The sequence below is a fragment of the Mustela lutreola genome, chromosome 13, assembly GCF_030435805.1.
Source record: "Mustela lutreola isolate mMusLut2 chromosome 13, mMusLut2.pri, whole genome shotgun sequence".
NCBI lineage: Eukaryota > Metazoa > Chordata > Mammalia > Carnivora > Mustelidae > Mustela > Mustela lutreola.
In genome coordinates this window covers 65,518,926-65,591,014 of record NC_081302.1, presented here as the reverse complement: position 1 = coordinate 65,591,014, position 72,089 = coordinate 65,518,926, and the positions used below count along the sequence as shown (strand labels likewise).

The 72,089-nt window shown below is 41.2% G+C and overlaps 1 long non-coding RNA gene across 1 annotated transcript; it reads right to left on the bottom strand.

Moving 5' to 3' along the window:
• Positions 1–13,320: 13,320 nt before the first annotated feature.
• Positions 13,321–64,386, bottom strand: LOC131813893 (uncharacterized). The gene is made up of 5 exons (XR_009347027.1): positions 64,111–64,386; positions 63,186–63,342; positions 58,425–58,516; positions 55,196–55,326; positions 13,321–13,562 (listed from the first exon to the last, which is right to left on the bottom strand). It is a non-coding gene; the product is annotated as an uncharacterized LOC131813893 (long non-coding RNA).
• Between the last annotated feature and the right edge of the window lie 7,703 nt (positions 64,387–72,089).

Here is a 72,089-nt window from a genome sequence, read left to right as displayed (position 1 = left end):
CATGGCTAAAGGCTAAGATGACCCGTAATGATGACAAGAAAGTGGCCTCGTTCTGGACATATTTTGGAAGTAAAGCTAAAAGATATTGATAATTTCTTGGAACTGGGAGTGGGGAAGGAATAAAGGAAAAAGGGAAACCCAAGATGATCTCCAGTTTTCTACCTGAAGAAGTAGTAAATAATTGTGCCATTTCCAAAGATGAAAAAGACTGGGATAGAGACTTGATCAATGATAATCAAGTCATTAGGTATTTATATTAGAGATGTCTAGTGGATAAATGGAAACATTAAACACACACATTTGTGGAAATTTGTTATAGCAGACACAGAATACAAACTTGTAACACATTACAACACATTACAGAGTTCTTTAGTGGTTTTCGATGGTGGCTTAAAATATCTATTCTCACATAGTTCTGGAAACCAGAATTCCCAAATCAGTTTCACTAAGTTGAAATCAAGCTACCATGCTGCCTCTAGAAGCTCTGGGGGGAGAATCTTTAACTTGCTTCTTCCAGCATCTGATGACTAGCATTACATAGCCTGTGGTCAGTCCCTACGCGTGGTCTAATCTTCTTCTGCCTCTCTCCTACAAGAAGGTCTGTGATTGCATTTAGGGCCCACCTGGATAATCCAGGTTAATCTCCCATCTCAAAACTGGTAATTTAAGTCACATCTGCCAAGTCCATTTTTGCTGTATCATGTTAAATTCATTGTTATGAGGATTAGAATTTAGGTATCTTTGGTGGGGGGGAGGGGTGGCATAGGGAATGTACACACACAGTTATTTCACATACATAAATACACTCAGGGAAATAGACAGTTTCTGGCCTCCTAGAGTAAGACTATACTTCCCATCTAGCTCAGACAATTTTCTTCATGGATGGTCAACCCAGATATGTCCTCCATCTGTTACGGAATTCTCTGGCTTTCAAAGTTTTTTGCCCCTAATCTTTGGTTCCACCTTGTTTGGTTTCCTTAAAGTAAGTATTTCCTGTTTGAATATTCATCATTATATAATCAACTTTAGCTGTCTGGTTCACTGCTATACTCCAGTGCCTAGAAGTTTCCTGGCATGAAGTAGGTACTCAATGAGCATTAGTTCATTAAATGAATGAATGAGGAGATGGCAGTGAATAAGCAGATTTGAACTTGATATTTCAGTTCATGTAATTTTAATGTCTTGGGAATTGAATCTATCAGGGGATGCTGGGCTCCTTTACTTATGATTCAGTTAGTGTCTAGCCATACACAGCTTTGAAGACAGTTGCTCCTGTTCTCTGGAACCTGGCCATATTAAATTAATTCATCAAGGGCCCAGCAATTGATTCCTTGTAATCTCATATTTCCAAGTGAGCCAATCCATTTTTAGGCGCACTAAATTACTATTTCCTGTTGGAAGTGTCCCTCCAATCCTTGCATCTTTGCAGCATAAGACTAGTGGGAAATTCTTGATTGCAATGACGAATCAAATGCTGCCTAACCGCCATTATTCACTCCCTTTTATGGGTTCTTTGATGACCTTTGATCCTTTAGATCACATTTCATTCTGGAAGGAAGTATTCTTCTCAAATGCTTCAGTTACATGTACATTCACAGTGCTAATTGAGCTGGTTTTCTTTTTTTTACCATTTCAATCACACTTTTATAATAACAATAACAAACAAAAATTCATCAGAGAGACAGAGAGTTACTTGTTTAGCGTGCTTTGTAATTTTTTGGCCACTCTGAAAAACATTCATTTTATAACTAAACGCATCAAACTGTGAGACTAGGAAAGGGGTACGATAACTTCTGGGCACTTCTGTTTCAAATGTGATCTTGAACTGAAAATAAAAATTCAGGAAAGCACCTAACAAAATAAGGAAATTGATGCCTTCTGGTGGAAAATGAAATTTAACATACATCTTAGAATTTTCAAATTATGCCTCTGGGAATAAACAACTTGGCCACCCGAATAGGCAAATTGTTTCTGAATTGCTTTCAAACTTGGGGGCACATTCAGGCATCATAGTAGACATATAAATAACTGTATCTGCATCGATATTCATAAATCATTCATTCAAGTAAAATGCCAATGTGTGTTAAGAAAAGAATTACTTAAAAAAATTATTAGCCCACTATAGAAATTAATAATGCATATTCAGCATTAGCACCAGGATCTTTTAAAATACAGCATCCAAAAATAGATAAACAGAAAAAGAAACTGACCAAGTAGGGCCAAATGAATGTCTTGGTAATGAAGGAGGAAGAGAACTGTGGGAAAGAAAGAATTCTTCAAATGAATGGTAATTGGACTTGTTGCATCATTACCTTAAGAGTATCTTCAAAAGCAGAAATATGGTCTTCAGTGACAGTGGCAGCAGCAGCAGCATTGAAAACCACTAAGAACTCTGTATCTTAATTTATTTATTTGACAGACAGAGATCACAAGTAGGCAAAGAGGCAGGCAGAGGGGTGGGGAGGCAGGCTCCTTGCTGAGCAGAGAGCCCGATGCGGGGCTCGATCCCAGGGTCCTGGGATCATGACCAGAGCCGAAGGCAGGGGCTTTAACCCACTGAGCCACTCAGGCGCCCCCAAGAACTCTGTATCTTAATAAAAAAAAGCATGGCACCATTAAAAGAGAATTTCATCTTTTTTTTTGGAGCTAATGTTTTAAAAGGAAGTCACCCTGAAATGTCTGCACGAGTGAAGAGCATACTGATATCTCCCAAAGTAAAAGCCATACTGGCTTAAAAGGATTATAGAAATTCTCACCTCAAAAACAAATCCTGAATGGGAATTCTCTGCACGATCTTCTCAACTTTGCTGCTAATCTAAAACATCTAAAAATAAAGTGTATTTTTAAAAGGCCTTTAGATTCTATGCATGTTGGAGGTGATTGAAATTGGGTGGAATTTACCAGGGTAAATATTACAGAAGGGCATGAAGAATGACAAGAATGTCTTTGGGTCCTCACCTACGTGACCCATTAGAGCCTTATGGAGAAAAGCAGGACTTCCACAGTAGTTTGAAGGAACTGCGGAACCAGGATGGTTGGTGAGGGATGAAGTCGTAGCCCTGTGGCTTACTTTGAAAGAAGAATCACGGGTAGAGTGAGGAGCCTGGACGATGGAGCTTCTGCAGGCATGAAGCAAAAATAACATAAAGATCAGAGAAGAGGGACACCTGGGTGGCTCAGTTGGTTAAGCAGCTGCCTCCGGCTCAGGTCATGATCCCAGCATACTGGGATCGAGTCCCACATCGGGCTCCTTGCTCGGCAGGGGGTCTGCTTCTCCCTCTGCCTCTTCCTGCCATTCTGTCTGCCTGTGCTCTCTCTCTCTCTCTCTCTCACAAATAAATAAAATCTTTAAAAAAAAAAAAAAAAAAAAGATCAGAAAAGAGACCACTGAGTAAAGGAAACTTGCTCCTTAATAACCAATAGCGGCATTTTGGACTCAGTAAATCATTATCAAGTTTGCATGCTCTGAACTATCGCATTATAATTGGTGAAATAAGTAAAAATCGATTTTCTTTTTAATTACAAGAGAATGAGGGGCCTTAACATTTCTGATTTTCTTGAGCTTCTGAACAGTTTGACTAGTTTAAAGTTAAAAACAAAAAACAAAAAAACAAAAAAATTTTGGCAGGCAGTCAAAACATGGTATACTGCTTTGTTACCATTCCTGTGGAAAGTAACCCAGAAGGGGAGAAAGGCCTCCTGCCATGTGGGTTAGCTTGCGGCTTGTGAAACCACACCATCCTTGAATCCTGCCACCCATGGTCACCGCTCAGATGGACCCTGTCCTTTTGCTTATACCTCAACAGCTCGTTCGTGGACACCAGACGTAACTAACCAGTTTTGACCAGCTTTAAGTAGAGAATGCTGAGGAGAGGGAAATTGAAGTCTGAGATATTACTGAGCTCCAAATTATATTAATATTCAACAGGAATCTTTTGGTGGTCCACTGGTTTTTAAAATTCCCTTCTTAATCGTAAGATGCTTTTTGTGAATTAAATATGTATAATCCCAAATATAAAATTGATAAGGCAGAGCTGATTGACATGGGAATGCGAAAGGGGCCTAGAAACCCAACAGCTTCGTGTCACTCTCTCTCTAACCTAAGGGTACTTCGTAGAACACGAGAGCTGAAAAGCGCCCCTACATCTGATTCCCAGAAATGTGCAATGAGTTGTCCAAGGTGGGTGGTAGCAGTCAGGGCTGGGTGCAGACCTGCTTCTCCTGGGGTGTTTTCCCCACCACATCACTCCTATTATCTCTCTAGCAACCCTTTTTTAGAAACCCTCCACACACCTGAGGTGAAGGATGTGTTCACTAACCTTATGGTGGTAAACATTTCACAATATGTATACGTAGAAAATCATCATCACATTGCACGACTGATATTTACATAGTGTTATATGCCAATTATATCTCAGTAAAGCTGGGGAAAAAATTAAAAAAATAAAATAAAAAGGAAAAAGAAACCCTTCCCAGTGCCCCTTTCAGAGAAACAGACTGGGAGAACACAAGGTATGACGGCCCTGGGGGAGACACAGCAGACTATGAACACCCCGGTGGAAAAACCCCTCCGTGCCCCCACACACCTGCCCCTGAGCTCCTGGACAAAGCCAAAACCTCCTTCGGGATGTGTTTTCTAGAGGACATGAAGAGGCCCAGCCCGGAAGAGGGTTCTTTGCAGGCATTCCCTCCCTGCTGGGGCCCTTTAGGGCAACTTGAATCTGCTGGCTGTCCAAGGTCACAGTGAACCCTCTGAGAGACCCTTTGATTTAACGCATAAGGGAATTCCCACTGGCTGATAAAATATTTTTATATTTTATCATTTTCCTGCAGCTAGCAGCTTTTGGCATGCAGGCTATTTTTATGAACATTATAAGTAAATATTATGGGGTCAGTCACAGAGATGAACATGGACCCACAAGCCTGGGGCTGGAAGATATTAGGCTTCACTGGAAAAAAAAAAGTGGGAATAAAAAAGGAATATATTGAGGATTTGAAAGGACTTGCAAAGCATTGCAACTGTGTCTCCAAAATCCAAAGTTAATGTAATTAAACCGATAAAAGCAAATTGATTTTAAGTGATATATCTAGATATCTAAGAGATCGAATTCATATTATTTTGAATTTGTGGCGTTTATTAGAAGGGAGTAAGCAAGGTTACACTTTGACAGTAACAACCATGAGTTTTGTTTTCCAGACAAAATTAGACCTTTCCAGAATCTTCCACAAAGCACAACAGACAGATTCCTAAGAAGTCAAGCCACTACTCAGAGTTTCCAGGGGCCACAGGCCACTCTTGGTCCAAATGTCCCCTTGGAAAATACGAGAAAGAAAACATCAAGTGTGGGCTCCGGCGGTGGTATGCTCCAGTGCCCTCTTGAGTGTGAAGTCTCCGTGATACGCTTGGAAGCTGATGTCACAAATATCCTCCTTGACACAGGGTGACTCATTGCAGGAACTATATTTTTTCCTGGGAAACCACTAACCCTCTGTGCCTGTTTCCCAGGCTCCCCCCACACACACACACCCCCACCCCGCCTGGAAATCCCCAGGGAATCCATGCGTAGTGTCTGGGTCGGAGGCTCCAGAATGGCAGCTCCTTCCGGGTGCTTCCCCAGACAGTCTTTCTCAGTTTCCTCTCTGCTCCCCTTGTGGCTGGCACAGGGCAGGAGGAACGGGAGGAGGGGCTCTCCACCATCTTGGGTATGCCTTGCTGCTTGAGCTTGACCCTCTCGCTCTTTGTGCACCTACTGTCCTGGTGCTTTGCCGTTTGCCCCTCGGTCACCCCGGTCCACTTCAAGTCCAAGACCATTTCACCATCTTTCATACTGTTCACTGGCATCTTTAAATGTAAGAGCTCAGCCTAACCCCAGGTCATGAACAACGTCTCAGTGCCAGGCGTCCAGCAATAAATAGATTGGCAGGAAGGAAGGAAAGAGAGGAGAAAGGAGGAAAAGGGGGAAAGAGAGAGGAGAGAAGGGAAGGCGGGAGGGATCTGCCTAGAGCACAGCGTGTAATCCTCCTGGGGTTTGGAAACACCTGGTGAGCATCCTGATTGAAGCCTGGACCCCGAGACAGCTGAGGTCAGAAGCCATCGCCCATGAGACAGTGTCGTGGAAGCAAGATGTCTGAAATGGCCTGGAAGGAAGGAAAGAGCTGATGGGTCGGATCAACTATGAACTGGGCTGACTTGCCAGGAGAATGGTGTGAAGAGTGCCAGCCCAGCTCCAGGGAGGAAGACGCGCCAAAACTCCTGCCACGATCCACGGCTCAGATCTCCATGGTCCTTCCCGGGATCCTCTGTCCACCCCGTTTGAGTGGGGCATCCTCTCAAGCTCATCCAAATGGGATTAAAGCCTTCTGGAGTCTAGGTATGATGGTGTCTTCTACTTCCTTTTTGCCTGCCTGGCCTGCGTTAGAAACATCAGGAAGAGTTTGCTGTCTGTCGTGGAGCCAGTCTCTGCCCACACTGGTGAAGAATGTTCTCACCCCTCCCCCACCCCCGTGGCTGCCAGCCATCTTCAACAACACCCACACTTACCCCAAGAGCTGAGTTTTAAGAGCTGCAAAAGAGACTCACAGAAAGAGATTGCCAGCCCTCTAGAAACTACTGTAGAGTATTGTACAGTCGTTTCCTCTGCTTGGAAACCGGAGTACCAACTGACCAGGTGTGTTTAGGTCCTCCTTGGAGAAGCTCTGGTGGGGTTTCAAGAGAAGCTCTTCTGAGAATGTGGGAGGGGAACCTACTAAGGGACATACTTCAGCTGCAGGAAATGAGACTTTTTTGACTTTCCAGGGAAATCCTTCAAGGCTAGGAAATAGCTAGGGAGGGAATGGAGACAAAGACAGACAGACGATGAGGATACACAGGCAAACCCTGTGTATTTAAAGGCAGATTTTATTGTCTAGATATACAAAGTAGATCTTTGATGATAATTATAATATTTAATAAGATGAAATACTAAGTGCCAGGCAATGTGAACCTCTTCTCTCGGTCCTTACAAGAAGCCTATTAACTAGATTCTTATACTATCTCTGTTTTACAGAAGGGAAAACTGAGGCTGACAGAAGTGAAGCAAAATGCTCGAGGCCACGCAGCTGGTAGATGGCAGAACTCAAATTTTTTTATATGTTTCTAGTTACTGTTCTCTTCTCTTTGTACTTGGGACCGCACATATACATACACTACCTGGGTAAATCCTATTAAGTAAATCTTGTTTCAAGATGAAAACCAGTAATTGCTTTTTTTCCTCCTCCAGACTGAAGAGTGTTTGGGGCTTGTATCTGCAGTGACTCGCTCTGGGGCAGGTTTGCTTACATACTGCATTTTGCGATGTGACAAAGTGACAAGACCCCTGTCCCCACTTTCCAGATCCATCCGCCAGGCCCCACGCCATGGACACTATGTACTCATAGAGATTTGCCCTTTCCAGTGGGTCTGGAATCCTGGACTAAAATCTCTAGCGGCGGCCAACTGACTTAATATGGGCAAGCCACGGTCCTCCATTTTCTGTTTGTCCCCGAAGATTCTGCAGGGCCTTCTGTCCTACGGCTTCCAACTCAAGAAACGTTTTCCGGAGCAAGGAAATTCTGATCATGTAATTCTCGAGCTGTCTTCCCCCTGGACTCCACTCTGCTTTTTTGCGTTTGTGCAGGACATTTTTGCAGGGAGGAGCTGGAAGGGAGGTCAGGTTTGGTTCGCCAGTTTCTCTGGACTCTACTTCTCTTTTCTGGGCTCTGGGCAAACAAGGCTGCATGTAAGGCTCAAGCCTGGTGTCTCCTCATAGCTAACCCCCGTCCCTCAAGATGAAGGCTGCTCTCAGTATCTCGACAACACCCATTCTGTGGCACTGAGAGAAGGTTCACAAAAAGAAAGGCATATTTCTTCAAATTCTAATTTCTTTTTTTTTTTTAATTTTTAAAAGATTATTTATTTATTTATTTATTTATTTGACAGACAGAGATCACAAGTAGGCAGAGAGGCAGGCAGAGAGAGGAGGAAGCAGGCTCCCCACTGAGCAGAGAGCCTGATGCGGGGCTGGATCCCAGGACCCTGGGACCATGACCTGAGCCAAAGGCAGCCACCCAGGTGCCCCTTCAAACTCTAATTTCTTAACACAAGTAATTAGATTGCAGAGTTTCTTCCTATAGTGGGAGTTACAGAGAAACCAATGCCCCTCGTAGCAACAGTATTATCCTGTCCTAGCCCAGTGTTTCCACTTTCAAAATGTGCTAAAACAATAATAATAATAGAGCTATTCCAAATATGCCAAATCTAAAAAACCTGCACTCCCAGACTCCACTATTGTGACTGTTTCTAGCTGATATTTTATAATCTTATCACTTGGAGCCACACATCCACATACCACCCTGGGTTATTTATGAAGATAAATCTTCTGCTGAGATCAAACTTGACAATTATTTTTTGCTTTGTCTAAATTTATTTTTACTGCCTTGAAAAAAAAAGATTTTGAAAATATTTTCCAGCGGGTTTATTTGTTTAAAGAGGATTTTGGTAAAGAAATTAACTCTGAACAAAAATATATCTTTTGGGTTGTCAGCTACCAACTACCACATATTTGGAATATCTTGAATTATCCAGGAACTCACAATTCTGTTTTAGGATTATTTGCAACCTTGGCTTTGTTACTATGTTTCGATGTTTTCAAAGTTGGTCCAAAAATATAGCTGCAACAATTAATTTCTGGCTCCTTGTGAGCATGGGCTTACTAGCTAATTGAACTTTGCATTACCCATAATTTATGAGTTTTGAGTTTCTCATCTCTAAAGTAGAAATAATAATACCTACTGTATAGAAATTGCTGTGAGAATTAAAAGACTTCATATAGGTGAAATACTGATTACCCACCACACAGTAAGTGCTTACTAAAGGGTAGCTTGAAAATAACATCTGAAGAGTGAAGCTTAAAATTAATTAGGTGACAACAATTTGTGGCCACGTCTTCTGTCCCCACAAGCCTGCATGCTCTGGAGCGGTGGGCAGTGGCTCCGCAGACCTTCACCCTTCCCCAGTGTTCAGACTGGTCCTGACACGCAGCAGTCTCTTTGTGAATCTTGGTAGAATGAAAATCATCTGAGTCTCAGCCTGCCATGATCTTCAATGCATTGACAAGCAGTCGTGTATAGTTGTCTATATTTAGAAAGGAATTATTTTCTCTAAACACATTTTTAAAAACTTAACTCTAATTGTAAAGATCCTGTTTTTGTTTTCCTCTTCTACTTAAGAAACTGAAGCTGAAATTCTAATGTGAATTCAGTAAATTAGCGTTAAATAAGTTCACACCTAAAATAAGTCAGCAGATAAATGATGTCATCAGCTTTTCCGGGGAGAGGTATAATCCAGACAACTTGGGAGAACAGCAGGAATTTGTTATTTGCTTTGGGGCTTGTCTCAGAAACAATGAGCTACGGTCTGGACAACGAAGAAAAGATTCGACCTCACGTGGGAATGCATTGATCACTCTACCAGGAGGAGGCCAAGGTCATGAAGCCACCTGCTTGAAAGCGTCATTTAAAAACACACTGGGCTTGAACATGTTGCTTTCGCTCCATAAGGAATATATTTCCCAGCTTTTCATCTAATAAGCCTTTTGTACCCTTTAAATTTAAAAAAAAAAAAAAAAAAAAGTGTATCGGCAAATGCTCCAAACTAATACACAAATATTATTTGGGGCTATTGCAATATTCTAAACATATTTGGTTCAGACACAAATTTTGTGTGTATGTGCGTGTGTTTAAAGCAAACTTCATAGGACTGTATCAATACTAGTCCAACAGCTATTTCAAACGCCCAATATATACTATGAACAGTGCAAATAAGGCACAAAAGAGTATGAGGAAAATACTCAGATGCTGGAATGGAAGATTGGGGCGATACTGTGCTTCTGAATTCAGAATATATTTTATCTTAAAGGACAAGGTTGGGAAATACGTTGACCTGAAATGAAAAGCAACAGTAAGTATTGGCTACCTGGAGAGCCACGATGGAAAGTTTCCCAGGCCCAAAGCAGCTTCATTGGACAAGTGTGCCCTGGGAGACAGCAGTGGGAGTGGCCGCCCACCTGCTGAGTATTTGTCATTCTTTGTCCAGTGGTCAAAGAGTTCCTAGAGGTTCCTGGCAGAGAAAATGGCCTCCTCATCCTGTCTGAGCCCCAGAAAGGCCTTTTGATGGTGAGGAGAAAGCCTTGAGAAGGGGCAGTTGATGTATTTGATCTCACTTCATGGGTAGCTCTTTTCTAGACACAGAAGACAATAGATAGCTCCCTTTGCAGTTTCCCTTGGGCGCCTGTCTTCTCAGTTTACGGGAAGGCAGAACGATGCCACTCCCGGGACAGGTTTTCTGTGATGCCACAGTGCTGCTCTGCTTTGCCTGCCTACAGAGGGAGGGCGGTCTTCTTTTCATTCACTTCTCTTGCAGGAATTGAACCGTAGATGTGTCTGCATTTCTGATTAGAAGACTGAGGCTGTGTGTTTAATAAGACCCATTTTCTGAACCCCAAGCGGAGACTCAGTCTTATAAATATTACTAAGTTGTTCAGGAAAGTGAATTCTTATCTTTTGACCCAAAGTACCCTCCAGAATCTGCTGGTATCTGAGCACATTATTCCAGCATCAGAAGCATTTCTCTGAGAGAGAAATAGCAACAGTAGCGCTGTGTGTCCCTCAGATTTCCAGCAGGAAACAGATGGCACTCTCCAACTGAGTAAGTGAGGGATGTTAATAAAAAAGTGAGTTACAAAGTTGTGGAAAGATCTGGGGATATGTACAAAGGATGGTGAAGGACCTTGGGGCTAAGACAGCAGAAGGTGATGGTGATTGGTAAGCTCGTCCTTCCCCCCCCCCGGTCTGAAGGGGCCTGTGCCAGTTCCAGATCTCAGGGTGGGTAGCCATAGGGAGAGGGTCACTGGAGGAGAGTGTGACATTTGATGGAAAGATGTGGCCAAATTGTGTCCACGGCAGGAAGGGAATTAAGATTCACAGCGTCCCTCTCCTCCCACTGGGGCTGAGAACCCATTGATGTGGTTTGTGCAGATCAGCCTGCCGGACGCAGACTAGGACAGAGAAGGGTGGAGAGTATATCTGGAGGGCAAAGGGAAAATAACCAGCTGGGTGCAGTTTTGGTATGCAGTAAATCCACAGAAAATAACAGTGATGGGACATCCGAAAAATGTTGGACTAGGAAGCTCCAAGTTCATGCTCCTCCATATAATTATGGGGTAAAAAAACCTCAAAAAACCTTTGTACAAATGGCAACCATCTTGGACTCAAGGGGTGGCAACTCAGTTCCCAGTTCCACTCTTCAAACCAGTGGGAGAGAGCAGACCTTACTTGCAGATTATTATGTACATCTGTTCTAACCTGGCTGGGGATGCCTGAAGAACTGACTTGCTCTCTCATTCTCACATCATTCAGAACACAAGTAGGAAAAGCTGCAGGCTTTACTCCTAAAAGCAGCCAGAGAATACACGCACATAGACCCCCTGGGCAACAGATTCTCACTGGAGGCATACAACAGACCATCGAAGGGCTGGAGGAGAAAGTGGGGTAAGACTGAGAAATCAGGAGATTCAAAAGTGTTTATATAAGGGAATCTAGAAAGCCATATGCATACCCAGGGAAGACATATGCTCACAAAAAATCTGGGAAGATTTTAACCTTTCACCTAGGGCTGATCCCTAGACTGAGAGAAAGCCTAACTAAAGGAGAAGTAACCCAGCACAGAGCCCATCCGCCCAGGTTATGGGCGTTTGGGCGTTTGCGCTCTCTCTCTCTCTCTCTCTCTCTCTATATATATATATATATATACACACACACACACATACATACATATATAACTATCTCTATCTCGGTGTTTTCATTTGTATGTTTCAGCTCCTGGCATAAGAAAATCTCTATCAAATTGTGTTAGCTCAACACAAGCTCAAGTAACAGAGGCTTCAGTGAGCACATGTGGCAAAGAATAGACTTTGCAAAAATAGTCTGTAAAAGTCTCAAAACGAATGGACTATCACAATCTCCAAAAATCAAAAAAAGCAAGTCCTGGGAAAAGGGAGAAATCTAATTTCCAGAATTACCATATTATAATAATACAATGCCCAATTTTTGATGATGGCGACAGCAACAACAAACCCAGGAAAATATGGCTTATTGAAGGGACAAAATAAATAGGCAGAAACTGTCCCCAAGAAGGCTGACAATGCACTTACTAGGCAAAGAGTAAATCAATTATTTTTCTTTTTTTATGTAGTCTCCACACCCAGTGTGGATTTCCAACATGGAACTTGAACTTACAACCCTGAGATAGAGACTTGTATAGAGCTCAAGAGTCAAACGTTTAACTGACTAAGCCACCCAGGTGCCCCAACAACTCTTTTGAATATACTTTAAGTGCCAAAGGAAAGCATGGAAATCAGGAACATAATGTATTTAAAAAATGAGAACATCAACATAGAGATAAGAATTGTAAAAGGGAAATAAACAAATTCTGAGTGAACAAATCTAATAATTGAAATGGAAATTTTACTTAGTGGGCAGCAACAGCAGAGATGAGCAGGCAAAAGAAAAAATCAGAGAATTGGAAGATAGGATATCTGAAATTCTCAAGTCTGGGAGCAGAAGACAAAGGATAAAGAAAGTGAACTGAATCTAAGAAACTTAAAGGATACCATCAAAAGAACCAATACTGGCAGTGTAGGTTCAGCATCAGACTGCTGCAAGAAAGTGAATATCTCAATAAAGTGAGCCAAATGAATGTTTTGTTTTCCCATTGTATATGGAAGTTATGTGTATACTACACTGTAGCCTGTTAAATGTGCAATAACATTATGTCTAGAAAAACAATATATATTCCTGAGTTAAAAAATATTTTATTACTAAATGCTAACCATCATCTGAGTTGTAGTAAGTAGTAATCTTACTTTGATATTAATGGTTGCTGACTGATCAGGATGGTGAAGTCAGGCTAACTGTGGAAACCTCTTAAAATAAGACAGCACTGAAGTATGCCACATCAATTGACTAGCATTTTACTCACATTAGAACTTCTTTCAGGGTTCCTGGGTGGCTCAGTCAGTTAAACATCTGCCTTTGGCTTAGGTCATGATCCTAGGGTCCTGGGATCGAACCCCCCATCAGGTTCCTTGTTCAGCGGGGAGCCTGCTTCTCCCTCTGCCTGCTGCTCCCTGCTTGTGTGCTCTCTCTCTGACAAAAGAGTAAATAAAATCTAAAAAAAAAAAAAAAGAAGAAGAAGAAGAAAGAAAGAAAGAAAAGAACCTCGTTTGCACTTGTAGTCAATCCACTCAAAACCTGCCACTGTTTTTACCAATTAATTTTATGTAAAGTCCTTTGTTGTAGCTTCAATAATCTTCACAGCATCTTCACCAGGAGAAGTTTCTATATCAATAACCATTTTTTTTTTTTTTTTTGCTCATCCATAAGAATCAACTCTTCATCTGTTAACATTTTACCATGAGATTCCAGCAATTCAGTCATGTCTTGAGGGTCCACTCCTAATTCCAGTTTTCTTGCTATTTCCTCCAAATCTGTAGTAAGAATAAATACAGTATTTATCAGTTAAGTTTTCTAACTTATGAAAGTATGGTTTTGTGGCTCCTTAAAACTCACAAATAGTAACATCACTGATCACAGATCACCATAACAAATACAGTAATAATGCAAAAGTTTGAATTACCAAAAGCGTGATAATTATTAAAATGTGACAGAGACATGAAGTGACCAAATGCTTTTGGAAAAATGGTATCACAAACTTTCAATTTGTAAAAATTGCAGTGTCTGTGAAGCAAAATAAAGTGAAGTGCAATAAACAAGGGGAAAAAAACAAGAAAGAAACCTGTATGTAAGTTATGGGAATCCCAGAAGAAGAAAGAAAGTGGTAAAGAGTTTATCTGAAGAAATAATAGCTGAAAATCCCTGGATTTCATGAAATACATGAATATACAAATCCAAGAAGCTCAATGAACTTCAAGTAGGATAACCAAAAGAGATATAGGTTGGGACACATAATCAAACCATCAAAAGCCAACATCAGAAGGAACCTTGAAATCAACAAGAGTGAAACAGATCATCATGTACAGGTGATCCTTGATAATATGATTCCCTAATTTCTCAGCAGCACTCTTGGAAAACAGAAGACAGTGGGATGATATATTTTTAAGTGTTGAAGGAAAAAGAAAACAGAATTTTGATAGAGAAATTAAGACATTTCCAGAAAAAAGCAAAAGCTGAGAGAGTTCATTACTACTAAACTTGCTCTATAACGAATGTTAAAGGAAGGCTTTCTCAGATGAGGGTTTTTCCAATACCACCACATAATTAACTTAGTTCTGACACTATCTGCCTGAAGATCATGTCAGGTACAAGAGGTTAAGTGCTCCATCCTATAAGACTACCCCCGACTTTCCCACTTAGATATCAATCCCAAGTCCAGTTTGTCACCTATGCTTCTGACTGATCAGATGTTCCCATGATCCCTGCTTGGGTTTCATTAAGTTACTGGCATAGCTCACAAAACCTAGGGACACATTTTACTTTCTAGAGTACTGGTTTATTATAAAAGGATAAAACTCAAGACTATGTGGATAGAAGATATGCATAGGACATGGTCAGGGGCACAAAGCTTCCATCCTCTCTGAGTACCTTCCCATGGTTACCAACCCAGAAATTCTCTGAATTCATCCTTGAGGCTTTTATGGATGCTTCATTACATAGGCATGATTGATGAAATCACTGGCCATTTATTCAACTTTCAGGCCCTTTCCCTCTCATAAGGTCAAAGGATGATGAGCCTGAAAATTCAGATCCTTTAATCACATGATTGGTTTTCCTGGCTACCAGTCCCCATACTTGGGTTATATAAGGACTTTCCAAAAACCATCGCATTAACACAACGAAAGACACCTTTATCACTTAAAAAATTCCATTGGTTTGGGGAGCTTTGTGCCAGGAATGAGTGAAAACCAAATATGTATTTCTTATTATAAATCATAACATCTTACCTTCAAATAGAAATGAAAGAATCTTGAGAGTAAGATTAACTCAAACACAGATGAACATACAATGACCTCTGGTTAAAGAATATATATATAAGAAAATATAAAAGCCAGTGTTATGGACCAGATGGACATCACAGATATATTCAGAATATTTCATCCCAAAGCAACAGAATACACATTCTTCTCTAGTGCACATGGAACATTCTCCAGAATAGATCACATCCTCGGTCCTAAATCAGGACTCAACCGGTATCAAAAGATTGGGATCATTCCCTGCATATTTTCAGACCACAATGCTCTAAAGCTAGAACTCAACCACAAAAGGAAGTTTGGAAAGAACCCAAATACATGGAGACTAAACAGTATCCTTCTAAAGAATGAATGGGTCAACCGGGAAATTAAAGAAGAATTGAAAAAAATCATGGAAACAAATGATAATGAAAATACAACGGTTCAAAATCTGTGGGACACAACAAAGGCAGTCCTGAGAGGAAAATATATAGCGGTACAAGCCTTTCTCAAGAAACAAGAAAGGTCTCAGGTACACAACCTAACCCTACACCTAAAGGAGCTGGAGAAAGAACAAGAAAGAAACCCTAAGCCCAGCAGGAGAAGAGAAATCATAAAGATCAGAGCAGAAATCAATGAAATAGAAACCAAAAAAACAATAGAACAAATCAACGAAACTAGGAGCTGGTTCTTTGAAAGAATTAATAAAATTGATAAACCCCTGGCCCGACTTATCAAAAAGAAAAGAGAAAGGACCCAAATAAATAAAATCATGAATGAAAGAGGAGAGATCACAACTAACACCAAAGAAATACAAACTATTATAAGAACATACTATGAGCAACTCTACGGCAATAAATTTGACAATCTGGAAGAAATGGATGCATTCCTAGAAACATATAAACTACCACAACTGAACCAGGAAGAAATAGAAAGCCTGAACAGACCCATAACCAGTAAGGAGATTGAAACAGTCATTAAAAATCTCCAAACAAACAAAAGCCCAGGGCCAGACGGCTTCCCGGGGGAATTCTACCAAACATTTAAAGAAGAACTAATTCCTATTCTCCTGAAACTGTTCCAAAAAATAGAAATGGAAGGAAAACTTCCAAACTCATTTTATGAGGCCAGCATCACCTTGATCCCAAAACCAGACAAGGATCCCACCAAAAAAGAGAGCTATAGACCGATATCCTTGATGAACACAGATGCGAAAATACTCAACAAAATACTAGCCAATAGGATTCAACAGTACATTAAAAAGATTATCCACCACGACCAAGTGGGATTTATTCCAGGGCTGCAAGGTTGGTTCAACATCCGCAAATCAGTCAATGTGATACAACACATCAATAAAAGAAAGAACAAGAACCATATGATACTCTCAATAGATGCTGAAAAAGCATTTGACAAAGTACAACATCCCTTCCTGATCAAAACTCTTCAAAGTGTAGGGATAGAGGGCACATACCTCAATATCATCAAAGCCATCTATGAAAAACCCACCGCAAATATCATTCTCAATGGAGAAAAACTGAAAGCTTTTCCGCTAAGGTCAGGAACACCCCAGGGATGTCCATGATCACCACTGCTATTCAACATCGTACTAGAGGTCCTAGCCTCAGCAATCAGACAACAAAAGGAAATTAAAGGCATCCAAATCGGCAAAGAAGAAGTCAAATTATCACTCTTCGCAGATGATATGATACTATATGTGGAAAACCCAAAAGACTCCACTCCAAAACTGCTAGAACTTATACAGGAATTCAGTAAAGTGTCAGGATATAAAATCAATGCACAGAAATCAGTTGCATTTCTATACAACAACAGCAAGACAGAAGAAAGAGATATTAAGGAGTCAATCCCTTTTACAATTGCATCCAAAACCATAAGATACCTAGGAATAAACCTAACCAAAGAGACACAGAATCTATACTCAGAAAACTATAAAGTACTCATGAAAGAAATTGAGGAAGACACAAAGAAATGGAAAAATGTTCCATGCTCCTGGATTGGAAGAATAAATATTGTGAAAATGTCTATGCTACCTAAAGCAATCTACACATTTAATGCAATTCCTATCAAAGTACCATCCATCTTTTTCAAAGAAATGGAACAAATAATTCTAAAATTTATATGGAACCAGAAAAGACCTCGAATAGCCAAAGGGATATTGAAAAAGAAAGCCAACGTTGGTGGCATCACAATTCCGGACTTCAAGCTCTATTACAAAGCTGTCATCATCAAGACAGCATGGTACTGGCACAAAAACAGACACATAGATCAATGGAACAGAATAGAGAGCCCAGAAATAGACCCTCAAATCTATGGTCAACTAATCTTCGACAAAGCAGGAAAGAATGTCCAATGGAAAAAAGACAGCCTTTTCAATAAATGGTGCTGGGAAAATTGGACAGCCACATGCAGAAAAATGAAATTGGACCATTTCCTTACACCACACACAAAAATAGACTCAAAATGGATGAAGGATCTCAATGTACGAAAGGAATCCATCAAAATCCTTGAGGAGAACACGGGCAGCAACCTCTTCGACCTCTGCCGCAGCAACATCTTCCTAGGAACAACGCAAAAGGCAAGGGAAGCAAGGGAAAAAATGAACTACTGGGATTTCATCAAGATCAAAAGCTTTTGCACAGCAAAGGAAACAGTTAACAAAATCAAAAGACAACTGACAGAATGGGAGAAGATATTTGCAAACGACATATCAGATAAAGGACTAGTGTCCAGAATCTATAAAGAACTTAGCAAACTCAACACCCAAAGAACAAATAATCCAATCAAGAAATGGGCAGAGGACATGAACAGACATTTCTGCAAAGAACACATCCAGATGGCCAACAGACACATGAAAAAGTGCTCCATATCACTCGGCATCAGGGAAATACAAATCAAAACCACAATGAGATATCACCTCACACCAGTCAGAATGGCTAAAATCAACAAATCAGGAAATGACAGATGCTGGCGAGGATGCGGAGAAAGGGGAACCCTCCTACACTGTTGGTGGGAATGCAAGCTGGTGCAGCCACTCTGGAAAACAGCATGGAGGTTCCTCAAAATGTTGAAAATAGAACTGCCCTATGACCCAGCAATTGCACTATTGGGTATTTACCCTAAAGATACAAACGTAGTGATCCAAAGGGACACATGCACCCGAATGTTTATAGCAGCAATGTCCACAATAGCCAAACTATGGAAAGAACCTAGATGTCCATCAACAGATGAATGGATCAAGAAGATGTGGTATATATACACAATGGAATACTATGCAGCCATCAAAAGAAATGAAATCTTGCCATTTGCAACAACATGGATGGAACTAGAGCGTATCATGCTTAGCGAAATAAGTCAAGCAGAGAAAGACAACTATCATATGATCTCCCTGATATGAGGAAGTGGTGATGCAACATGGAGGCTTAAGTGGGTAGAAGAAGAATAAATGAAACAAGATGGGATTGGGAGGGAGACAAACCATAAGTGACTCTTAATCTCACGAAACAAACTGAGGGTTGCCGGGGGGAGGGGGTTTGGGAGAAGGGGGTGGGATTATGGACATTGGGGAGGGTATGTGATTTGGTGAGTGCTGTGAAGTGTGTAAACCTGGTGATTCACAGACCTGTACCCCTGGGGATAAAAATATATGTTTATAAAAAATAAAAAATTTAAAAAAAAAAAGCCAGTGTTATTATAATTTTAGATTTAACTCCACTTTTTTTTTAAATTTTTTATAAACATATAATATATTTTTATCCCCAGAGGTACAGGTCTGTGAATCGCCAGGTTTACACACTTCACAGCACTCACCAAAGCACATACCCTCCCAATGTCCATAACCCCACCCCCCTTATCCCAACTCCCTTCCCCCCAGCAACCCTCAGTTTGTTTTGTGAGATTAAGTGTCACTTATGGTTTGTCTCCCTCCCAATCCCATCTTGTTTCATTTCTTCTTCTCCTCCCCCCTTAAGCCCCCATGTTGCATCACCACTTCCCCATATCAGGGAGATCATATGATAGTTGTCTTTCTCCGTTTGACTTATTTCGCTAAGCATGATACACTCTAGTTCCATCCATGTTGTCGCAAATGGCAAGATTTCATGTCTTTTGATGGCTGCATAGTATTCCATTGTGTATATATACCACATCTTCTTGATCCATTCATCTGTGGATGGACATCTAGGTTCTTTCCATAGTTTGGCTATTGTGGACATTGCTGCTATAAACATTTGAGTACACGTGCCCCTTGGGATCACTACGTTTGTATCTTTAGGGTAAATACCCAGTAGTGCAATTGCTGGGTCATAGGGCAGTTCTATTTTCAACATTTTGAGGAACCTCCATGCTGTTTTCCAGAGTGGTTGCACCAGTTTGCATTCCCACCAACAGTGTAGGAGGGTTCCCCTTTCTCCGCATCCTCGCCAGCATCTGTCATTTCCTAACTTGTTAATTTTAGCCGTTCTAACTGGTGTGAGGTGATATCTCATTGTGGTTTTGATTTGTATTTCCCTGATGCTGAGTGATATGGAGTACTTTTTCATGTGTCTGTTGACCATCTGGATGTGTTCTTTGCAGAAATGTCTGTTCATGTCCTCTGCCCATTTCTTGATTGGATTATTTGTTCTTTGGGTGTTGAGTTTGCTAAGTTCTTTATAGATTTTGGACACTAGCCCCTTTATCTGATATGTTGTTTACAAATATCTTCTCCCATTCTGTCAGTTGTCTTTTGGTTTTGTTAACTGTTTCCTTTGCTGTGCAAAAGCTTTTGATCTTGATAAAATCCCAATAGTTCATTTTAGCCCTTGCTTCCCTCACCTTTAACTCCACTTTTAATTTAACTTCACTTCAAGATTTATGGGACAAATGCATACAGTGTAATTATAAATTTATGTAACTGGGTATATAGTGTATACAGATGTAATTTGTGACATTAATAGCATAAGGGGGTGGAATTGTTATAGGAGTAGGGTTTTATGTGATTGAATTTAAGTTGGAATCAGTTTGAATTAGATTGTTATAACTTTAAGAGTGTTATATGTAATCATGATAATAACAACAAAGAAAATATATATAGAATATACAAAAAAGGAAATGAAAAGGGAACCAAAATATTTCTCTACAAAAATGAAACATAAGAAGAGACAGTAATGGAGGAAATAAGGGACAGAAAATGATATAAGAGGTATAGAAAACAAGAAAAAATGGCAAAGTAAGTCCTAATTTCTCAGTAATTATTTCATGTGTAAATGTACTAAACTCTCCAATCAAAAGACATTGGTTGGCAGAATAGATTTTTAAAAACTGAACTATAGGCTCTCAACATGAGGCTTACTTTAGCTCTGAAGTCAGAATTAGGTTGGGAGTTAAATGATGAAAAAGATATTTCATGCAATTAGTAACCAAAAGAGTGCTGGAATGGCTAATAGTAAACCAAATAGACTTTGGGTAAAAAAATAAGCACAAGAAACAAGAATACATATTGATAGAAGAGTTAATTCACCAAGAAGATATAAAAATTATATGTGATACACAAAATATCAGAGCTCCAAAATGTATCAAGCAACATTCATAGAATTTAAGGGAAGAAGTAGCTTAAGATAACAGTAGGAGACTTTCAAAAATGCCTACAACAACCAGGCAGAAGATCAATAAGAAAACAGTGGACTTGAACAGTACTACAAACCAACTGGAATTACAATACATACATAGAACACTAGAACACTCTACCCAATAACAGTGGAACACACAGTTTTCTCAATTGCACATGAAACATTCTCCAGAATAGACTCTGTGTAAGACCACAGGATAAATCTTAATACATTTTAATAGATTAAAATCATATGAAGTTTCTTTTCAGATCATAATGGAATGAAGCCAGAAATCAACAACAGAAGGAAAACTAGAAAACCTACAAATATATGAAAATTAAACAATGTACTCTTGAGTAGCATATGAATCAAAGAAGATAAATCACAGGAGATTTAGAAGTGAGTTGGGGGAAATTGGAGGGGGAGACAAACCATGAGAGACTGTGGACTCTGAGAAAAAAACTGAGGGTTTTGGAGGGGAGAGAGGTAGGGGGTGAGCCTGGTGGTGGATATTAAGGATGGCACATATTGCATGAAGCACTGGGTGTGGTGCATAAACAGTGAATTTTGGAGCACTGAAAATAAATAAAATAAAATAAAATAAAATGGAAAATAAAGAAAAAGAAAATACCTTGAGACAAATGAGAAAGAAAACAGAACACAAGATACAGAAACTGATGGGATGCAGAAAAGCAGTGCTAAGGAGGAAATTTGTAGCATATATGCTTATATTAAAAAAAAAGAAAAGAAAAGGAAAAGATCTCAGATCAATAACCTAAACTTACTCTTTGAGGAACAAGAAAAAGAAAAGCAAACTAAACCCCAAGCTAACAAAAGGAAGGAAATAAGAAAAATCAGAACAGAACAAAACAGAGATGAGAAAAACAACATAGGAAAAATGACAAAACCAAAATTTTTTTTCCAAGATTTTATTTATTTCTTTATTTGGAGAGAAAGAGCAAGCATATGCACAAACTGGGGGAGGGAGAGAAACAAGCCGATTCCATGCAGGAGCACAGAGCGTGTCTTGGGGCTCAAGATCCCATAACCCTGAGATCACTACCTGAGCCAAATCAAGAGCCAGATGTCCAACCAACTGAGCCACCCAGGTGCGCCTAGAGTTGGTTCTTTGTAACAACCAACACAATTGACAACCCTGTAGCTAGACCACAAAAAAGAGAGAAGACTCCAATAACTACATTAGAAACCAAAGAGAATTTTAAGAACATCTGTATGTTTAGATTGGATAATCTAAACAAAATGGGCAAATTCCTAGAAATGTACAAAACTGAATCATGGCTAAATATAAAATATGAATAGACTTACAGCTAGTAAGGAGACCACTCAATATTCAAAGCTCCAACAAAAAAATGTCATGGGCTAGGTGCTTTCACTGAAGAATTCTGCCAACACTTAAAGTTAACACGAATTTTCATCTCTTCCAAAAAATTAAAGCCGAGAACATCCTAACTCATGCTATATAGCCAGAACTACCCTAATAGAAAACCTATCTAAGATGCTACAAGAAAATAAAACTACAAACCACAGTTGCTTATGAATATTAATGCAGAAATACTCTACTAAATACTAGAAAACTGAATTCAATGGTAGTATATTAAAAAGATTATATGCCATGGCCAAGTGGGATTTACTCCTGGAATGCAAGGATGATTCAATGTACAGACGTTAATCAATGTAAATACATCACATTAGCAGAATGAAGGATAAACTCCCATGAGATCATCTCACTTGATACTGAAAATGCATTTGACAAAATAACAACTGTGAGATCTCTTTATTTGGGATGTGCTATGTATCAAGCTCTACATGAGGCATTTAATAATGTTTTGAATCCTCAAGCCAACACCCTAAAATATGTAATAGGATATTATTGCATCCCTCTTACATATGAAGAAGCAGATGTTTGGTCTTCAAAAACTGAAGTCGTTTGTCAAAATCATGTCTACACAGTAAGGAGTAGAGTCAGTAGGTATGTTCTAGATTTTTGGATTATAAAGTCTAAAGCATTTCTCATGTGTTTTGTGGTTTTTGCTCCTTTATCTAAGGAGAATCAAAGTGAAGTTTCCAGGAGCTGATTTGCAAAAGTCAGTCAGCAAAAGCCCATTGCAAAAAGTCATCATTAAGCTGATGGGCTTAATAAAATGGCCTTTGGTGTCTTCATCCCTGTCCCCATCCCCACTGGTAACAATGTGCTACTATTCTGGTTGCATGTTAACTTTTGTTGCTGAATTGAGGGTCTGACCCAAGTCACTCCCATTCTGACTTTGGACTGCTGGATGCCGTTCCCCCCACTCCACCCCCCACCCCCCAGCTCCATCCAGGGCTAGAAGGGTTTGCATGGACCCAGCTGCCCAATAATGGAGCAGGACCACGGCACGCAGCTGCAGAAGCAAAAGAAAACACAAAGGAAGTTCACAAATTGAGAAAGCTGGAATCAATTTGGTTTTTACTCAGAGTCATGCTCTGTCTCTCTAAAAGATTGGTGCCAGCTCCCTGAACTTGGGTTATAAATAAAAGCCCGAATTAAGAGTTTCCAATTTTTAACGAGTTTTAATAGGTATATTGTTTAATTTCCCAACAAACTGATGAAATGCAGATCTGCTAAATTGTAAAAATGCCTGCGACATTTGTTTACTTGGACTATTACAAGAAAAGAGATCTTTTGAGATTATATCCTTTTTGTTGTAAACCTCAAAAATATGCTCCTGAGGACTTCTGACATGGTACATCTTAAACTTTTACGATCCCTTCTGAACGTATTCCTTTGCGTGAGTACCACCGCAGCTGGGGAGATCGCATACCTATTAGGCTGGGAACCCCTGCTTTGTACCTGGGAAGGGGAAGAGCAGATGGGGAGTCAATCTGTGTGGCACTTAGCCTGACACTTGGGTTTTTCTCTGACTTAGAGATTTGGGATTTCTGGGGAGGAGACGCTGGAATGCGAACTAGTTGTTGTTGGGAGTTATGCACAGAAGTAACTCCACATTTTGCTTAGGTACGATTTATTTTCTGATAGTCTTACAACATCCTTGCTCTGTTACTGGCCACATGCATAGAGGTCACTGGACTGACGGTAACAGGAGAAGCCTTCAGTGTAAATCAAGCGATTAAAATGGACCCAAATGCTATGCGTGATGTTAATGGTGGCTGCTCTACCAAGTAGGTTTCATATTATGCCAGTTTCATAATTCCAACCCAAGTTCTTTTATAGGAACCTGGTTTATTAAAGATAAAGCCCAGGCGCCTGGGTGGCTCAGTGGGTTAAAGCCTCTGCCTTCCGGCTCAGGTCATGATCCCAGGGTCCTGGGATTGAGCCCCACATCAGGGTCCCTGCTCAGTGGGGAGCCTGCTTCCTCCTTGCTTTCTGCTGCTTCTCTGCCTACTTGTGATCTCTGTCTGTCAAATAAATAAATAGAATCTTTAAAAAAAGGAAAAAAAAAGATAAAGCCCACCTCCCCCATCTCCCTTAAGAAAATGGAAGTTTAAAAAAAGGGAAGGTTAAGAAAAAAAAAAGAAGAAGAAAACAATTTTCGTTTATAGTACACACCAGGTCAAGTGACTTCTGCTATCTTCTCTAGGTTGCACGTTTTAACCACGGAAATAGAGCTGCATGCATTAAGCAAAAATTTTCCTATCACCGAGGAAATCTGCTTATTAGGTTTGCCAGAAGCTGTCCTGCCTCCCAGCCAAAATGACAGACTAGTGAATCCTCGGCCACTGGCTGTGGGCGGCTTATCAGCTTCTCATCTCTGAAGATAGAGGGTACAAGTAGGTCACAGGCAAAGGCACTGGTGGCCTCGTTTCAGTCGCACCTCCAGATTGAGGAGGTTTGGCTTCTTAAGCTAACCTTCGGGGTCAAAGCAAGGGGGAGGGGGCAAGTTAGGAGGTGTCTCTGGAGGCCAGGTATCTCCGAGCACTAGCAAGAAGGAGAGCAGTAAAAAGCCCCCTCTCGTGCTATTTAGAACCCCATCTCTTCCCTACCAAAACCCTTCCCAAGCCTTTAAACAGAAGACTAGCAAATCCAAAGATCAGTTCTGCCCTCTGGGATTTTTCAAAATCCATCCCACCCTTGTGGGCTGGAGGAGACATCGTCCCTGCCCGCAGAGAGGACTGGCCACTAGCCTCCAGTCATGCCATGTCTGGCTGCATTTCTGAGTTCTGACCAGTAGCTAACTCTGCTGTCAGCGTTAACTTCTGTTCAAGTTCAACTCTGGAAATATCCTTCCTTTATTCTCCGTTTTTCCTTCCTCAACCCACTGCACACTCCCCTGTCAAAGAAAGCCTTTGTAGAGCCAAAAGTAAAATGCCGCTTTAGAGCGGTCTCCATTCCCCGGGGTAGCTGGCATTCTGCAGAATGGAAGAGGAATGTGCCCTTTCATTGTATAATCATCGCGTCTACAAACAGCGGAGACACCCCTTACTGTACTGGTCGGTGATACACAGACGCATGGCTGATGAGTAATCAGCGTGACAGTCATCTGGGGATACGCAAGAGAGAACAATGAGTAAAAAACTGATCCCATAATATAAAAATGACTATCACAAACCTCGAAAGATGTTTTCATCGTAAACTGAGGTTTTTGTTCCTTGATCAATTCCTCTGCTCTTTTATTCTTTATTTCTTAAAGTCTGAAGAGCTGCCTCCATCCACACCTGCTCTTCAAGAGCGAGTGGGAACCCTCGCTCCCTGGTGCTCTCCAACTGCAACCCACAGCGGGGCTCCTGGGGGTGGGATCCCACGACAGGTGCAGCGGGTGTCCCGAAGGTGGGAGGGCTGCGAGCCCGCATCCTTCTGGTAAAGAGGCTTCCCCTCCACCTCACGACACTAAACCCACTTTCACAATATGTAATGCAGATTTTCAGGTGACTCTTCAAGCCATCATTTCTCCACTGCGGATTTAGGATACTCTGACCAGCAATTTGCTCATTTTCAATAAAAGCTAACACCAAAGCAAGAAATACACAATTTCAGGGAAAAAGGACAGAACTTGACTTCTTTCCCTACTTACTTACTACCTGTGTTTTTCTCCTTCTCCTGTAGATTACGAGCATCAACATTGATAAAAGGGCAAATGTCTTGCCTTTGGGGACTAGAGTGTTTTTGATGGTAATAGCACAAGGAGTCTTGGGGTGGAATGTCTTAGGAGCAGTTAAAGGTTAGCAAGATGAGTCGATAGGCCCAGCAATATCTTTGAAGAAGGGCGGTGTTGTGCACTCTGGGGCCAGCAATGAAGTTACAGGAAGCTTCCAGCCTCTTTCTCCAAATTTCCATACACAGCAGGTACTGCTGCAAGTTGCCTGGGGCCAGGCACAACAGCACCCTGGCGGCAGACGTGATGTCACAGGCTAAGAGTTGCTCCAAGCTGAAAGGCTCTTTATAGATCATAGAGACTGACTTCCTTAATTTACTGGCTAAGGCCTATGTAACCTAACTTGGATTACGCACAAGTGTATTTACAAGCTTTCCATACATTGTTAATCATTTTCACATAAATGATGTCATTTGTTTCTCTCCCCACAATTTGAAGTACCCACACTCGTCCCATTTTGCAGTTGGGGAAGTTGAGGCTCAGAAAAGTTCACAGCTAGTTCTAAATCATAGAACAGAAAGTGGTGGGGCAGAGACTTGAGTCTCAGTTTTATAAATTCTGGGCCCTTGTCCCTTTAGGCCACCCTGTCCATACCTAGAGCAGCATGGCCTCTGGGGAACATTTATTTTATGCTTTCTAGGTGTCTGGGACTGTACATAGCTCATAATCTGGGCTCCTGCGATGTGTGAGCCATTAATAAAATAGTGTTGATGAATTGTAATAAACTTTATTTTCTGGTTATTTTTAAATTTCGTTAAGGAAATCAATCAGAGACTTGGATTTTTTCCCCCCTTCATTTTCTTGTACAGGTAAAAAGTCCCATTTGGGTTCATCCCATGAAGTTGGTACAAATGCACCTTTACACAGACAATGATAAAATCTCCTGGGAGGTACCTGGGAGAGTATTGAATCCAACTTTGTCATCTTTAGAGAGGAGAAAATTCACACCAGGACCTTCAGGTCAGTTCTCTGAGGCCACCCAGCTAGCTAGATGCTGAGCCAGGACTGAAAATCAAAATGTCTGATTGCCAGTTCAGTTTATGAATAGTTTTTAGCCAAGAGTAGCTTGGTTGTTTCCTATTAGTGCTTCTCTTTTCAAGACAGCTCTTCGAAGAGGATAGGATAAAAAGGGACACTTTTAGGTCGAAATGTGTGTGTGTGTGTGTGTGTGTGTATCCAGACCTACAAGATCAACAACTAAGCACGTTCATCTGAAAGAAGATGAGAAAAACTAGGAGCATTTCTGTTCTCTGTTATATTTGTCCTTCCTAATCAAAACCATGTGAGAAGCTAGAAAAGAACTAAGAGCCCCGTGTGATTGCCAAAGACAAAGAAGGGACAGTGGAGAAAGAAAAATGAGGGAACAGGGAAGCAGAGACCCAGTCTGATTTCCAACATGTTAGCACACAGTCACACTTCCAGTTCTTCATCAGATAAGAATGTTTTGCGCAAATTGGGCCAATTTATGCTGCACAGGAAAGCCTGTAGCTGTGCTCTCAGCCCACCACTTCCTGTGGGAGTCAGCGAAACAGGCTCAGCCCTTCCATTCCTTTGACCAAAATGCTTCCAAGCCGGAGGAAGAACCTCGCCGCTCATCCTGCCATGTGGTGGGAGGAGTCCATGGTCAGCCCCTGACAGCCGTGAGGGAGATATTGACCTCTTCTCAGGTCTTTTGTTCCCCATCACGCAGGAGTGCGTGTCAGTAAGAAAGCTTAACCTTCTTTTGGCTCCCTGCACTCCAATCACTCATTATTTATGCAAGTTAATTCCTTGCAGTTGTAATTGTAAATTTCCTTTTTCCATGACAATGCAAGCACTTTTAGGTATCGGAAAAGGCCTTTTACCTGCTTGCAGCTGACCTCCATCCACAATCCCTTTTCAGCAGGGCTCCAAAACCTTGCATCCAGGACTCTGAGACAGGAAAAGCTCACGGGGGAGGCTGCCTGCTGAGTTTCATTCCTTGGATTTTCATTCTTAGATCAACTTCTCACGAGGCCAAATGGCAAAGATAGATAAATGATGTGGCGTCATTTAATTGGTTTTACACAAAATTCACAAATTTTCATTCATGATCATCTTCAAACGTCTTCCCAGTCGTCTTCTGACCTACTCTTCTTTTTTCCTGCTTCCCTTTCTCCATGATCACCCCCATGCTGATAATAATAAGATCCCATAGTCGTTTTCCAGGTGCCACCACCTTTGCCAGGGTATTGTTGGGACATTCTGTCATCCCTCCATCCCTTTTGATGTCCCCCTGTGTCTGAGATGGGAATGGGAAGAGAGTGCAGCTGACTTACCTGGTTCCAGTCGCCTCGTCCAAGAGTGCTATTCTTTCTGTCTGGTTCTTCCTTGAGTGTTTTCCTTGTGGGCTCCTGCCCCTCACTCCAGTCTGATCTCCTCCTAGGAAAAATGCTGCTCTGCTTGGAAGGTTCTTTGGGCCAACCAAGAGCCCTCAGAGTCTCCTGGTCTGCAATAACAAGAGCTCACCCCAAAGCTGATTCTAGGCTGGCACTACGTGTATAAGAAGCAAGACAGTAACTCTTTGTTCAGGGATGGAAGCCTGTGAGATGAAATGGCGTGTCCACCATCCACACAATTAGTGCAAACCACAGGACTGAAAAGACTCAGCTCTGAGCTTTAAGTCAGTTCTCTTTCCAGCATCCAAGTTCTAGTAAAGCCAAGCTGCAGGGAGCATCAGCAGAGGGTCAGTGGGAAAACTTTCTGCTCAGAGGACTTTGTCCTCTGTTTTTTTTTTTTTTTATTACTTTTATTCCTGAATAAGAAGAATTATTTATTTTCATTAGGAAATCTAACTGAGTAGAAAGCCCAGAAACCCTGGGTGGGGATTGCATAATTTATAGAGAATTCTGTGGAGGGCAGGAGACAGGAAAAGGGGATGACTGAGGCAATCAAAAATTCCAGAAATGAAAGGAACCTAAAGATCTTCTTCATAAATTCCAGATTCTTCATAATCTGAAGATATTCTTGCTCAGTGCTTACACCATTTTTAAACCCAGGTTCTTAGACAATGCTTTTTCAGTAAAGCCTCTATGTATCTCTATAACACAAGGTTTCGAGTAATTTCTCTTGCATTTGGGATCGTGAAGATATGCACCCTTATAGATTATTTTGTGTCCCAGGAGGGACTAGGTAACTTGCCTTCTACTATCCACCAAGGATCCCTGTAGCACAATGCTGCAGAGAAAGACAATGCCACGAGATAGCGTCCCTATAGATGGTTAGCTGCCTCCCCAAGATAAGAACAGGTTTCCTGTCTTCTAGTCAAGAGCTTTACCCTCTATAACATTCTGAGTCCCTAGAGTTCAAATGTATCAAGACTGTGAGATGTACTTAGTGTTTTCAATTCTTCAAATTCTTTAAAGTGCTCAAAATATTTCCCTGGGGAGAGTTATTCTAGTCTTCTTCTGGGAAACAAGCACATGGTATATCCATCATCCACATGGTTCTTTAGTCAGAGAGAGAAACATTGATGTTAGAAGCAGAGAATAGAGCCCCAGCCAAAGTCTTGATCTGCCTCTCAGCAAAGGGGAGGCACGTGAATGAGGATGAGACCTGCATAAAAGAAGGCCCCCATGACCACTCGAATTTGGCATAGTAAGAAATGGTGAGGACACAGCCCAAAGCAGCATAAAGCCTAATTTCCAGATTTAAAATTTTAAAAATAAAACTAATCAGGCAAGTGAAACAAGAATTAATAAAGGCTTGTAAAAGTGCCCCAGGAATCTTTAGAAATTTAAGCAACACTCTGTAATTAATACATATGGGACTTTTTTTTTTTTTTTTTTTTTTTTTTTTTTTTTTTAAGAAAGAAAAAGTACAGCTGTACTGTGGACTCACAAAGGAAGACAGAGTGTTTCATCTTGAAAGCTATAAAATGATCTTTCTCTGAGAATATGAAAGAAGGTAGATTCAGACTGGAGCAAGCCTGGGAACTGTAAGGTACAGGAAAGGACAGTAGTCCCTGGAAGGAATGTGTGAGCAGAAGGGTTATAGGAACTTTTAAGGCTTTTATGAAAGGACTGGAGAGAAAAGAAACATGGGAGGCCTATTAGCAAGTCACAGAAAGATGGATTTAATGATGAACATGACATTCTTGAGATAATGAACTCTATCATTAAATTCATCTTTTAAAAGGAGGAAAGAAAATATATTCCAAGGATATGAATACATATATATTTGGGGGGAGTGAGATAGGTAGAATCTGAATCTTTGTTAAATTGGCCACTAGTAAGCAAGCAAATTTTAAAATAAAATGAGTTCAACAGCAAGCGCAACTACCCTGTAGTGTGGGAAGTGGAGAGGGGGAAAACCCTGAAGAGGAGGGGTGGGGCATCGGGGATGCTGGTGATGTCCTTTATCTGCACTTGTGCCAGATTACAGAGGGGGTGTTCTTCATGAAAATCTGGTTGGCTGTTTACTGTGACCCATGTGCTTTTATGTATGTGTAACAAGGGACTAAGAAGTAAAATAAAAATGAAATAAGATGGAAGTTTTAAATAAGGTAAATCTGAGAACTCTGGTGATATATAAACCAGAATCAAAGATGGGGTGGTAAACTAATGAAGTCATAAGGCAGCACATAGATATTTTTAAAGATCAATAGTGAGCTGAAGATGAAAAAAAATCAATCAATCAGGTGCAACCACATCTTACTTTTTTTTTTAAGATTTTTTTTTAAATTTCTTTATTTAACAGAAAGAGAAATCACAAGGAGGCAGAGAGGCAGGCAGAGAGAGAGGAAGGGAAGCAGACTCCCTGATGAGCAGACAGCCCTATGTGGGCCTCAATCCCAGGACCCTGAGATCATGACCTGAGCTGAAGGCAGAGGCTTAACCCACTGAGCCACCACATTTTACTTTTGCCAGGGATATATTTCTGTGCAATTTTATAAATTTAATAATTTATTTTAAATTTAAATTTAAAATTTTTGAGTTTAAATTTTAAATTTTCAAATTTAAATTTTATGGTGGGTGGTTCTAATTCATAAGAATCTTACATCCCATTTGAAATTAAATCATCGCTCTCTTATTTTTCTAAGTTTCCATAAATACAATTTATTTAAAATGAGACATATCCAAATTTGTAGAAAGGAATGAAGTCATATAGCCTAATGTGACTTTCAGGGAAAGACTGGTCAATCAACCAAAAATAATTTGATTGTTAATTAGGGGGCCAACCCAACACTAGTTATCATCAAGGATGCAAAAGAAGTAAAAGTTTGTTTCTATCAAAAATGAATAATCTAGATGGGGATAAAATGCTAATAAATGTGAATACTTTTTTTTAATCACTCAATGTTGTCTCTGTACAAATGATAATATGAATGTGGTATGAACATATGTTATCTCAAATAAAGAATGACTTTGACTCTCCTGATAAAGAATGTTGAAGATGTTGAAATAAAAACTAATATGTTGACTGAAAACTGTATAGATTATAAACTGAAGGCTATTTATTTATTCCATAAGAATTATCTGATGGAGATCAAAATTAGATGTCATCTCCTTAGATGAGTTCATTACAATATTCAAAGAATATTCAAGGAATTTCACAAAAATGACATTTCTAGATGGCACTAAATGACAGCATTTTGCAAAAACCCTAGAAAGTTTTAAAAAGAGGAAGGGGAGGAAATAAGAAACATGTCCCAAGTTCAATGTCAGTACCACTGGGAATCAATTACCTACAGGATAGGTGGGAGGACATTGGTCAGCGCCAAGTGCCAAAGGCAGTGTTGGAAGTAAGAATGTAAGCCAAACTATGTCAGGCTTGGGAACATGATTTAGCGGGAGATGGCAAAACAAATAGCCAGAGTCTATGTCTCCGTTTCCCTAGAGGGGAAAAAAAAAAAAAAAAAAAAACCTTCTCATATTGAGCAATGAAAAAACAGTCTAGCAGAATGAGCAATGGATCTTGGTAATGTCCGTTTTTCAGCCCTTTTTCCAGTCCACAGTCTGTGAGTGAATCAGAACTTTTCCCTTGGTTGCGTTGACTCCTGGCTGAGTGTGGTAGGCTAAATAAGGGCCCCACACAAACATTATGCCCTCGTCCTTGGAACCTGTCACTCTTCCCTTATATGACAGAAGGGGCTTTGCAGATATGATTGACGCGGGCTTTGATACAGGAAGATCCAGGGAACCCAATGTAGTCACAACTGTCCTTATAGGAGGGAAGCATGAAGGAGAGATGATGCCAACAGAAGCAAGAAGCAAGAGCGATATGAGGAATGGTTCACAAGCCAGGGAACACAGCAGACTCTAGAAGCTGGAACAGACAAGGAGAAGGATCCTTCTCTAGACCCTCCAGAAGGAACCAGCCCCCAGGACATCTGGACATTAGCCAAGTGCAACTGATTTCTGACTTCTGGTCTCCTCAACATATGGAAATAGACTTGTGTTGTTTAAAGCCATTTACCTTATGGTAATTTTGTATAGCACATTAAGAAACTAACACATTGAGTAAAGTGCTCAGTCTAATTAGACCTGGTTTTCTCTAGGATGCTTCTCTTTCGGGGGCAGTTAATCAGTGTGTCATTTTGACAGAGGGACAGGTAAGGAAGTCAAGCAAGGTTCACAGTTAAGCAAGGTTTCTTGCATCCCTTTTGGGGAGAATTTTTCCTTCTGTCTTTGTGGCTCTAGAATCTTTATGCTTGGAGCCTCAGCTTTTTGGATTGTTATAGAAACCCACTTACTGGGCAGTTGTCCTGAAATTCATGTCTATCAAGAATGCATAGGGATTGGTACTCCAGGGGAAAAGAAACTGAGCACATGGCTTAAGAAAGAAAATTGGCAAGTTATAGATTAAAACACCAACTCTCAAGTGTAAGTGTTCAGATGTTTCTATAAGTATTCTTTGACTCGAATGTCTTTTTGGTATGTGATTTTTTTTCCCTCATCTTCACAGCAACAACCAAAGTGTGAAAAGGATACTTGTAAAGAAAGGTTTAATACGTTTTTCTCCCTCATTGGATACTGGACTCTTTGAGGTCAGAAACCATGAGTTATTATTCTTTGTTTCTCCAACAACTGGTGGAGTACTTAGTAAATAGCAAGTGACAAAACAGGTATTCCATGGAAATAGGAAAGAAAAGAAGGAAGGAAGGAAAAGAAGAGAGAAGGAAGAAGAAAGAAAGAGAAGTTGTATTTTCATATATTTTTTTTTTAATTGAAACTGAGTGAACTGGAGGGCCAGAGCAAATTTCATCAACAAGTAGATATATAATCTTGAAATTTATTTATAAAAAGCATTACATTTAGTTTTGTACCAGCTATCAGCCTACCAAGTAAGCTTACTACTGAGCCTAGATTGGAGGACAACAATCAGATATAGTGGTCTGGGTAATGAGAAATCATAATAGAAAATGGTGGTGCTCCAAAATGAAGTGTCAAATGAAATTTGAAAGGAATATTTTGGATATTTTAAGACTAAATAACTAAGCTCCTACCTCTTTTGTGTGCTTTTTAAAATAAAACTAAGGTAATCATAGACAGAACCTTGGGGAGGTTTCCCACATATTGTACATCCATGACAAGATTGACATAAGACAGACACGTGTCAATCATTCTAGGAGAATGATAAGAAGCTACTTGATGGAAAGAAAAAAGTCTTGTGCTTGAATAGGAAGGCCTCAATAGATATTTACGGTTGGATTAAACCTTTAGTAGGAAGGGCACTGGGAAGAGAAACTGTTTAATGTGGAGAAGGAAATACTTGAGTTACTGGCTACATAGATGCTGAAAGAAACTTGCCCCGAATGTTCTGGGCTTCATTCAACTCTTCTGGGCGTAGCATTTCTTAGCGGGCTCCAGAGTTTGTAGTGTCCAGGCAAGGACGACACCGCATATTGACAAGGGTGGTTGACATGATTTGCATGTGGTGGGGCGTTGGGCTAGTCTTGGGCCAGGCCATAGGATGGCCTTGCCCTTTCCACAAGGGAGGACATCTTGGCAGCAGAAAGGAGCAGCAGGAAGTCAGGAAGCCTGGATTCTAGTCTGATTATAACCCTGGGACCATTCCTGACCACCCGAGACTAAAGTTTCCTCCCTTTGGCATGAGGAGGTTGAGTCAGATCAACTCCAAAGTCCCTTCCTATTCTGAATTCTATAACTCTCCCTTTGGCCTAGAGAGCAGTGTTGTGCTTTAAAAAGGAATTTTATCCTCTGTCAGGTTCTTCTGCCCCAAATATTTTAGGTCCTGACCTGTACACTGTAAGGAACAAATAACATCTCCTTTTGATCCTGGGGTTAAAAATATTTAGTTTTTTGGTGCTTGAAACATTCTCTTCAACTAAATATCCTAACCTTGACATAGCTGAATTTGTACTTAACTGTTATAAACACATACTACTGGCAAGATCCTATAAAATAATTGACTTACAATGACCTTGGTACTGGTGGCATAACAGCTCGAGTTTTTCATTATCATTCTGTGCCAGATAAGGGAATTTTCCTCGCGTTCAGCTGATTTTCAGCCTTTGTTGGGTAGTGGGTAGTTAAAGCTTTAAAATGCTCACCATGGAATGCTGCGATGTGAATTTCAGCAGCCTATTTGGGTAGCTATTTTTAGTCTCTAAATACATGATTAATGTGACCATTTTCTCCTTATCACTCTCTTAGATTTAATTAACAATCGGTGTGATTATTCTTCCAGGTTGTGATGCAAGGTGTTGAAACCTTTGAATCATGATCTCAGCCTTATAGATTTAAAAGCTACCAAAACTGCTTTTGATGGGACAGGGGCATGATTTTCTCTGCGGACTAGTGAGTTTTGAAAAATCTCTTTGCAGAGCTACATAGTTATCGATTATAAAATAAATGTAAGCGGGCCCGTGGTTCAAATACGGCAACAAAAACGAATTGTTTTGTTCCATAAAATCTCACATGTAAATTTAATGAGCATTTCTTTTGCATAGATAAGATTTGGGAAGATTTGTTCTCAGCTCAGATTATTCTCCTTCTTTGTGTTATTCCTTTCCATAGCAACAGCGTAACCCAGGAAGAAGACAGCCCTGGAGAGCGAGCTGGCTGCCACTCCGATGTTTGACTGCCGCACCCCAGTAAAGACTGGTCCTGCCAAGTTAGACTCTGTGCTCCTCCTTGAAGATAGGATCCTGATTTCCTAAAACTGAGATGGATGTGTTTAGAGCTATCTCGGAACCACGTGACAAAATAGAACTTTTACTCAATTTTCAGGTGGTAGGTAGAAACTGGAACTCTTCTTTTCCTGCCCTTTCCCACTTATTACTCTCATCACCAACTGAAAGCAATATAGCAACCAAAGCAGTTGAATCCCCTTCTTATTTACTCCAAGTAACCCAAAGCAGGAATTTCCAAGAAGTCAAAGTTGCGGGACCATGAAGGAAAAATGGTAAGAATAAACAAGTGGTAAGTGTTTAGTACAGGGTCTGGTACATTTGAGATATTCAGGAACTGGTGACTATTATTAATGACCTAACGGCTACTATTTCATACCAGCCTTGTGTTCTCTTCTATTCTTCTTGCTGCCTAGGAATTTGATGCCTAAACTGAATATTCACTATAGCAAAATTCTACTCCAGGTAATTAATTAGCACATCCCATACAGTTAATCACAATGGGATCTTTAACTGTGTCTCTGAAAAATGTACTATTGCATTTATAAATAAAAAACCAGTTTTGGGAGAAGGGTTCAGATGGAGTCATTTCTAGAATCAAAGGTATATAATTTTACTTTTATAAGATATTGGCTTGTGGGAAATAATGTTATTTATTTTAGAAAAGAAATTGTGTACTCATAAAAATCAGTGAGCTTCACCAAGTTACTCAGAAGTGGATCATTTGAGCTTTGAAGGAAGTTTAATCCACGCTCTAGCATAAAGTTGTTTTGACAGTTTAGGAACTCGGTTAAAATGTCTACCTTAATTTCTTTATCTATAAAATGAGAATTATGTTATAATACAAGATTCGTTCTTATAATATTATGGTAGAAGTATACATCCCTGGAGGAACAATCCCCAAATAAGGTCTTAGCATAACAGTGGAAAGTCATTTATGGTTGGGAGCAGAAAGATGGGCCAGAAGGATTGTCATGGCACAAGTATCTCTGTGATGTTAGGAACCTACAATTGTCCCTGGGGCCATGCAACCAGTTTTGAGCAACTGAAGTCTACAGGCTTAAAGAGAAGACATCACGGTTATGGGAGAAAAGTAATCTGAATCTCTACTTTGTATTGCCAGACAATAAAAATTCACTTCTATTCAAATATGAAAGAGTACATCTTTTATTTATTTATGTATTTACTTACTTACTTTTTAAAGATTTATTTATTTATTTGTTTGACAGAGAGAGAGAGAGAGATATCACAAGTCGGTAGAGCCACCGGTGGGGAGTGGGGGGGGGGAGCATTTCCCCATTGAGGAAGGAGCCCAATGCAGGGCTTGATCCCTAGACCCTGAGATCATGACCTGAGCTGAAGGCAGAGGCTTCACCATCTGAGCCACCCAGGTGCCCCAAGAGTATATTTTTTAAAAACCAAAAAATTTTACTGGCTGATTACAGAGCTGTGATAGTAATGACGCCACATCATGTTGGGTAAATGATGCCTGGTACAGAGAAGGCCTTCAGTAAGTGTCCGTTAAATTAAATCTCATTGTAGGTGATGCAAGGTACTTTGGACATAAAACATACCACGAAATATTAAATATCGAAAATACAAATGTCAACTATTATTCAGGAAAAATTAGAGTAAAGCTTAAGTGATTTGATTCCCAATCGATTCATTTACAGGGGTTTTCTGAGAAATATTTAATAATCAATGTAAAGGCTTGAGATTTTAAAGTGATCTTTTGAATGTATTTTTATGCCTTTTAGATCATTTTATGAATTTGTACATTTTGGCTTCTTTCTTTTTTTAAGATTTGTTTATTTATTTTAGAGAGACAGTGGAGCGGAAGAGCAGAGGGAGAGGAAGAGAGAGAGAGAGAGAGAGAAACGGAAGCAGACTCCCAGCTGAGCCCAGAGCAGGGCCCTACCCAGGGCCGGATCTCAAGAACCTGATACCATGACCTGAGCTGAAATCAACAGTCAGATGCTTATCTGACTGAGCCACTCAGGCACCACTGCGCCTTTTGGCTTTTTGTTAAAAAGTATTTATGGGATGACTACCAGTTCACCCCAGGTGTGAGGGACTTTTCGAAGCTCTGGGGAAGCAGAAGTGGACAAAACAGGAGAAAATCATACCTTCATGGAATTTAGGCTAGAGTAGGGGGAACAAATAAATATGTAAATTATATAGCATATCAGATGCTAATAAATGGTATGGAGAAAAGCAAAGAAGGAAAGGGGGTGAAGGATGTTGGGAGGAAGGTATATTCAACAGCATGGCCAGAAAAGCCTCCCTGAGCATTTGAGCACAGATGTGATGGAAGAAGGAAGTGGTGAGCCCTGGGGGGATCTGGAGGACCAGCAACCTACACAGAGAAAACAGCAACACCCAGGGAGATGCCATGCCCTGCGGTCTTGAGGATAACAAGGAGGTTGCATGGTTGGAGTGGAATGAGCAAGGGTGAGAGCAAAGGAACCTGAGTCAGAAGGGTAATGTGCAATCAAATTGCACAGAGCTTTTAGGTCACAATAAGAATTTAGTCTTTTATTCTGAGATCGGTGGCCTTTCCCCTTTTCTTTTCTTTTAATTGCAGTAAAATAGGCATAACATGATATTTATCATTGCAGCCATTTTTCAGTGTACAGTTCAGTGGCATTGAGTGCATTTACTGTGCATTACATTATCATCATCTGTCTCCAGAACCTTCTCATGTTGCCCAGCTGAAACTCTATACCCATTAAACAATTCCCTATTCCTCTGACTCCCAGCCCCTGGCAACCATGATTCTGCTTTCTGTCTCTAGCAGTTTCCCTCATCCAGGTACCTCAGCTAAATGCAACCATATCATATTTATCATTTCGTGACTGGCTTATTTCATTTAGCTTAATGTCTTCATCTCTTCGAGTCTTCCAGGCTCATTTATGTTGTACCATATTTCAAAATGTCTTTCTTTTTTACCACTGAATATCCCATTGTATGTATATGTCATATTCTGTATATCCATTCATCCACTGGTGAATACTTGGCTATTATGGATAATGCTACTGTGACTATTAGTGTATAAGTATCTATTCAAGTCCTTCCTTCCTTTTTTTTTTTTCATTAATTATTTTTATAAGTCTTTCCTTTCAATTCTTTTGGGTATATACTCAGAAGTGGAATAACTTCAGGTTTTTGAAAAGAAAGATGTCTTAGGTTTTTCAGATTACTCTGACTGCTGTGAAGAAAATAGGCTATAAAGAGACAAGAATCTTAAGCCTGGGTGGCTCAGTGGGTTAAAACCTCTGCCTTCAGCTCAGGTCATGATCTCAGGGTCCTGGGATCGAGACCCGCATCAGGCTCTCTGCTCAGCGGGGAGCCTGCTTCCCCCTTCTCTCTGCCTGCCTCTCTGCCTATTTGTGATCTCTCTCTCTCTGTCAAATAAGTAAATAAATAAAATATTTGGAAAAGCCCACAAGATTTTCTGGCAGATAGGTTGCTGGTTATGGGGGAGAAAAAGATGAGTCAAAGATGACTCCAAGATTTTTTTCCATTACAATAGTCAAAGTGTTCTTTACAGGCTGTTTGGAAATAAAAATCATCTAATGCAAGTTTCTAAATGGATGTATTTCTGCACATTTCAAAGACATACTACATTTGCATGGAAGATGCGAGTAGAGATAAAAGACTTTGCATTGATGTGTCTCCCCAAAGGCTCACATATTTTATGGGGAGGGGGAACTGAGGCTTTATGAGACCTCACAAAAAGCAAGAGATGATACTGTGGGCAAATATGACAAAGCTTAATCATTTATAACCTAATACTGAATGATCAGGAATCTGACGTGAGTTTGGCTTATTTTTGAGCAAATCTATTAGAGCTAATATCTAAATTTTCTTTTCTTTTTTTTTTTAAGATTTTTATTTATTTATTTGAGAGAAAGAAAGAGTGAGAGAGCATGTGCATGAACAGGGGAAGGGGCAGAGGGAGAAGGAGAGAATCTTAAGCAGATTATGCACTGAGCACGGAATCTGAAGCAGGGCTCCATCTCACCACCTTGAGATCATGACCTAAGCCAAAATCAAGAGTCAGACGTGGAGCGCCTGGGTGGCTCAGTCATTAAGCATCTGCCATTGGCTCTGGTCATGGTCCCAGGGTTCTAGGATCAGCCCCACATCAGGCTCCCTGCTCAGCGGGAAGCCTGCTTCTCCCTCTCCCACTCCCCCTACTTGTGTTTTCTCTCTCGCTGTCTCTCTCTGTCAAATAAATAAATAAAATCTAAAAAAAAAAAAAAAAAAGAGCCAGATGCTTAACTGTCTGAGCCACCCAGGTGCCCTTAAATGTTTATTCCCAATAAAACCTTTCATATTTAATATTAACAAGATCACATAATGTTTTAGTATGAAAACGCTCAGAGTTATGAATCAACAGAAAGGTCACTAGCTAGGCTGTACACAAATGTTCTATAATCATAATTTGTGAAAAAAATCACAGCCAGAAGCTCTTATTTTATCATCCCAATAGCTGTGGGAGCCTATACGATTATTTTACACAGGGGTGACTGAGTCTCTAAGAAGTTTAAGAAACTTGCCCAAGATCACAAAGGTATTTTTTGACGCTAATAATTTGAGCCAATATTTTGGAGACTGGTTGAGAATCCAAGCTGATTGAGCCTGATTATTATACCCAAGATGCAGCCAGAAGGCAGGCAGGAAAGTTTGATCGATACCTATACCCACTTCTGCCAGAGTGACTCAGAATGTGATGCTGTGTCCATCCAAGTGCACCAGTGGGAGGAACAACTTTTCTGAAGTCTGCAAACTTTTCAAGAAGGTATTTCCTTCCAGATACTCAGTGTCATCATAGTTTCTCTGGAGAGGTTACCTGGGGATGACAGGTGAGGCTGCTTAGGTTTTCACCGCGTGAGGCCAGCGTGAAATACACAGCATGAAATCAATCATGTCGCTCACTCAAAGTGCATCCAAACTACATAGAGGTGTGCGGCAGCCAGGTATCTCTAGCCTCTAACCTTCTCTGGCTTGACTTATCCAGGCAGGCGTCTTCAAAGGATAGCAAAGTCCCGCTGTTGATAAATCGATCTGTACCTGAGGAATGAGTGACATCTAGTTCTTTCCGTGTGGTAACGTACCATACAAATTATAAGAATTGAGTCAAATGTAGAAAATATGATTAGCCCCCCAACAGGCTATAGCTACGTGAAGCCAAACAAGAATAACGTTTAGCCAGCCATCAATGGTCTAAAGAGAAAGCAGGTATAAATACAAATATTCAGATATTTGCAAAGTTAACCATTCATGAACTTAATGCATTCAATAATTCTCCTGGCTGCACACAAGGTGGGGTGACAGTTAAGAGAAACAGTGGCTCTATCTTTTACACCCTTTTAAATTAGTTCCTTCTCTGGGATGCTTGGGTGGCTCCGTGGGTTAAGTGTCAGCCTTTGGCTCAGATCATGATCCCAGGGTCCTGGCATCAAGTCCCGCATAGAGTCCCACATCTGGCTCTTTGCTCAGCAGGGAGCCTGCTTCTCCCTCTGGATCCTTCTCTCCCTGCTTGTGCTCTCTCTCTCTGACAAATAAATAGTAAAATCTTTAAAAATAAATACATAAGCAAATAAATTAGTTCCTTCTCTTTGGTATTCAAATCATCTGTCCTTTATAAAAATCTCTCCTCTGATGTTCAGCATACACGCTCTTCCTTCCTTTCTACACAAAATTTTCTGAAAGAAAAAGTCACACTTATATCCTCACTTATTCTGCACCCTTTGCAAGCTGGCTTTGGCTTTAGGATATTTTTAAAGATTTCTGTCTTAAAGATATCTTAATTGGTAAATAAATCCAGAATTACAAAATTGTCTCTTCTCAATTCACAGTTGTGATATCCTGATTTAAAATAAAAAATATACATTTGATCTTCCTGGTTTCTGGCACAGAGCAATAGGTGAGAGCAATAAAGATGTATTTTTATTTTTTATATTAAGGAGGTGACTTTTGGACCACAGCGAGGTGAGCTGGTTGCTGGTGGAACCAACCTTGTGATGAGAAGGTTGGAACTCTCAGTTCTACTCTCCAAACTCCTGGAGGGGTAAGTTCTGGGAATTCAGTTCAGTCACCAATGGTCAATGATTTCATCAACCATGCCTATTGTAATGAAGGTTTCATAAAACCCCCAAAAGGGTCTGCAGATCTTCCATCTTGGTGAACACATGGAAGTGCTGAGGAGTGAGCTCAGAAGGTATGGAAGCTCTATACTCTTTCCCCACACCTTGCCCTATATATCTCTTCCATCTGACTGTTTCTGAGTTACATCCTTTCATAATCAACTAGTAGTCTAACAAGTAAAAGTGTTTCTCTGAGTTCTGTGAGCTGCTCTAGTAAATTCATTGAACCCAAGAAGGGGTTCATTGGAACCTCTGATGTATAGCCAGTTGGGCAGTAGCACAGGTGACAGTCTGGACTTGTGATATGAAGTGGGGGGTCCCTGTGGGATCTGATGTCATCTCCAGGTAGACAGTGTCCAGTTTGAGTCGACTTGCAGGCCTCCCAGCTAGTGTCGGAGAGTTCCTTGGTAGTGGAGACACAAACTCCCTACCTCTGCATATCATAATTGGTGACCAGCATGTTAGAAATGGGTTGATAATGTCATCAACTGCTGATCAATTAACTCTTTTTGGAATCATTTCTCATGTTTTGGTTTCAATGCTGTTATTCTTCTATTTCTTCTTTTGTAACCCTATACTCCTATTCCTTCTGTTAGTATTTTATCAACCTCTTCTTAGTCTGCCTTGGTGTGGACTCTAGTTTTTTTTTTTGTTTATTTGTTTTATTTTGTTGTTTTAGTCATTTCCTTAAAGAAAATGTTCCTGTGGTTCCTTTCCCACTCTCTTCCTCTGGTGCCACCACATGCTCTCAGACGGTGAGTTCATTCATTCCCAAGGCTTAAACTTTAAATCTGTCTCTGACTTAGTTCTTCTACCTCATACTTTATTTTCAGTAATCTTTTCAATAGTTAAGCCATGGTCTTATGAACACCATGTTGCTGAAAAAGTCACAGAAAGAACCCAGAAAAAGTCACAACCTTTCTAGACAACTTACCCTCTTTGTGAAATGAAGGAGTGAGTCTTTCAGGTTTCACAGGGATCTTATCAGTCAAGGATCTTGTATGGAGACAGAAATTTAAAGAGAAAGTGAATTTATTATAGGCTACCTGCCAACTTTAGAATTGTTAGTAAGGCTGAGAGACAGACTTTAGGGCTAGAACAGGGCACCTCCAGGAGTTTACATAGCTAGAATTACAGATAAGTCAAGTCTCACCAGAGGGAATGTTTGGCTTTGCTGGCAGGCTACCTCTGCAGACATGACCACAGGTAGTGCTGCCTTCATCACTGCGACTGCTCCATGTACAATGAACTGACCATCGGTCATGGTCCTGACATTCCACACACAATTCAAAGTCTCCAGTTGGAACACCCCTTTGGCTGATCCTACATCATACTGCCTGCCCCCTGGGAGTTGGCAGAGGAAGGACCTAGCTGACCGAACCCACAAAGGGTTTTTTGACCCAAGGGCAAAGGGTACAGGGCATGGGACAGCAAATCCTCTCCTACTAAGAAGTGTGTACCATAGATATCTCAAATCTATCTCAGACTCAAGACAGTCAAACCAGAATACCATCTGTTACCCAGGTAACTTAAGCCTCAGACATATGCTGTAGGCGCTCAGGATACGGATTCTTCCTTCACAAGTCTTTGTTTTAATAGTTGTTCAGTTTCATTCAGTAACTACTTTGGTCAGGTTGTTAACTTTTTGAATTTTTGATCACTTCCTTCTCTTCCCTTCCAGTCCCACCCATTGGTTTTGTTAAGAACTGGTTATTGAAGGAGTGATTTAGGGGCTAAAGGCAACACCAAGCAAACCGCAAGGCATAGTTGTGTCAACCTAGGATGAAATCATCTTGACTTGAAGTCTTGCTCTTATGTGTGATTTTCAGGACCGTCTCTCCCTTGCAATTTTCAATGAGCTTCATTTCCCAAGTAATGTTTTTTGAACCCCTGAATGGTAATCACAGAGAACAGAACCTGGTGATTAAGGGCCTCCCTTCTACTAGAAAAGGAGAGTGTACTAAGGCACTCCTATCTCTGGCCTTTGATTCCTTCATGGTGAGGCAGATCACAGCACTCTCAACGGATAATCATTGTCATCTTTTGGAAGTATATTCAACTCAAATATCTAAACATTTTCATATGTTGATGAAAGAAACATCCAATAAATTGGGTGTGATCTGTACCTATGGCAGCCTACAGATGAAGAGGAGGTGGAGGTGTGTCATCACTCAAATAGACATATTTGCCTTTGCTTTTGATTGTGAAACTCAACACATCCCTTGTATTCAGAAACAATAAAGGAGATAATGCGATGTTATTTGAACATCTATAAATATCCACGGAGGATAATAAATGCCTTTGTTACCTCCAACCCCATGTGTTATGTGCATTTTCAGTGTCTAGCAGTTGTCACAGATGCACTTTATGGTTTTCAAGCCTGGGAGCTGATTATATACTCAGTGGACTTTTAACTGAATTACGTCTTTGAAAAAGCAAACAACCCACCATATTTAAAATTAGAACCTGCTCCTACCACCTTGGCATTCCTAATCCCCTGACCCAGCTCTGCTTTTTTTTTTTTTCCCTAGAACAACTTAATCACCTTCTGAAATAATATATGATTTAATTGTATGTGTCTATTATCTATTTTCTGTCCCTTCCTATGGGAGGACAGGAGACTTTATCTGTTTGATTTACTTATGTCCTGAGAGCCTCAAACTACCTGACACATTCTAAGCATATAATGAGCATCTGTTGAATGAGTGAACAAACAACACCCAGATAGCTCTGAGACCAGTTGAAACTCCTGAGACGGTTGCCTTTGCTGTGCCTTGGTTTGCCCTCAATTCCTGGTCTATGGTCCCTTCCTTGTAAAAACCTGCTTTTCCAAAGAGTCTTAAAATTCACTTACTGCAAGCCTTCAGTGACTCCTCACAGTTTAATGCACTTCCATTTCCTGGAATTATTGCATTTCAAGCTAAAAGAATTTTTTGAGACTTCTTTTTTTTTAGAGCATTTTTACAATCACAGCACAATTGAGAGGAAGGTACAGAAATCCCCCTATAGCTCTGGTTGCTATGTATGCAGACTTCCTCAAGATTAATACCCTTCACCAGAAGACACATTTGTTCCAATGGTTGAACCTACAGTGACAAGTATAACACCCCAAATCCATAGTTTATCTTAGAGTTCACTCTTGGTGTTGTACATTCTATGGGTTTGGGCAAACGTATGATGACATGTATCTGTCATGACATCTATCATACAGAATAGTTTCATGGACCTAAAAATTCTTTGTGCTCTGCCTGTTCACTCCCAACCTCCACAATCCCTGACAATTCCTGATCTTCGCACTGTGTCCCTGGTTTCCCCTTCTCCAGAATGTCTTATAGTTGGCATTATAAAGTATGCAGCCTTTTCAGGTAGGCGTCTGTTACTTAGTAATATGCATTTAAGGTTCTTCTGTGTCTTTCATGGTCTGATAGCTTTTCAGTGATGAGTATAAGTCCATTGTGTGGATGTACCCCAGTTTATTTATCCATTCGCCAACTGAAGTGTATCTTGATTGCTTCCAAGTTTTGGCAATTATGAATGAAGCTGTTGTAAACATCTGTGTGCAAGCTTTTGTATAAACATAAATTTTCAACTTCTTTGGGTAAATACCAAGGAGCACAATTGCTGGATCATGTGGTAGGAGTACATAGAGTGTACCAGGAAACCACCAAAATGTCTCCAAAAATGGCTGTACCATTTTGCATTTCCACCAGCAATGGGTGCCTATCTCCACACATCTCTGCCAACATTTGGTGTGGTAGGAATACAATTTTAATGGCTAAATTTCCACCACACTTTTGTCTCTGGGGGCAGCTTAGATATTCTAGCAGGGGTAACTTTCATGTGAAGAGAAATACACTTGATCCCTCTGAGTATGACATAGGATTGCTAATTTATGTCTTTGTTGTGAGCAGAAAAGTGTCCAAAGGGAGCTGTGCCATTTTTTTTTTTTAAGATCTTACTGTTATATAGAGAAGAAAAGAAGTGTAAGTCATAGTCTAATCACAAGTTGCTTGGTATTTTTATCAATTGTTCCAGAAGACCTGGACTTACCAATTCACATTGTGTTTTTCTTTAGCACTCTTTCTTTTTAAAATCTATAATCATCATCACCATCCTCCTCATCACCATTATCATCATCCTCATTTCCCATGAAGTTTGATATTGAATTATTTTAAATTTCCTAACCAAAGTACAGGAAAACCATACTTATCTAAAGGCCATAACTGGAAACCACAGCACTCTGGGAACTGAGTCAACAAATGGTCTCTAGCTGTGTTGAATCACCTCATTAAAACTATCTCTTCAAGATCTCCTTTCTTTTCTTTTTGCCAGCTTTTACTGTTCTGCTGGCTTTTGGACTCCAGTGGAGGTCCTCTGGAGCAATCTGCTTTCTTGCAGCCATTTGGCCTAGGGTGTTGAAGGGAAGAATAGCGCCATCCAGGAATTAGGAAGGATGTGGCTAGAGCTGGAGGTGGGGAGGAAAGCAAGGCCTGAGGGAAACACGATGTGGCTACGCTATTGTTTTCTGGGCTAATCCCATTAGTGAATTAAAAAAAGTAAAGCTGTTTAGTCATTTGAGATGTCTTTATTCCACCTTTACACTTGACTTGAATTGTTTGGCTGGGTATTAGAATTTAAATTAAAAATTTTTTTTTCTTTTGATTATGAAGGCATTTCTCCTTTGGCTTCTATACCTATTCCTTGTGTTTGACTTTTTTTTTTTTGAAACAGTTTTTTTTTTCCTTTATCTTTAGAGCTCTGACACTTCTAATTGATGAGTCTTTATGTAGGCCTTTTTTCAATATACAAAGTTGTTTTGGCTAAGCATCTGAAGAGCCCTTTCAGAAGGTAGACCTGACTTCTTCAGTTTGAGAAATTTTCTCCTGTAATTTTTCTTATGTAATTTCCAATGAAATTCACCATAAGGGGATGGGGCAGGGATTAAGCCTTTGAGCCAAGCACCTTTGAATGTCAGTGTGCCTGACGCCTTTGTTTCTCCATCCTTCAGTTTATCAAGAAATGTAACAACTTTTATTTAGTACAAATGGTCAGCTCCTTGATGATTTGGAAGCTGGTTTTGTTTTAAGTTACATATTATCTCAGTTTCAGATTTGTCCTCAGCCAGCCTCCTGCTCCCTCATCAAGATGAAAATGGATAATTCTTTGACATATGGCTGGAAAATTCCTTCTGTTGGTAGGTTAAGAGCATTATTTTTCACCAGCTGGCTCTTTGTCCAGTGCTCTCTAACTCTGTGGGAGGTGCCTCCAATGTCTCAGGCTATTTAGTTTTCTGAGTTGCCTAAATGAAGTACGTGAGGGACAATCTGTTGCATCTTTTCTCCTAGCTTCTGGTGCTTTGCTGTCAACCTTTACCATTCCTTGGGGTAGAGACCACCACCCTGATCTCTGCCTTCATCTTCACACAGAGTTCAGCTTGGGTAGATGTCCGTCTCCAAATTCTCCCTAATTATAAAGATACCAGTCATATCAGATGAGAGCTCACCCTAATGAACTCATTTTAGCTTGATAGCTTCTGGAAAGCCCTATTTCTAAATAAGATCATATTCGGAGGTACTAGAGGTTAGGACCTGAACATACAAATTTGGGGGTACATGATTCAACCAATGACATTTCAAGAACTTAGATGTTATTCCTGACACCTCTCTCCTCTCCTCTCCACATGTAAACTGTCAGAATGTTCTTCCCATTGTACCTCAAATACACGTTGCGTCTAGTTATTTCTTTTTATGTTTATCCCAACATTATCTTTCTTTCTCTGGTCCATGGTAATAACCTCCTCCTGGGTCTCCTGTTCTTGCTCTAGTCTCTCCTAATTCATTTTCCATTTGCCAGAGGTCCTCCTGAAGTGATTATTTGATTACATCTCTCCTCTTTGTACAACATTCACTGGCTTCCCATTGCCTAAAGATAAACTTAAAACTCCTTCATGTGGCTTACACATGATCTGGCTCCAGCCTTGTCTCCCCTATTACATTTTCCCAGTGCTCTGAGCTAGGGCCAAATGGGAGCTTCTTTCAGTTCCTTGATTGCACCACACTCTTGCCGCTGGGCTTTAAACATGCTGTTCCCAGTCTGGAATACCCTCTGACCTCAACTCCCCAGACATTGACTCATCCTCTGGGCCTCAACTTTAATGTCGGCTAACTTTAGGAAGGCTAGCTCTCTGCTGTAGGCTGGACGTGGCCCTCAGGAGGACACATCCATGTCTCAATCCATGGAAACTGGGACTATCGCCTTGTTTGGAAGAAAGGTCTTTGTACATGTAATTCAAAGTCATAGCTCTACCCCCAGTGCCTAGCCCAATGCCAGGGGTATATGATAGGTGCTAGTATTTAATATTAACAATAATCTATGATATACCAGAAACTAATACAATATGGCATGTTAACTATACTGGAATTAAAATAAAATTTTAAAAAACCAATACTGCTAAGAATAACTTTCCCTCACTAAGTAAAGGTCAATCAATGTTTCAAACTCAGCACTATCCAAATGGTACAGATTTGAAAAACATCAGAGGTCTGGCACCTATGAACACCATAGTTATGACCCTCCTAGTATCTTAAGAAACTTGCAGCCTCCCTAGTAGACAAAATGCTCACATCCGGCAAGATGCTTTTAAGAGCCCCCAAAGCAACACCACTCCCCCAAATGAAAATAAATAAAATCTAATCTGATTAGTAGTTACTTAGAGCTGTTTTTAGAGGATTAACATGATCATTAACCTAGAACATTCTATAGTGCAATAAGAGAAAAGAAGAACTATAATTTTCTTATAAGCAAATATCAACAATATATGAGAAGACATGTGTTCTTAAAGACTAAAAGAAAACTAACAAAGACAGGAAGAAATAATAATAAGCAAATTCACAAGTTCCATGTCTGTTGACCTCCCATTCATAGCGTTAACCATCTTAACCCTTGGGACTTCCTTGTATGCCAACAGCTTTTCCTTTCAGAAGCTGCTCCTTCCTGAAGTCCTATTGAGCAATAAATCCCAGGACCCCACCTCTTCTCCCACGGGAGAGGCCAACTGGGATACCCTGCCCCTAGATAGGGTGATTGCTTCCGTGGTACGTGTGTATCTCAAGTAAGATCAATCAGATTTATTTTCAGGGACTGCTATGGATTTCACAACAGAGAGGGATGATTTTTGTTATTTTCTTTTTCTTCTGAGACTGCTGGTTCTGAAGACAATACACTCTAAGCTCCTAATGACCAGCATGGCCGCATGTAATGAGAGCCTTCCTGAGAAGGAAGCCTTACAAAGGCGGGAAAGCAAAGCAAAGACAAGCAATGGAAGTGAGACACAGAATCTTGCTGAAGCTGTTTAAGCCCCTGCATCCAGGAGAGCCTGTGACTCAGTCTTTCCTGGGATGAACCCCATCCTTAGGTTGTGCTACAAGCCACACAGGGATCTATATGATGTGATAGAGGATGGGCGGAGGGAATGTGACAGAGATGGCTAGATGCCCCTAAAAATGAGTGCTCCCACTTCCTCTGTGATGTGGAATTGTCACTGGGCAGTGGCTGTCTGTGGGATTACCTCTCCCAGCCCCTGGCATCTAGATGGGGACATGTGACTTGTTGCGAATGGGATGAGCGTGGGAATGAAGTGTGTCCCTTTATGTGTTTATTTGCTATGAATAGACTTGAGTTTTTTAAACGTTTTGAGGTTCCATACAAATCATCCTGTTAATATGAGCAGCAATTTCCCCCAAGTTTATGGAGGTGCAATTCACATGTGACATTATGCAAATTTAACGAAGTATGTCCCTTTAGAGCCTAAGCAGTTAGGAACGGGATGTGTCTTCTCTAACCTCTCTTGCTCTCTTTTGTTGGCTAGACTCCAATGGTTTCAAGGGCATTTTTATTTAAAATCAGGAGAAAAGGGAGTAGACTGCTGATCATTAATCTTAATGCAAATGAATTGAAGACTGAACTAGTATGAAAGATGATAAAAATTCTCAGCATTAAAATGTTTGTGCCCTTTTAAAATTAAAAGAAATAATCAAATCTGCTTAATGGTGAAGACCATTAAATGATACATTAAGCCACATCCCCCTACCTGAGTGCCTAGCATTAAAACTTTATGTTCCAGGTGTGGGCTTCTGTTGTTCATGAGCAAACCATTTGGTTTGGTCACTTCTTTAGGTCTTGGTGTCATCATCACAGAAATGTCATAGTTTCCTTCTAGCCCTGCAGCTCTGACTCCATCATCTGGTTGCCTTATTGGAACTCTTGGAACCATAAGCTTCTCACTTACCAGGAGATACTCCAGTCAAGACTGACCTGGAGCCAAAGAGCAAAATGGACAGGCTTCTGTCGCTTGTAGGCTTTTCTGCCCGAGCACTGCTTAAAAAACATTGTCACATGGGACGCCTGGGTGGCTCAGTTGGTTAAGCGGCTGCCTTTGGCTCAGGTCATGATCCCAGCGTCCTGGGATGGAGTCCCACATCAGGCTCCTTGCTCGGCAGGGAGCCTGCTTCTCCCTCTGCCTCTAGCCTGCCACTCTGTCTGCCTGTGCTTGCACTCTCTCTCTAACAAATAAATAAAATCTTTAAAAAAACAAACAACAACAAAAAAACACGTCGTCACATTTTGCTGTCAATAAAGCCCCCTCTGTTCAGCCTAGGTTGTTCTGCTGTCTTTCTCCTTTCTTTAAAATGTGTGCAAATTTGAAATTTAAACTCCAGTGGACCATGGGATCTATAACTGTATCCAGGAGGCTCAGAGAATATTTGAACTTTTGAGTTAAGAATTCATCAGTTAGCCACAACAAGAGAAAAAAAAATGCTTCAATTGGTTTAAGATAACAATAATCCTATTGTTTTGATTTGGAAACTTTAGGTTTGAGGAAACCTTCCAGAGCCTATTAGAATTTGAAGATGAGTCCATTCCTTGCCACAGGCTAACGTGCACGGTAAATGCCAGACTGGGGGAATATTTGTTAAGCTTTATGAGGCAGCAAATTACAGGTCCCCTGGAGCCAGGAGAACTTTTCTCTTTTATATTGTCCATGTGACTGCCTATTCTAGAAGCATCCCTGGAGGTCATGAATGTTGTATGCTTGAGAAATATTCTTTCTTCTTCACTGAGTCAGTTGTTGGTAATTGGGTTATTACTAAAAGATAGGCAGACAGTCGGAGTATCATTAGCTTGATGCTGATACTCTTCCCCATTCTTTGGATAAGTGCCCATCTATTTTTATCTATCTTGTCATTACAGGCCAGCCCTGAACTCGTTTGGCTAGCACTAGAATGAGTTGAGGAGTGGTACGTGGGATTGGTTTGGGGAACAACAGATTGAAAAGAAAAAGGTGTCCTGAAGAAGAACATGGGAATGAAAGAGATGAGGGGAAGGGAAATTGAAGGGTAGGAGTGGGGAGAGAAGATTAGTCCAGAGGCTACTATATATATGTGTGTGTGTGTGTGTATATATATATATATATATATATATATATATATAAATAAACACTATTATATATATATAATAATACTATTATATATAATAATAATATAATATATATATTATACTATTATATAATACTATTATTTATATAGAAATAACGAGGGGGGGTGCTCTAAGGAGTTCCAGGGTTGTCTGAATGAAAAATATGGCAAAGTACATTGGGATCACCCATCCATTCATTAACACACATAATAAACCTTTATTGAGTTGCCTACTACATGCCAAACTTTAAATCAGTAACCACATCTTGTAAAAGGACAGCATTATTTTTTACATCAGTATTTGCAAGTATTTCACAGGAATTTCCAAGACGACTGACACTAATATGTATATTTTGCAGAGGAGGAAAAGTGAACCAGTAAGAGGTTAAATGACTTGCCTAAGGTCACAAAACAAACTACTGGCTGCATAGTGATGAGGAGCCAGAGACTTTAAATTTCAAATGTATGGCCTCTGGCTGGATAATAACTAAGGTTTAATTCATCTAATAGAATTTTTAAAAATAACTTTCTTTTAAGACCAGATTTATAAGCAAGTATAAAGCCCTTTTCAGGGACCATTCCCTTGTGGTGTGAAGTCAAAAACATTTAATGCTAATTACTCATTTGATCATTTTTTAAAAACTTATTATCGGCTGATGTCCTTGGCATAGAAAAGGCAATTTGCTTTTTTTAGTATGTTCTTCCAAATCAGTGCAAGGGCAGTGACACTGTAAGCATCCTGGCTTTCTTCATAAACATCAGCCTTTTGTGTCTGTCATTTTGTCCCCTAGACTAAAAGTGCCTATAAAATTGGACCCAAGAGCACCACCAGAGAACAAAGCTTCAGGAATCCAAACTAAGATGAGCATGAAGAGAATCATAAATCAAGGAGTGACAGCTTTAAGAGAAACCAAATAATTTGAACTCTAAAAGTATATAAATGCTCTAGTAAGATTATGTTGCATGTAGAGATAAACCAAAGGACATATAAAAAGTGAGAAAAGATTGGGCAAAATGGCCAAGTGTTGCACATTACCTAAGATCCCCATCAACTCCAGCCCATGTTGGTCACTGGATGGAGAATTAGAATCCTCTTGGCCTTGATGAATATCATCTTGCATGTTTTAGATTTCAAGGATAATAGCCATTTAGTCTTGTTCAATGAACAGTGATGCAAGCTGATCTCTCTTGGTTGCTGTTCCGTGTGGCAATAACACTTCCCTTGATTTATACACCCTCTGAGAGGGACACAGCCTGACATCCTGTTTGTTGTCGTAGCTATAAATTGTAAATTAGCTGACAGCCATACTCTTCTATTTAAAGGACATCCTCCCTTTTTTTTTTTTTTTTTTTTTTTTTTTACAACTTTTTCTCTGCCTATTATTCTGGTTTAACAATCTTTGAAGCAATAATCTGAGGCATGAGGATTTCCCTCAGTAAATGCATCAAGCCTCAGTATTGACCAACAGCTGCTGTGTGAAAACCTTGAAGCTACATGTCAAATGCTACGTTGTCTCCCTGACCAGAATGTATCCATGAGCAGAAACCGCTAGAAATTTCTTCATGTGAGACACAAGTTTGAAAATTACTCTAGCAAGAACTTTGAGTCGCCTACTTTTTATTTTGGAAATACAGAATTTATATTCCATACTTATGAAACCACGAATGATTTGTAGGGAGTCCATAAGCCCCGGGAATTGTAAGCACAACTTCTTGTCTGCATTTTTCTGAGACAAAGGTCCATAGCTTTTAATAATTTTTTTAAAAGAAGTCTGGGACCCCACTGTACTATAGTTTGCCTGCTTAATTGTGCCTTTTGGATCTTCTTGAGACAAGTCTGGTACCCCATATATTATTTGTCAAGAGAACTGAAGTGTGAGTGGTAGCCCAAACTCTGTTTGTTTGTGTCAGACCAATTTTAAGTAAATGGAACCAATTTAAGAGGTTTTTCATGCTGATGGGAAGAATTATAAATAATACAAATAAAGATGATTAACATGCTGATATTGTGTTTAGAATCCAACCAAAAATTCACATTCTATAAAACATACAATCATAAGCTCCTAGCGTTTCTCGTTGTGTTCAACACAACTCCATCTTGTCTTGAACACATCTTTGAGAGTCTGTCTTGTCAGATAGTTGAAGGAGTAGGCCTTGTGTCTTTATGAATAATTCACACTACTGATAATGTTTTCATGGTTAATTGAAAATTACTCAATTCTTTCCTTTATGCAATGAATATCTCAGTCATGTCTACTGTGATGGGAATCAATAGGTTCTGCTGTGGGAAAAGAGTCCTGGCCTGCATCAGAAAAGACTGGAAGGAACACTTCATGAGATGGCCTTTTTGCCCATCAAGGTCCTGTGAAAAGGTACACATCTGTCCATGACCACTTCTCTGTGGCGATCTATGAAATGTCTGCCTTTCCACATAAGCCAATCTTCTGCCGAGTTCAAGAAAGTAGTGGATGAGGAAGATACTCTTCTTACAGCCTGAGACAAAATAATTTAGACTTTTTAAAGTGATGACTTATTTTTATATTTCTCCTTGAACAATTCAGGGCTCTTTAAGTAATAACGCATTCCTGTATTTCCCTTCTTGTTTTCCTTTTAATTTGATTTCCAGCAGCTCTCTTCCTGGGGTATAGTCCCAATCCTCATTTTTGTCATCTTGCAGTAAATGTGTGATGTGGGCAGAGACTATGCAAAAGGGCTCAAACTCGGAAAAGGGGGGGGGGGGCGGGAATCTGGTGCTTTGTAACGGGTGTCTACTGAGCCACAGCAGTCTGTGTCCAGACAGCTGAGGAAGGCATATGGGCTTTGGAACTTTGTTTAGGCCTTTCTAATGTGTTTTCTCAGTATAGATTCCTAAAAACACAAACCTTGATTGTATTGAATCTAAGAGAAGGGGGACTGTCCCACACTCTGTCCAGAATAGTTCCAGGTTTTAGTGCCAGGTGAAAGGTAGCTACAGACAAGCAGCTCTGAATGGGAGGGGAGCCAGAGGAGTGAGGAGATGGTGGGGCTGGAAGGAAAGGACGTGGGAAGCCAGGATAGACTTGGGCAGGCACAGGAGGACTGCTGCCTCTTCTCTCTTCCAAAGGAGGAATTCTCTAAATGGCACGTGCCCTTACTTCTTCCTCAATCAATTAAAAATAGGGCACATCATACAGTCAATGGTATTTAATAGGGTTGAATGATGATAGACGGCAGCTACACTCATGGCAAGAATAGCATAACACATAGACTTGTCGATTCACCATGTTGTACACCTGAAATTAAATTGTGTCAACTATACTCACAACTATACAAAACAAAACAAAGACTAGTGCCCATGATGTATGAGTAGAAGCTTCCCTCCTGCCCAGACCAGATTTCCCAATGGTGTTTAGCAGCATTTCCCTACATTTCAGTGTTCCATTTCCACTACCCCCTCCTCCCTGGCACAATTCGGGGTGGGGGGAGGGAAGGTGGGGGTGGTCCCTTTCTCTATTTTGTCCTTATCCAATCTTCTTTCATTCATTAATACCTTCTAATTTATCTATCCCTTATACCTATCCATGTTTCTCTTTCTGTATTTCTATTTATATAGATCTGTTAAAAAATCAAGATTTTATTAAAAAGCAGAGCATAAGGAATAGAGCCAATGATATCATAATAGGGATGTACCATGTACCAGGACAGATGGCAGCTACACTTGGAATGAACCCAGCATAATGGATAAATTTGTCAAATCACTAGGTGGTATACCTAGAACACTGCATGTCGACTATACTCAAATAAAAAAAATCAAGATTACATTTTATGCAATTTATAGAAAATTATGTAATTTGAGCAATCAAATAGTTTCCAAGGCTTATTGGGAAAAAACAAAAACAAAAAACCTGAGCCCCCTCCCCTTTTCCTTTTCCCATTTCTGAGAGTTGACTATTTTTGACTTTAAAAGTATTTATCTCTACATCTCCAAACTTTTATCAGTTTGGGGCATATTTTGACCTCCTGTTTTAGGTGAGGATTTACTCCCTTTCAGCCAGACTGGCTCCCATTCCCACGCAAGTCTTACATAATCAGTGATTACATAGTTATTGCTATCGTAAATGCTGCTTAGATGTAAATCATGTGAAAAACAGAACTTTTTGCGTGCAACTTTATATTCTCTTTGGAATCAATAATGGCCTTGGTTTTGCTTCTTAGGTTCTTTATGTTTTCATTGCCATTCATCCCCCAATCCAGTTTTTCCACTGTGTGTTCTACAACTCCTAATTTTGGGGTGTTGGTCATCCTAGACCAATCCCCTCATTGTCTTCTCTTTTCACTCCTCCTTTTTGGAGATTTTTCATCTTTGCTATCCAGTATCTCTGTTGAGTTTTTCCTTTCTCCCGGCACCTTTTTAATCCCTAGGAGTTCTTTTATCACCCCACTCCCCAAATGTTCTTTGTAAAAAACAATATCCTTTTATTGTGTTTTATGGAACTAAAATCGTCTGCGATCTCTATAAGAATACCAATGGCTTTCTTTTTCAACACCCTGCAGTGGTTCTGTTTTCCCCACGTTGCTTTCTCCTCTTTGCTGGTGTTAGTATTTGTTATGCATGTTGGAGACTTTCTTCAAATATCTAGGGAACTTCAGCTGTCTGTTTATATTTTTAAAAATGACCTAAAAAGGACAAAAGGTAGCCCTTGTGCGTGGTTGGTACCTCCTACCTTTGGGGCACCCAAGAGTGTAATCTGGGATCTTCTGAAGTCGATTTCTTTGGATGTTTCCTCTTGAGATGGTCCGGTTCTAAGCCAAGAGACTTCTTTTCTCTGTAGGGTGTGTGCCTGGCTACTGGTGCCTAAAACGGAGTGATAATATGATTTACAGTCCCAGTGTTCAGTAGCCAAATAGGAGTGGGGTGGGGGGCTCTGTGGTGCAGATCATGTTCTTCCTAAATTCTCCCACTGACAGTTTAATATTCACCTTTTTTTAATGGTCAGACGTAATTTTAATTAAATCCATATACATAAGTTGTTTGCAGAGAACTATACATAATAGTTCACACAATACAACAGTGTATTGGTTTTTTGGTGTACAACATAGTGATTTGATACCTGCAAAATGATCACCACAGTAAGTCTAGGTAACATCTGTCACCACACATAATTACAGAATTCTTTTTTCTTGTGATGAGAACTTTAAAGATCTCCTCTCTTAGCAACTTCTAAAGATGTAATACAGTACTGTTAACTGTCTGTCACAATGCTGTACCTTACCACCCTACGACTTATTCATTGTATAACTGACAGTTATTATCAAAAAGACATGAAATAATAATTGTTGGTGAGACTGGGGAGAAAAGGGAATCCTTGTGTACCTGGTGGGAACGTAAATGGGTGCAGCCACTCTGGAAAACAGAATGAATTGAGTTTCCTCAAATAATTAAAAACAGAACTACCATATGATCCAGCATTTCACTTCTGGGTATCTATGCACAGAAGACAAACATACTAACTCAAAATAATACATGCCCCTCCATGTTCACAGCATATTATTTACAATAGCCAAGACATGGAAACAATTTAAGTGTCCATTCACAGATGCAAGGATAAAAAATGTGAGCTATACGCACATATGTGCACGTGCGCGCGCACACACACACACACACACACACGCACACACAGGAATATTACTCAGCCATCAAAAAGAATTAAGTCTTGCAATTTCTAGCAACATGGATGGAACCTGAGGGCACCACGCTAACAAAATAAGCCAGAGAAAGACCAAAACCATATGATCTCACTTATAGGTGGAATCTTAAAAAAAAAAATTAAAAGTCAACCTCATAGATACTGAAAACAGACTGGTGGTTGCCAGAGGCTGAGGGGCAGGTGGGTGAAATACGTATCCGTTTTAATTTCTGTTTCACTTCTCAGTCATCCTTTCGCTTTCAAGCTTTCATAATTTTATTTCCATTTCTTTCTCCCTATTCTTTGTCCTTGTGGGCAAATGCCTTAAACTTCTTTCCTCCACTTTCATTCAGGTGAGGTTTCAAGAGAGTGAGCCTTCTACATCTAACCGTAAGTTCTCCTGTTATCTCTAAAAGTTTTCTCAGGAACAAGAGCAGGCTTGTCATGTACAGTTGTGTGGGGTACACAGTGCACAGCTTTAAGGGAAACCATCCCTGTCATAAATGTTATCCCTTTCTATATTTGTTTTGACAAATTTCTGGCAAATGGGAGTAAATTGTCTTGTTCTGAAAAAATAAGTGTAATACAGCAATGGTTTAATAGATAGAGGTAAAGTTTCTTCATGAAGGGTTGACGTTTTCCAAATTCATGCAAAGGAGTCGTGTGTACTAACGCCCGTTCTGAATAAGGAATTTGAACTGAGATTTCTGGTTTCAAATATATTTCTGAGTCTCCTAGTTTAAGTTGGACAGACTGATTTCCAAAAATGGACTGAGCGGTCTCACAATGCCAGGCAAATGGGGAGTTTCAACAGGTGGCCGCTGAGTAGGCTGATCGAGATTTTTTAAAATATCTACTCTGAGGAGAATAACCAAACTTTTCCTGGCAACGCAGTGAAATAAGACCTTACTAATTGGTAATAGTTGCAGACAAAATTGTATTAAAAAATAAAATCCGTGGCAGATTTCTGGTTCAAAGTCATTTGGCCTACAGATCCTGACATGATCTCTCCTTACTTCCTACTCAAATAACCATAAAGACAGAAAAAAAAAAAAAAAAAAAAGAACATTTATACAAAATGAAAACTGACAGCCCACATACTGCCAGAATCCTGAAAGGAATTCCACCAATGATGAGATACATGAGGGACAAATAGAAACCAAAACTGTTGACCTAGGTGTGCTTTTCCAGCCGACATGGAACTGAGCTGTTGCCGCTGAGGTAGGAAAATTTGTCTCAGTGCTCTACCCTGGCTCGCGGATCTAAAGTCTGTATGAAGCTGAAAACAGAGTGGCCGCCATGCAGTGGTCTGGATACTTCTTTGTTCGCAGAGCTGATCCCTTCACATACCCCTAACCCCATCAGCAATTTCTCTTCCTCATGCTTTTGGAGACTTTAACTTCTCGGAGGACATGTAGCAGAAAGTGTGCATGGAAGACGAGCAGCAGAGAAGGAAAAGGACCACCTGGCTGTGGCCTGCTGCACTCCGGGAGCTTAGTCGCTGCAGGGACTTAGAAGTAAGAGCTGGTACAAGCTGGGATTAGCTTCTCAGGACATAGAACCAGGCACTGGGTATAAAAGAAAGTCTAAGTTCAGGGCAATTGCATTAGGGGGATGTGGGGCCGTCCCTGGGAATTAGACTAGAAACCATGTACTTCAATTGGCCATCCAGTCGTAAATCATTTCCAGTTCCAAATTAACCACACACAAGGCGAAGGGCAAGTCATGGGCCATGTCAGCTGGAAAACAACTACTCCATCAATCTCGTTTTCTTCTCAGATAAGTAGACAGGAAAAACCACAATAGCACAAGGAATATATGAGAAAAAAGTACTATAGAAGAATAAAATGGAGGCATGGAGAAAGTCTCACAAAACATCTCAGAATGATTTACTGGACATTTGGTAAAGGTGGTATCAAGGTTTCAAGTTTTATGCACACAGTTACAATAACGGAGCAGGAAAGAAAAACAAAATTTAACAAAATGGGGAAGACACAGTTGTTGCCACCCCGAGATGCACATCTCTTTGGACCAGAAATCAGAGAGCAGGCAGGAGCTGCTTAAACCCCATACTAGAACAGATCAAAGTGACTGGGGGTTGATTCCTTTAAGATATTGGAAACACAGAGTGCCCATATGTGTCAACTGTGGAGAACCAGCCCCCTGTTTGAAAACTGGCTTGTGGGGAGGGGCACCCCAACTCTCAAAGGACGTGGGAAAAGTTACAACTGCTGCTGAGAGTGTTGGCTTGCAGCAGGCTACTTACAAGGGTTGTAAAGAGGGATCCAGACAACTGCATAACCAGGCATGGGGCCAGCTGCCACTGGCTCTGGGACTGGATCTCCGATGTTCCTCAGTCTGATTATGGAAAGAAACAAAGCATCAGTCCAAAACCTGGTTCTGGCTATACTGCTAGATATGGAGGGGAGAGAGAGAGAGAGAGAGAGAGAGAGAGTGTGTGTGTGTGTGTGAGAGAGAGAGAGAGAGAGAGATCAGATAAAATAAATATTAAGAAATATGAACAATAAAAATGTCAAGAGAATGAGCTCCTGAAGAATGCAAGTAACAGAGCAACGTGACAATGATTTATGATAAAGTTCTTATAAACTATGTCTGAGAAAGTATGTCATGAGAGGTCTGGATCCACACCCTTCAAAACCTGGCTTCTTAGCTGTATGACCTTGCTGAGCCTTGGTTTCCTTTGTGTATAGGGAGGATTAAAGTAATACCTGTCTCACTGACTTAATGTAAAAATTAAAATCATTCCAACAGTGCTTAGCATATGTCAAACTAAAGTGCAATGGTAACATTCAAATCTTAATTGGAAATGGTAACAAATCAGATCTGGGGACAGAAAAGCAAATTGGTAACCCAGAGGATAAGCTTGAGAAGTGCTTGTAATGTTTCTAGGAAAATGAGAAGAGACAAAAAAGAATTGCAGAAAATAAAACAAATACAGAGGACATGGAAAAACGCCCTGATTCGGATGTTTACTATAAGCATTCTGACATTTAAGTAAGTACGTAGGTGACTTGAATCGTTATTGATAACCTTCAATTAATAATGTATCAGTCTGGGGGTTCCTGGGTGGCTCAGTGGGTTAAGCATCTGCCTTCCACTCAGGTCATGACCCAGGGTCCTGGGATCAAGTTCCGCATCGGGCTCCCTGCTCTGTGGGGAGCCCACTTCCTCTTCCTCCGCCTGCCTCTCTCCCTGCTTGTGCTCGCTCCCTCTCTCTCTCTCTCTGTCAAATAAATAAATAAAATCTTAAAAAACAAAAACAAAAAACAAAAACAATGTCTCAGTCTGTAGGGAAAGATAATTTCCTTTCTTTTCAAGGACCTGTGACCACAACTCTTGATCATGTACTGACAGATTGGGCTCTGCAAAGCCATAGGGTTTCAAAACAGCCTTGGGATTGCCTTGGTTGAAACTAAGAGACCCTAATTATGAGTTTGTTTGTAGGCCTCTCAATTCTCCCTTCAACAAAATATGCTTTGCTTTTCATCTTTTTATATATTGTGGTTTCAATTAAGGTTTATTTTTTTTTTAAGTGTGGCATTGATTCAGTAATAACAATAGGGTGAAAATTGGTACCCTAAAGGTTAATAATTCCTGAGAGTTGAAATAGGGTGGGCAGACCCAATTCTCAAACTATGAAGCGATACCAGAAATTAGTAATAAAGGTTAAAAACAAAACAAAACCCTCTGGCCATTTGGACCTTAAAATTACTCTTCTAACTCATTGTTGATTCACAGAGGTAGTCAAACTGCACTGCAGGCCTGCTTGAAAATTTAAACATTACAGGGCAATCATAATCTCAGTTATTTCCATTAGAGAATTTGTTTAAAAAACCAGCATTCCATTCTCTCATTAGAATTCTTTAAAAAATTGACTTAAAGAAAAATTTTAGGGATAACGTAAAAACAAGTGAAAGTAAGAAATGAGAAGTATTACCATTGATAAATCTTTTTTTTTAAAGAATTTATTTATTTATTTATTTGACAGAGATTACAAGTAGGCAGAGAGGCAGGCAGACAGAGAGAGGGAGAAACAGGCTCCCCACTGAGCAGAGAGCCCGATTCGGGGCTCCATCCCAGGACCCTAGGATCATGAGCTGAGCTGAAGGCAGAGGCTTAACCCACTGAGCCACCCAGGCACCCCCCGCCTTTTTTTTTTTTTTTAAGATTTTATTTATTTGACAGACAGAGATCACAAGTAGGCACAATAGCAGGCGGGGTGGGGGGGGGGACGGGCTCCCCACTGAGCAGAGAGCCTGATGCAGGGCTCAATTCCAGGATCCTGGGATAATGACCTGAGCCAAAGACAGAGGCTTTAACCCACTGAGCCACCCAGGCGCCCCCCTGCCCCCGCCACCTATTGATAAATCTAAGAGTTCAAATCTTTGTGAATAAAAAACAAATAACAACCAATGGGTTGGACAAACTTCTGGCAATTTGTTTTAAAAGGGGAAAAAACTGCACAAATTTAGAAAATTTGTGTAGTGATGAGTGGCAATAAGGTCATAATGGGTATTGATCTATAGTCATGAGGAAGCATTTAAAATCACAGACCCAAAGAAGATCCCAGTTTTATAAGGAAATATATGTACACCAGGCAGGGAATATATATGATTCCATATATCAGAAAAGGATTTGATATAGGAACAAACATTCTTCAAAAATATACCAACTCTTCGACCCAGGAATTTGTTAACAAATTATTGTAGAGGTGAACCAAAACCTATTTAAAAGGAAGTTGGTTGTTGTGTTATCTATAAGAGCAAAACATTGAAATTTTGTAAATGTTCAACAGTAAGAGACTATGAAATAAAATATGGTATATTTATCCAGTGAAATAAAATATGGTATATTTATCCAATGCAATATCATATAACCACTAAAAAGTTGTAGAATATTTGACATACTTATTTCACTGCAGAAAGTAGAACAGGCAGGCTCCGGAACATCATTCCAGGCTCTTTGGGGTGGATTAAATGACTTAATTCATCTGTCAAGTCCCTGCTGGAGAAGACATTTGGTATGTGTTAGTTTTCCCTCCCACACAGGGTTATTTTGAGAGTAGTTGTATACAAAGTAGCTAGTCTGTGCCTAGCCCATGGTCCTCACCCATCAGACCTTTAGGTCCTGGCCCCCTACCTCTTGTCTGTGTTCTGGAGAGCCAAGGTTTCCCCCTCGCACACACTGGCATTTTTGTATCAGGATGCAGTGAGTTGAAATGTGGTTTCTGATGTGGTGAGGAAATGACATGATAGCCTGTGTGTTAACCTCTTACCTGCTGCTCTCTTTTTTTCTTTTTTTTTCAGATTTTATTTATTTATTTGAGAGAGAGAGAGTGTGTGTGTGTGTGTGTGTGTGTGTGCACGAGCATAGAGTGGGGGCAGAGGGAGAGGGCGAAGAGACTCCCCACTGAGCAGGGACCCCCCCCCACACACACATGGGGGCTTGATCCCAGGATCCTTGAATCATGACCTGAGCCAAAGGCCAACATTTAACCCACCGAGCCACCCAGGCACCCCTTTGCCTACTGCTCTCTAAATAGAAGTTTAGCGTAGACCATCTTGCTGATATTCAGCAAAGGTCAGCTGTATGAAAACCAGAGATCATTCTAGGCTCTGGCAAATATTTCATAGTTAGTCTGGCCATGAGCCAAGCCCTCCCCAGCACAGCTCTGTGCGTAGTTCTCCTCTAGATCTACGGCATGTTTTCAGAAAGAAGGAAGCTGGGACGTCTTGCTGAGCTGTCGGTGTCCCTTCCAAGACAAAACTTCCTTTATGATTGTAGTCATTAAACTGGGTGTAGTTTACAAGAGCTTTCATAAAACTCTCCAGGTCTAAAGTCTGCGACCATTGGAATAGGTTTTAACTTTTATAACATGTTATGTGGGGTTGTGATTGGACTTAGTCTTGCTGGAAGGACTAGTGTTACTGGGATATTCAAAGTATGAGCTTGATCCCGACACCTTCCTTTGCCTTGGCATGGTCAAGGTAATGGATTCCCATTATGTATGTTCAGTAGAGGTTCCAATGGGAAGCTCTGGCAAGTCTTTGCAGGGTACCTGAGCATTAATGACTGTTATTTATCCCTGCATCAGCCCTGCATAAAATACCATCTTTGCAAAGTGTGATGCAATAACCTGCCTAGGTTTCTATCCCACAACAATGGTGAGTTTTAAAGCTATCCTTGCAAGAACCTGTGGGAACAAGCCCTTCAGATGCATGATTCATTACATGGCCTACTGACTAGGATTGCTTTTGCTTCCCATCCTTCAGCATTTCTGACAATCCCAAGCACTATTCTGGATCTATTTCAAGCTTTCAATCATCCTCCTATTTTGTGTCTATAGGGTATATCTTTATTCCTAATTCAGCCACTGTCATCACATCCCGACCTTGGACAGGATACCGTTGCTGCCAGCGGAGGGCCTTTGGAGTCATTTGTTTTCTTGGTAGCACCCAGAGAAGCTTATTTCCTTTCTTAGAATTGGGAAATCATGTGGCATCGACCCACCAAATGAGAAGAGTCCCAGGAATCTGATTTATGAATGTACAATCAGGTCAGGCTCCAGGGCCTGGGGGCAAATGTGAGCTCTTCATAGAATGAGGACTTCTGTGGTGTAAGAAGCAGAGTTCTAAAGATGCTCGAAAGGTTTCCTGGTCACCTAAATGATCCTACAAAACAACGCTTGAATGATTTAAGTGTAAATAGATTGGACACATCTGGGTTGAATTTCCCTTCAAATACACATGACTTGTTAAAATCCAGGGGAAAGAGCTTAGGGCAAAACGTGTTTTTGGTTTCTCAAAACCCAAACATTGGAAAATAACAATTGGAACATTTGTCTGGCCCCCAAATACCGCTGGGTCAGCTTATCCCTCACTGTCAATTTACAACCTGTTCCAGGAAAGCAGAACGTGGCTCATCTATTCTTGTCTTCTGTGATAAAAGGCTCTGGAAATAAGAGGACCTCTTGGGGGGAAAAAAAAAATCTTTGAGAAAAACTTACCAAGCTTCCCAATTGGTTTTTCAGCTAACAGGGGATCCTGCGCTCTGTCCAAGGCAGCTCTGGTATCTCTCCTCTAACGTTCAGGACCCACTTCTGGTTCCCACCCCTGGGTCTTTGCAGTTGCTTACTTGGTATTATTGGGGAGTATTTGCAGCTCCTTGTGGAAAAACTCTCAACAGTAATCACAAATTGGGTAAAAATATGCACAGCTTTTCAAAGACTCAACAAGTTCTGAAAATAAAAGCACTTTGAAATGCAATATAAAAACGTTTGCATCTCTTTTACGTCCAGGAGCCCGGCTCACCCAATGTCCCTGCACCTCCTCCTGAGGTCAAGTGCAGTGGGTCACCCTGTCTTCTTAAGGTGATGTGTTTAAGAGGGTCCGGTGATTGTGTAGCCAGTGAGGACAGAGTGTGTTTATGACTTGCCTGCCAAGCAGAGAGAGGATTCTCTTCTGTGTGTCATGTGTAGTGCATGTGAGTGTGTGTTTGGTGGGGGGGGGGGGGCTGGGAGGCAGACCATAATACCCAAATCACCAAACAAGAGTTCTGAGTAGGGAAAATGTGACTAAGTAGTAAATTGAGTCAATTTGTTGTCGACAGACCATGTTTTCAGCCCATTGTAACCTTTTTGATTTGGCACGGGGTGTCCTCAGCTGATGGTTAGAAGTATTTACACCTCTTTTTTTCTTTTTACAAAGACAAGGGTGTTTGGGTTCTACAGTTGCAGATGCAAGCTACATATAAAAAGGTGTACCTTGGTATTGGAAATTCTACAAAATTGGTATTTATGCAGTTCTCTCTGCTAATATGTTGATAGAGTCAGCACAGCTGCACATAAATTATATCAGTTGATAATCCACATTATGTATTAGTCAATAATATGACACCCCACAGCACCGAGTCATTTTATCGGAAGTGCTCACCGGGAAGGTCATAATGATGGTGATAACTTTGAACGCCGATCAAGTGCCCAAATTTACTGTTATCGATCATCGCCCAGACTCTTCCAGTTAGATACCCTTAACGCAATTCTCTGAATGAGAAAACTGAGAATCAGAGTCTGTAAATGACTTGACGGAGGTCACACACTTGTAAGTGACAGAGATAATACTGGAAACCACAATTGGGTGATCACAAATCCATTCTGTTCCCTTTCCAAGCCTCTTATCAATCCTTTGGTTAAAAGTGGTCAGGAGGAATGGCACAACTATGAGACTGGGGATAAAATAACAGCTAATGGTTATTGAAATACGATGCTACAAGAAGCAGCATTGAGGTTCTGTGTGATGCCGACTTCATCACAACCACATTGATTGTGTGCTCATTATGTGACAGATTATGTGTTAACCTTCAAGGCACTAAATCTGTTAATGTTATCACATTCATTAACTGCTTTGATTCTCATGTGCCAGAAACATCATCCTTATGGGCTAGAAAATGAAACTAACTAGGTTAACTTCCTCAAGGCTACCCAGCTAGTAAGTGGCAGAGGGAAGACGAAAAAGCAGGGAGTGTGCTCTGGAGCCTCAGACTTATAATCTCTGTGATAAAGTCTTTCTTAGACAAGCTTCTTCCAAAGGCTAGGAATTTGGTTAATTTGAAGAAACAGAAGGAAGAGAAAGAGGCAATATTGACAAGACAAGCCTTCCTCTGGATTAAGAGTGATAGGTCCGAGGTTGTGTAGACGTGCATGAGGCACTTTAGATGTTCTGAAGGGCTGTAGGAGGACAAGGCTCTGATCAGAGGGAGATGGGGAGGTTGGAACAGGGATCTCACAAATCATGGAAGGAAAATGAAACAATTCTCACAAGACAGGCCAAAAAAGAACCACCGGGAAACTAGAGGAACTGCAATGGACTCAGCTTTGCCTCTGCCAACGGAGTTGGTGGGGAGACAATCATTCTCACAAGGTCAGGGCTGAGGGCTGCTTTTCCAGTCTCGGATGTGTCTATGCTGAGCCACCCACTACCACATCCCCTCTCCACAGACAAGAGGTTTTGAAGCAGATGCCGGGGATGGGAAGGGGAGAGCTTGTGACTCTGGAGCAGGGAGGGGTGGCTGGCCTGCTGTGAGGTGGGACGTGTGGGTTTGTCTCATCCTCTTCCTGCTGGGCTCAACCAAGGCGGTCACCTGCTGGTCACCTGCTGGACAAGGCCGAGCATGTTGCCTACACCCAGGGAAAGTCCTTCCATGTTGCCTACACCAGAGAAAGTCCTTCCAGCAGGAAAGTTCCCAGAGACTTACTACTTCGATGTTGCTATTTCTTCAAATTTCCAATAGAAATCTCAGTCTGTAGAGTGACTGGGATCGCTCTATTTTTTTCTGAATGGTACTAATTAAGTCTGGAATCGAATCTGTGTCCCCATCCTAGGAAAGTAAGCAGATATTCCACTCCACTCACCTTAGGTTTGGTGAATATATAGCACACCAGTCCTGACTTTAGGGGCATAGGACACTAGCCTGACTCTCCTCATCTCTGTCTCTATGTACACACACACACACACACACACACACACACACACACATAAATAACTCCAAAAAGTATCATTTGTTCACCTGCTTCCAGGAGCTATGGATTATGCAAGAAAGTTTCTACACTCCAGTTTCTGCTGTTTCCTTAAGGGACGCTCCCACCACAAGCCACTGATGACCCAGCTGCACAGACTGTCTAAACAACAGGAAATGTAGGACCATGTAACTGGAAATACACAAAGGGGGACTTCGGAGTCCATTTCCCCCAATGGCTCCGTCAGCCCGCCATTCCCCTGCCTCTGTGTTCTGTGTGGGCTGGCTTCACCCCCACCGCTGGGGATGGTCGCAGAAGTCGCTGCAGTAGTTTCCGACTTCACACCCACCCGCTGCCGTGTCCAGAGGGGACGCAAACAAGGATCTCTTCTAGTGGCTCAGTCTTAAGAGAGAGCAACCTTTTTGGGGAGATCTTGTCACACTTCCTTTAGCATCCAGTTGGGCCAACGTCCTTGGCCCCGGGGAACTCCGTGTATCGATTGGCTTAGTCCTGTGGTCTCAGCCACCCCAGCGGAATGGGGATGGACGCAAGGCCCAGACCAACCAGGTCCGCTCCTGGTCCTGAGGCGCGTGAGCTCTGAGAAGAGAGGTGGATACCGGCTGGAAGCTGGGCTTCCCTTAACAGAAGAAAGGGGCAACATGGATTTGGGGCAGCTCATGCCCTAAGGGGCACGGTGGGGTGGAGGTGGGGGGTGAAAATGAGGAAGAGAGCACAGCTTAGCAGCTTCCCAGACAGCGGAGTTCCGCGGACGGCCTCAAGGAAGGATGAGCTCCGCACGGCGGTACTTTTGAAGGGACGTCCTCCGAGCACAGCTGCCTTGCCCCGACGAGCAGCTTCCGGGGCTGGATCCTGTTTCAGGCCATGGCAGCAAAGAACTGTGTAGAGACGCCACCCTTGCCCTGCTCCTGTCAGGGCCCCTTCGTGGGATTTGGGTTCCTCCAGTGGTTTTCGCCTAGCCCGGTGCATTCTGACAGCAGCCACTAGAGGGCTCCCGCGGACGCCTTTCAGAGCTGCCCTCTAGAGGTGGAGCCGAGAAAGGGGGTGCTACGCAGTGCTGGAGCTCAGAGTCCGGGGCGGGGCTGGGGGTGGGGGGAGTAAGGGGGGGTGATGGGAGAGCAAGCGGGCACAGGGGGGAGGAGCAGCCACAGGGACCAAAAAGCTGGTGGAGCGCCTAGAGGCCACCTATTAGTCACCTAGGAGAATGACAGCCGGAGCAGCCTCGACTGCAGTGGCCACTCTGAGGCCACGAGCCAGGTGTGGTCCTTGAGCTCTTGAAATGTGACTCGTCCAAATACAGAGGTGCCCGCGCTGCTAGATACACACTGGAGCTCGAAGGCTTAGCAGCAAAGAAAAGAGTATCAGATGTCTCCAGAGTTTTATGTCGATTATATGTCGAAACTATATTTTGAGAATCTATTGGGTTAAATAAAATATATTATTAAAGTTAGTGTCACTTATTCAGTACCATTTATTTCAAAGACATTTAAAACTGCATGTGTTTGTGGCTCACATTATATTTCTGTTGGATAGAGTTGTGCTAAGGCCTTTGCTAAAGAGAAAGAGTAACTTGATGGGGTGGAAGACTGCAGGGGGAGGCCAGAGACAGTGAGGGGAGGGGGGCGGAGCTTAAGCCTATTCCCGAGACCCTTTCCACAGTTCCTGGCTGGGAGTGGGAGGGTGCGATGGCAGGAGCTTCGCATGAGTTTGAAGACATCCACAATGACTGTCCCTTAATGAGAGATCCAGCCTCTCTCAGGAGCCACCTCCATTCCTGTGGGCACTGATGAAAAGCCGCCAAATCCCCTGGATGCTCGTGTCACCACCATAGTTTCTGATTTCACATCGCTGCAGATCACTTTCCTCATCCGTACAGTCTCGGGCCTGATGAACCTGTCCAAAATTGCACCATTAAAAAATTCTGTGTGTCAGGTTAAACTCAACACCCAGTATAGGAAAGGCATTCATTCCCCGGTTGCCCCAGAGTTTCTGTGTGAATCAGAACAGGTGACTAATGTCAAACAGACATTACAGGAAAAAAAAGAATCTTACACATGCATTTATCATTCTCCACCACTCCCCAGCCCGCCAGGATAGAAGTGGTCGACCATTTAGCATTTCGAGACTGGGAAGACGAACTTTCCTGAAATATTGCTGCTTGGGTGATCTGTGTCTTCAGAGGCAGACACATCTGACCTTTCTGTTAACATCACCTATCACTGCCTGGCATGTGTCAGACAGATAAGTATGTTATGCGTCACCTCCTTTTTCTGAACAACACGATGGAAATCTTCCAGCTCCTTCCTCTTGCAGAAGGCAGAAGTTCATTATTTTCAATACTTTTTATGTAACTTGCTGAAGACAGATGAATAATAGAAGCTGTTAAAACAGAGGTTTCCTAAAAGGTTTGGCCGAGGCCAGGGTGAAGAATCAGAGCAAAGAAAAATGGAAGCAACGATGTGAAGTCATGAATAACATGGTGACTTTTAATTCTAATTCCTGTGGCATCAGTGTGGGGGCCCCTTAGATTCTCAAAGGGGCAGGAGCTGCTAGTGTCATTACCCAAGGTTTTGCTTCTAGAATACATCTCTGGTCTTCCTGCTCCCAGCCTCCATGACGGAGTGTCCACAACCGACCCCGAAGGTAATGCCAAGGCCATCCCAAAGGGCACTTCTTCCCTCTACCTCTCCCCTCTAACCTTCCCAAAGTAAAGAAACCAAGCTTTTTCCATCGGCCAATCAAAACTGGGAAATCCTTTTATTCTATGGTTAGCAATGGTGATAAAAAGGTGTGTCGCATTAAGAAAGGGTAGGGTTGGCATTTAATGGGTTTTATGTTAGAACAGACACAACAGAACCATGTGCATCTTTCAGCAGCATTTTCGAGGGATGATTTTAAAACTCTCCATACCTCAAACGTACTCAGTCCCCCAATGCTACAACTCTAAAGGGGGCATCCGTCGTTGATCAGACAAGTTCCAGGACCTCTGACAGAGGGCCATTAACTATGGTCACTAGAATTGCATTCCTTTTTGCCTGAACTTGATCTCATCCCTTTCAAAGCAAAAGCAAAGCTCATTTTGTCTTCTGATGGAGGTTTTTCAGACATTTTTTCAGAACTACTGAAGTGATAGCTCACTTACTTTTGTACCCACATTTCAAACCCAGTTCAACTCGCCAAAAACGAATAGTGCGAGCTTGTTGACAAACACAAAGGGTTAAGGGGGGTTAATACAAAGAGGGTAAGAAGCCTAGTGTGTAAGATATGCTTCTTGATCTTGTTTAGATCCCGAGTATTTCTTTCATCAATCAGTTCTAGTTTCTATTCTGTACACGACCCTAAAGTCGAAACTATGAGAAACTACGAGAGATACAAGGGTCCATGAAGAAGAATCGCTGCCTCAAGATGCAGTTAGTGCAAAAAAAGGAACTAAACAATTACACAACGAACTATGGGAACGACCCAAGGTACGGGTGCCCAGGGAGGACACAAATCTACAGAACTTTAGAATCCCACTGCATAATTAATGTCGAACCCATATCTATTGCTAATTAAAACTCTTTTTAAAGGCGAGAAATGCTGTAATCATTTGCGATAAAGTTGGGACACGTGCACTGCATGTCCTGCCAAGATCTGTCTCTGTTTCGTTTTGTCGCCAGTATTTTGTGCCTGCAGGGCGGGGCGCGCCTGGAAGCTACAGGTGTTATAGAGGGCCAGCTGTGAAGCCCAGGTGGGTGGCAGGGGAGGGGCAGGAAGGAGAGGTCGAGAGGGCTGGAGTGGGAGCCAGCGGGAGTCTGGGGCAGGGAGGGGAATGATGGGAAACCGGAGTGGGTAAGACGGAAGCCTCGGGCTTTGTCAGAGGCAGAGGCAGGGCCAGGAAGAAGGAGACAGAAAGCTCCAGTGTGAAGGGTGGTGCTCCCAGAGCTGTGGTATGAGGCCAACTATGTAACAGGAACACCATGCAGCTTTTGGTTGAACTGCTTCACACTGCTCTACTATCAGCCCAGTGCGCAAGAGAAAGCATAGGATTCCCTATCCTGTTTATCAGCACAGTTTAGAGTCTTATGGTGCCTGAAACTTTTAACAACTCAACACATCTCCTCTCTTCAAAAGGCTCTCAAATGCGTTCTATCTCCTGAGAGACATTCGATAGCTTTGTGTTAGATTTTAGTTTTACATTTAGGCCAAGAATTCCTTGGTTTTCAAATAATTTTATTTGTTATCACGCGCCAAGTCGTTTATTCTAGGATCCTGGGATCTTTCAAATAAAAACCCAGAAAACTGATACACAGTTAACAGGAATGGTTGCTTTGGTTCTTGCTATTGTTAAGGTGAATATTATCAGTATATTACTACCTGTAGCAATAGAGGTGCCCTGAAAAGCAATGAAGAGATGAGGTTTTTTCACTCTGCAGGTCCTTCTGGAGCAGCAGAAAGACAGTATCATGTTTTTAGAAGGAAGAACTAGGATATTTGAAATACAGGGTCATCCCGCTGCCTCAAAATATATAGTAGTGCTCTTGGCCATGGTAGTAATTTCATACGATGAATAAACACTAAAAACCACTAATACATCTGAAAATACAATTTACCGAATTTTACTCACTGGTAATTATAGACTGCATTGAGTTACTATGACAAATGTTAATAGAATATGGGAGGCTAAATGCTGTTTTCCCATTGGCTGGTGAATGGTCTTTAACTGCTAGGGAAGACCAGCACAGTAAACAGGAAGTCATCTCCATGGCAACGGGCCATTCAACTTAACTTTTTAACACATGAAGAGGTAATTACCTTATTTTTTATTTCCATTTTTATAATTTTCACAGTTTATAATAGCAGTGAGGACCTTTGGGTCAGGCATTTCCTGGTTGTTAATAACAGGCTGATTTAAGGCCACCAATGCTTAAACGTTGTGCCAATTTTTTTTTTTTTTTTAATAAAAAGAGAGCTGTAATTTTTTTTTTCCTTCCTGAAGTCTGTAGCATAAATAAATGACAGAATTTTATGTTCACACACATGGTGTTTTGATTTCCTGCTGACGATAACATCAGGGAGTGGACTGATCATGGTGGGGGATGGGTAGGGAGGCGGGTGGTGTGGGGGTGGGGCTTGGGATAGAACAGACACAGGAGGATTCCTCGGGATGGCAGGTTGGAAGACAAAACCAGGGAAAGCCAAGACTGAGGGCCACGCAGAGCAGAACTCAGAATATGAAGACACATAGCCTTAGAGACCAGGGAATGTTCTGTTGGAAGCAATCATCAGTCAATGGTTCCTTCTGAACTCACCGTAGGAGCCCAAGTCCAAGGCAGCTTTCCCATCCAGGAGAATCTGTCTTCTCTACTAGGAGGTAACCTTAGTGATCTCTGTATTTAAAACTCTCAGGGCCGCCTGCAGTCACAGGTTGTCTTGGGAACAAGAGAGGAAGATTGGGCAGCTATTACCTAAAGTACAAGAACAGCCCACTAGGTAGCTAGAACACAGTAGCCACCCTCTGTGGGAGAGGCAAGGCCCAGACAGAGGGGCACATCCCTCCTCAGCAGCCAGCAGGCAATGGTAAGGCAGCTCTAAAGTCTCCCACAGCTTCAGTCTCTGAAGGCAAGAAGGAAAAGACACAAAAGCCGGGGTGGAGGGGGATGGGGAGGTGTAATCATCTTCAGCTTTTCCTGCACAGAGCACAATTTTGCTAACCATCCATGTGTGCAGGTCAAACGTGAAACACAGGAGACAGGAGAAAAGTCTCGGATGGCCTCACCTTCTGCAGCCAGAGCCCTGGAAAGCCACCCCACTGCCACCAGGCGCCAGAGAGGTGACGGGAAGAGGGATGCTCTAGAGGATGGGGCGGGGGAGTGGGAGTGGGGGTGTGTGGGGGGGATGCTACCAACCCAGTCTCCTCCCAGTCCAGAACTTAGGCATGAAAAGGCTCTCAAAACAGGGAGATGTTCTCTGCAGGAAGAAAGGAAAACCTGATGCTAGAGAAGAGGAAAGAATTCTGCCAAAAATGGAGATACACAGCCCAAACCCAGACACCCAAGACTCCCAGAGACGACCCGCAGAGGCTGTACCGCCTTGACAGATGCCGATAGTCTGGTGACTACACAGTCTGAGATATGATTACTTTCTAGTTTTATTAAAAACAAACAAACAAACAACAACCAAAAAGAAAAAGAAAAAAAAAATACAAAAAACTCCAGACATTCATTTTATGTTTTTCCTCACATTGTCTGAGTAGCACATAGAAGGCATCGCTACTGAGGGCTAGAGGTTGCTGACAGAACTTCTCGGGAGCTACTTGATAGGGCAGGCGACTGGCCTTGCACCCTGGGTCTGACAGGGCTCTACCTGGACTCCTTCTGCAGGGATTTTGTGATCACA